This window comes from Apodemus sylvaticus, chromosome 5 (genome assembly GCF_947179515.1).
Source record: "Apodemus sylvaticus chromosome 5, mApoSyl1.1, whole genome shotgun sequence".
In the NCBI taxonomy this organism is placed as follows: domain Eukaryota; kingdom Metazoa; phylum Chordata; class Mammalia; order Rodentia; family Muridae; genus Apodemus; species Apodemus sylvaticus.
In genome coordinates, this window is record NC_067476.1 from 67,981,929 (window position 1) to 68,053,868 (window position 71,940).

At 39.7% G+C, this 71,940-nt stretch overlaps 4 protein-coding genes and 2 pseudogenes across 4 annotated transcripts; 2 read left to right on the plus strand and 4 right to left on the minus strand.

Annotated features, from left to right (window-relative positions):
- Positions 1 to 812: 812 nt before the first annotated feature.
- LOC127684311 (olfactory receptor 10AG1-like) lies at positions 813 to 1,757 on the minus strand. Its single transcript, XM_052181261.1, has one exon. The coding sequence runs from the start codon at positions 1,755 to 1,757 to the stop codon at positions 813 to 815; it is 945 nt and encodes a 314-aa protein (XP_052037221.1).
- Positions 1,758 to 7,826: 6,069 nt separating this feature from the next.
- LOC127684313 (olfactory receptor 10AG1-like) lies at positions 7,827 to 8,482 on the minus strand (annotated as a pseudogene).
- A 2,234-nt stretch (positions 8,483 to 10,716) lies between these two features.
- Positions 10,717 to 11,646, minus strand: LOC127684314 (olfactory receptor 5W2-like). The gene has a single exon (XM_052181262.1). The coding sequence runs from the start codon at positions 11,644 to 11,646 to the stop codon at positions 10,717 to 10,719; it is 930 nt and encodes a 309-aa protein (XP_052037222.1).
- Positions 11,647 to 26,625: 14,979 nt separating this feature from the next.
- Positions 26,626 to 27,553, plus strand: LOC127684315 (olfactory receptor 5W2-like; annotated as a pseudogene).
- A 9,076-nt stretch (positions 27,554 to 36,629) lies between these two features.
- LOC127684316 (oogenesin-3-like) lies at positions 36,630 to 38,945 on the minus strand. Its single transcript, XM_052181264.1, has 3 exons — positions 38,659 to 38,945; positions 37,626 to 38,216; positions 36,630 to 37,209 (listed from the first exon to the last, which is right to left on the minus strand). Exons 1-3 carry the CDS (start codon positions 38,943 to 38,945, stop codon positions 36,630 to 36,632), a joined length of 1,458 nt encoding a protein of 485 aa, XP_052037224.1.
- An 18,738-nt stretch (positions 38,946 to 57,683) lies between these two features.
- Positions 57,684 to 60,481, plus strand: LOC127684808 (preferentially expressed antigen in melanoma-like protein 7). Its single transcript, XM_052181636.1, has 3 exons — positions 57,684 to 57,970; positions 58,560 to 59,135; positions 59,911 to 60,481. Exons 1-3 carry the CDS (start codon positions 57,684 to 57,686, stop codon positions 60,479 to 60,481), a joined length of 1,434 nt encoding a protein of 477 aa, XP_052037596.1.
- Positions 60,482 to 71,940: the final 11,459 nt, after the last annotated feature.

The following is a 71,940-nucleotide window of genomic DNA, read 5'->3' on the forward strand; positions in this document are numbered from 1 at the left end:
CCTCATCAAAAGCAGTCTCTCTTTAAAGCAAATAGGAACTACAGAAAACAACTGAACATAACAAAGAAATGAAACCCTCCCCAAAACTCAAAAAACAAAAAGTAGAGATTTCAGACCCAAGGGATACATCCACGCTACAAACATTGTGTCTGAGAACATAATAAAGTACGGAGTAAAGAGATTTTAAAAGGCAGGATACCCAAAACGTTGCTATAATAAAGCAGCGTCTTGTAGAAATGGCTACAGAAACAAAATCAACATAATGGTAACACCAGTGGACATGTCAACATAGAACAGCAACAATCTCCTGGAGTTCTAGCCTCAGACAGAGGACAACAATAAATGGTGACTAGTGCCCTAAATTGTATGCATGTAAACACACACACAAACCATAGATTTAGAAGGTGGCATTAATATCTAATCTATCTATCGTTATCTATCTCTATCTCTCTCTATCTCTCTCTCTCTCTATCTATCTATCTATCTATCTAAATTGATCTGTATCTACAGCTTTATCTGTCTTTCCTTTATAAATCAACATCCCAATAACAATCAAAGAAAAATGGCCAGAGTTTTTGAGAGGAAGGTAATATAAGTAACATGGGAGAGGTGGAAGAGACATTATAGAATTTAAAGGAGAAATACAAAAGGGAAAAGGAATTCTATTTTTAATTAAAATATATTAAATTTAATACATAAATACACATGATAGTATAGACACAGTTATAATGTAAAATGGAATCTCCACAGTTAATATAGTTCTCATGAGTGTGGAAGAAGTTGGTTATTCAGTTGCACCTATGTCGATGGGTCTAAAATCTAACTAAAAGCCTTCTTAGTGCTGCAATCACATCCTTGTTCCTGAGGCTGTATATAAGGGGGTTGAACATGGGAGTCACAATTGTGTAAAACAGAGAGAGTAATTCATCAGTTCCTACAGAATGAATAGACTTTGGCCTCAAGTAGTTAATGGTAGCTGATCCAAAAAATAAAACCACTACCACCAGATGTGAAGAACAAGTCGAGAAAGCTTTTGCCCGTCCTGTGGCTGTTGGCAACTTTAGAATGGTGGCAATGATTTTGCTATAGGAGGCAAGTATCAACATAAAAGGGGAGGCAACAAAAAACATAGCCACTAAATAAACAGAGAGCTCATGCATTGAAGTGTCCCCACAGGCCATCTTGAGAATTGGGGGAACATCACAGAAGAAGTGCTCTATTATATTAGAATTGCAGAAATGTAGAGAGAATATTCGGCAAGTTTGTCCTATCTGGACTGGGATGCCTCCAAGCCAGGAGCCTGCTGCCAGCTGAGTGCATTTTGTTGGGTTCATGACCAGAGGATAGTGCAGAGGGTTGCAGATGGCCACATAGCGGTCATAGGACATCACAGCCAGCAGGAAACATTCAGTGGCTGCCAGAATTAGGAAGAAAAACATTTGAATAGCACAGGCCAGGAGACCAATTCTTCTATCTTGTGTCCAAAGATTGTAGAGAATTCTGGGAAGGGTGACTGATACATAACAAATTTCAAGAAATGAAAAATTGGCCAGGAAATAATACATGGGTTTTTGTAGTGCAGGATCAACTCTGGCTATGACGAGTATAAAGCTGTTTCCTATTAAAATAACCACATACATTATGGAAAACATCCCAAACAGAAATGATTGCAGGTTAGGAACATCAGAGAACCCCAGTAAGAGAAACTGATTCACTGAAGTTTCGTTATTCACAGCACTGTTGTCTAAATGTTCCATCTGTGGGCATGATTCAACCAGAAGTTCAATTATTTTGCTGTTATTGTCTATAGTCTCATATACAAACTGAAAATAGTTTCATACCTAATGCCTCAGTATCATCGAAGAAATTAAAAACGTGATAAACTGTATTATCAAGTACTAAATCTGTCCATAATAAACATTGTTTCCATTTTTCATTTTTTACTGGATGTTAATTCACATTCTAGTTAATAAAAATAAGGTATGTTGTTTCAATGACCACTTTCAATGATCATCTACTCAGAGACAGAACTCCAAATTAATATTCACTGATACAATGATTCTGTTCTTTCATTAACATGTTTTATTATTACCTAATGTGTCTTTGTGTAATTATTATCATGCTTAATGTTCTTTTCTTACTAATAAAGATTTATTTTATTACTTTTAATTAAACTTTCATACAATGTTTTAGCCCTTTTTTGTTCACCTTATTCTTGATCCTCCGCCCTGTTCTACAGTTAAGCTTTATATTGTTTCTCTGTCCCACAGAAGATTTTATGGTGACTCTGTATTCAGAGCTTGAAAATCATACTAATCAAAAACAGAATAAGAATAAGAAGATAAAACTATTACCCAAAGCAAAACAAAATAAGCAGTCTATTTTGCATCATCCCTCTCAGTGTGAGCATCGCATATGGTTTATAAATCCACTGACACTATAATTGAGAATATTGACTTTCTATTTCCAAGGAGGCATTAATTGTAGATGCATATGTGGAATTACTTTAATTTCATCTACTCTTACATACATAGCACAATTTTCACTTGTTTTAAATATTTGTTGCATAATTTCTACATTAAGCACTACTATTTTTAAAAGGAAAGGTGAAATTCACAGCAAACAGAAGGCAGACCACCAGTCCTATTAAAGAGTTATATTTGCATGGTGTTTCAAGGTTTTAGCTATAAAAAATAGGTACAAGTTGACATCTTGTTAAACATGAAAAATAAAAAAGAATTTTATGATGATAGAAATTTGATGTAATAATTTCTTTCCTTTTCACAATTTTCACGTGAAACATTAATAGACTAAAAATAATTAGTAAAATGTGAAACTGAATTGACTGACAATTTGATGAACTGAAACTAGAACGTAAGAGTTCTCATTCTGAAGGTATGACTTTACACTCAGAAGTATACAACGAAAAGTTGTTTTTTAATTTCTACCCTATATAGATAAATTCATGTAGTGTTTATTTCCCAATTTAATTCAATATAAAATTACTTACGGTGAGAATACTAAAGTTTCCCTCATTTCACGGAGGTCTAGAAAATATTAGGGTACTCTGAGTTTGCTCAGACAAATGCTGCCCACAAAACTCTCTCCTTTAAGATCCCACACAGAGAAAATGCCATCTTTTTTTTCTTTCATTATATGTGCTCCTTCTTACACTTTCCTCTATTGGTCCTCACTGTTTAAGTAAAAGAATCTATCTCTACATTAAACTAAGCTAGATTTATAACATTTAAAAAACATCGAGGAACAGATTCACTTCTACTTTTCTAATTTAAAAAAATATTTATTAAACTTCTATGATTTTCTGCTTGGTTTCATGGAGGAAGTCTCAATTTCAATTCTTAAAAGAACCAATAATTTCACTTACATTTATACATTTTTCTTCATTTAAAAGTGCATGGAAAGGAGGCACTGCAATTATATGATTAAAGAAGTTCTTACATTCTCCTTTTTTATTTGTTTGTGGTTCTGATCTAATGTAATGTTTTATGTGTGCTAAGCAACTCTTTACCAGTACAATTTTTCTTAAAATTACAATTTAAGAATTGTACAATTTCTTAGTACAATTTCTTCAAAATGGTCTTTAAATGTTTTGATAGGTCTTCTTCAGGTTTCTAATGATTGGAAACCACTTTTGCAGTTCTTTAGAAGTGTTTAATAACAATAAGTAAAGAAAAAACAGTAGGCTTTATGTAGGCATATTGGATTGATGTACATTATCTTTATTTTACAGACATCCTTTTTTCAAATACTGATTTCAATTAATGCAACATTCACTTTGATATTAAATAGAACATTTAACATAAGGGTACACCTAGCTTTGTTCTTTCTATGTCCAAGTGTGAGTAAATTGAAGATGATGAATAAAATGTTTTATGTCTTTAATGCCAAAAGGATACATGTTAATGTTTCCAGATTGATTATATATGAACATTAACTCTTAACAATCAGAAACACTTTGGGAAATAGTAGGATTCAAACTGATTTTAATTATATTCACCAAGATTTTGATCAGCTGCTATAGTTGGATCTCCAGTTTTAACACAGATATATTTAAATAGGTGCCTAGTCAAAAAAATAATATGAACTGGTTCATATTAGCACATAAGATATTGATATTGTTGACAATAATTTAAATCATTTTTCCTGGATTCTAAAAGTTTAAATTTTTAAATCTGATCTAATAATATCAAATATTAGAAAAATAGTCACTCTAAAATAGTATTTGTAGTTGTAAAAAACAGAAATCCATAACAGTTTTTCAGTATCTTATATGATTCTATTTGAATGCTAACATTTTAAAGAGAACAAAAGTACAAGTATAGGTAGGTTTGATATTTGCCAAAAGTAGCTCAAGTGTTTCAGTTTGGACTTTAAAAAAATGTAGCATTCTTACCTTTATTGACTGATAAATTTCTGAAAATGAAAAAAAAATAGTTTAACTGTACCTTAAATTTTTCCTTTGTCAAAGACTGACCATCTTCAAATATATATTCTATTGTCGGAATACACACTGTAATTTCAGTGGTAGATATGCATTACTCTGGGGATAAAGTCCATTCTCAAGTTACATCTTAATAGAATGAAACATTTTTTTGCCAAGTTTAACATAATAATAAAAATGGACACATGAAGAAAACATACCTTGAACTATCATTGTTATATATCCCTAGCTTTTCTTTTGTGTATGATTATTGAGAAATATAAGTTCTGAAATCAGAAAACATAATAAAGTAGAAAGCAAATTAACTTGAGATTATCCTCTTTGTGAAGTACTATGGGTAGTCCCCATGGACATGTAAGTGCGAAGAAAGAACACTTCCAATATTCTAACTCCCCAATTCTTTAACACCTTAAAACCATATATTCACTCAGGTACACACACACACACACACACACACACACACACACACACACGCATGCACACACACACACACACACATTAATTAAACAGATATTTTAAATTAATTACCCTAAATTATTATGGTAAATTATGGTAAAAAATTACCATGAATTAATTAAATGATAATTTTAAATTAAAATACCATATCCTCTTTATGTGCTTGGCTATATTTCATATAACCTCAGGAACTGTATTTTTTAACATAAAAATCTAATATTTATTATGATGTTTATATGTACAGCAATGACCAAACAGTGCTCAATAAGATACAAAAATATTTTTAAAATACTATAAAATTGGAAAAAAGAGAAGGAATGATACCATGAATTTATTATTGATACTTGAAAATAGTCATCTTTTAAACACATTTGAATTGATGATTTCTTTTTCTTTAAATTTTTTATTTACATTTCAAATGATTTCCCCTTTCCTAGCCCCCCCCACTCCCAAAAAGTCCCGTAAGCCCACTTCTCTCCCTCTGTCCTCCCACCCACCCCTTCCCACTTCCCCGTTCTGGTTTTGCTGAATACTGCTTCACTGAGTCTTTCCAGAACAAGGGGCCATTCTTCCTTTCTTCTTGTACCTCATTTGATATGTAGATTATGTTTTGGGTAATCTAGGTTTCTAGGTTAATATCCACTTATTAGTGAGTGCATACCATGATTCACCTTTTGAGTCAGGGTTACCTCACTTAGTATGATGTTCTCTAGCTCCATCCATTTGCCTAAGAATTTCATGAATTCATTGTTTCTAATGGCTGAATAGTACTCCATTGTGTAGATATACCACATTTTTTGCATCCACTCTTCTGTTGAGGGATACCTGGGTTCCTTCCAGCACCTGGCAATTATAAATAGGGCTGCTATGAACATAGTAGAGCATGTACCCTTATTACATGGTGGGGAATCCTCTGGGTATAAGCCCAAGAGTGGTATAGCAGGATCTTCAGGAAGTGGGGTGCCCAGTTTTCGGAGAAACCGCCAGACTGATTTCCAGAGTGGTTGTACCAATTTGCAACACCACCAGCAGTGGAGGAGTGTTCCTCTTTCTCCGCACACTCTCCAATACCTGCTATCTCCGGAATTTTTAATCTTAGCCATTCTGACTGGTGTAAGGTGAAATCTCAGGGTTGTTTTGATTTGCATTTCCCTAATGACTAATGAAGTTGAGCATTTTTAAAGATGTTTCTCCACCATCCGATGTTCTTCAGGTGAGAATTCTTTGTATAACTCTGTACCCCATTTTTAATAGGGTTGTTTGGTTTTCTGGGGTCTAACTTCTTGAGTTCTTTATATATATTGGATATTAGCCCTCTATCTGATGTAGGATTGGTGAAGATCTTCTCCCAATTTGTTGGTTGCAAATTTGTCCTCTTGATGGTGTCCTTTGCCTTACAGAAACTTTGTAATTTTATGAGGTCCCATTTGTCAATTCTTGCTCTTAGAGCATATGCTATTGGTGTTCTGTTCAGAAACTTTCTCCCTGTACCGATGTCCCCAAGGGTCTTCCCCATTTTCTTTTCTATTAGCTTCAGAGTGTCTGGCTTTATGTGGAGGTCCTTGATCCATTTGGAGTTGAGCTTAGTACAAGGAGACAAGGATGGATCAATTCCCATTCTTCTGCATGCTGACCTCCAGTTGAACCAGCACCATTTGTTGAAAAGGCTATCTTTTTTCCATTGGATGTTTTTAGCCTCTTTGTCGAGGATCAAGTGGCCATAGGTGTGTGGGTTCATTTCTGGATCTTCAATCCTATTCCATTGATCCTCCTGCCTGTCACTGTACCAATACCATGCAGTTTTTAACACTATTGCTCTGTAGTATTGCTTGAAGTCAGGGATACTGATTCCCCCAGATTTTCTTTTGTTGCTGAGAATAGTTTTAGCTATCCTGGGTTTTTTGTTGTTCCAGATGAATTTGATAATTGCTCTTTCTAACTCTGTGAAGAATTGAGTTGGGATTTTGACGGGTATTGCATTGAATCTGTATATTGCTTTTGGCAAAATGGCCATTTTAACTATATTGATTCTACTGATCCATGAGCATGGGAGGTTTTCCCATTTTTTGAGGTCTTCTTCCATTTCCTTCTTCAGAGTCTTGAAGTTCTTGTCATACAGATCATTCACATGTTTGGTAAGAGTCACCCCAAGATTCCATCTTACACCAGTCAGAATGGCTAAGATTAAAAATTCAGGAGACAGCAGGTGTTGGAGAGGGTGTGGAGAAAGAGGAACACTCCTCCACTGCTGGTGGGGTTGCAAATTGGTACAACCACTCTGGAAAGCAGTCTGGCAGTTCCCCCGAAAAATGGGCACCTCACTTCCAGAAGATCCTGCTGTACCACTCCTGGGCATATACCCAGAGGATTCCCCACCATGTAATAAGGATACATGCTCTACTATGTTCATAGCAGCCCTATTTATAATTGCCAGATGCTGAAAAGAACCCAGGTATCGCTCAACAGAAGAGTGGATGCAAAAAATGTGGTATATCTACACAATGGAGTACTATTCAGCCATTAAAAACAATGAATTCATGAAATTCTTAGGCAAATGGATGGAGCTAGAGAACATCATACTAAGTGAGGTAACCCAGACTCAAAAGGTGAATCATGGTATGCACTCACTAATAAGTGGATATTAACCTAGAAAACTGGAATACCCAAAACATAATCCACACATCAAATGAGGTCCAAGAAGAAAGGAGGAGTGGCCCCTGGTTCTGGAAAGACTCAGTGAAACAGTATTCAGCAAAACCAGAACGGGGAAGTGGGAAGGGGTGGATGGGAGGACAGGGGAAGAGAAGGGGGCTTATGGGACTTTCGGGGAGTGGGGGGGCTAGAAAAGGGGAAATCATTTGAAATGTAAATAAATTATATCGAATAAAAAAATAAAAAAATAAATAATTAAAAAAAAAGGGACTACAGCAAACAGAATGGCCACTAAATAGACCGTTAGCTCATGCATTGAAGTATCTCCACAGGCCAGCTTGAGAATGGGCAGTAAGTCACAGAAGAAGTGCTCTATTTGGTTAGAATTGCAAAAATGTAGAGAGAATATCTGACAGGTTTGTACTATCTGGACCGGGATGCCTCCAGCCAGGAGCCTGCTGCCAGCTGAGTCCACTTTGTTGGGTTCATGACCAGAGGATAGTGCAGAGGGTTGCAGATGGCCACATAGCGGTCATAGGACATCACCGCCAGCAGGAAACACTCAGTGACTCCCAGCATAAGATAGAAGTATGTTGGCATGCCACAGCTGAGGACAGAAATGTGTCTGCCTTGAGTAGCGATGTTGAAAAGAATCCTAGGAAGAGTGACTGATACATAACTGACTTCCAGAGTAGAAAAATTTGCTAGGAAAAAATACATGGGCTTCTGTAGTGCAGGATCAATTCTAGTTATCACAGTAATGAAGCTATTTCCAATTAGGATAATCAAGTAAATTATGAGGAACATTCCAAACAGGAATCCCTGGAGATTGGGAATTTCATAAAATCTCAGAAGGATAAATTGGGTAACTGTGGAGGCATTGAGCTTTGCCCTGATCTGTGTGTGTTCCATGCTTTGAGTTGACTCAGTCAGAATTGCTAGTCACGTTACTGCATTTGGTTTTCTTATCTTACAATGTGCCTGCCTCTGCTTCCCAAGTTCTGGGATTAAAGGCCTGTGCCATGACTGCCTGGTGGGGAAAGTCATTATTAGTTTCTTCTATAGGTCTCACATAGTTTGATTTCAAAAGAATCTTTAAGCAGTTCAGGAGTTATGAATGAAGAAGCACTTTTAATTTTACTGCTGCAGGTATTATAAGTGTGAATAATTTGTTTGTATATTTAGATAGACATACTCATTACTTTAGCATATAATTGATATTTTCTCTCTTTCCACATTTCAGTTGTTTATAATGTGAACTGCACAATCAGTCCTTAAGCAAAGGACATTTACATAATCACATTGAAAAAATATCTGACACAAATTTGTGTTACAAAGCATTTGCAAGATGATTGTTTATGACTTAAAAAGTGGATATTGTAACTCAGACAAAGTAAACAGGGAAGGAAAGAGAAGCTACTGAGAGACTTGACATCCATTACAGTCCATGTCACCATGCCCTTTATGAGGACTCTTTTCTTGGTTCTTAAGCTACATCGAACATCTGCAAATCTAAAAGTGAAATAGGTAAGTAGCCCATAAGACTTTGACAGTTTCCAGATACTCTGCCTTAAATTGTTCATTTCTTCTAATGTTAGTGTCTGCACTAACTTGTCTGGTCTATTTCATTTGATATGAGGGACAGAAATGAAAACAGGACAGTTGGAGGCTTCACAGTATAATATAAACTGTGGCAAAGTTATTGAGAGCAATTAGACATTTTTTATACCTTTATCAGAAATAATATAATGGAAATTTGCAGGATCACTACAGTTATAATTGCCAGGATTCAGTGATATTTGCAAGCTATACATAGTACTCAAGATTAACATCTAAAACTGATTGTCCTGTCCAACTTCTATGCTTCTTTGACTTCCAAGGTAATGTACAGAGAAACATAAAACACCCTGAATGTTCCACTGTCTGAGGAAGTATGTCAATCTCTCAGGAAGTGGAAGGTACATGGTTCCTCAGAAGTCAAGGACTCTAACTTGAAAAGTTGATTCCTTCCAAGGTAGCTAGGCCAAACCAGTTCCATGGTTCTGTACAGGTGAGGATATATTTAGATATGCGACAGGGTATCCTTGTCAACATTGCTGGTTTTTTGAAAGCCAGACTTATATATTAACTCAAGAAACATATTTACATACAGATTTTGTTCTCTGACAGTTTAGAAGCTGATTAAGAGCTATTTGCTTGCTCATATAGTTTTTATCCATGATTTACATTAGATGATTGCCCTTATGACTAAGATGAAAGATGATTCACAGCTGGGACGTGGTGGCACATGCCTGTAATCCCAGCACTTGGGAGGCAGAGGCAGGCAGATTTCTGAGTTCAAGGCCAGCCTGGTCTACAGAATGAGTTCCAGGACTGCCAGGACTACACAGAGAAACCTTGTCTTGAAAAAAATAAAACAGCCGGTGTCATACACCTTTAATCTCAGCACTTGGGAGGCAGAGGCAGGTAGATTTCTGAGTTCGAGGCTAGCCTGATCTACAGAGTAAGCTCCAGGACAGCCAGGGCTACACAGAGAAACCCTGTCTCAAAAACAACAACAACAAAAGAACCAAACAAAACAAAAAACAAGAAAGAAAGAAAGAAAGAAAGAAAGAAAGAAAGAAAGAAAGAAAGGAAGGAAGGAAGGAAGGAAGGAAGGAAGGAAGGAAGGAAGGAAGGAAGAAAGAAAGAAAGAAAGAAAGAAAGAAAGAAAGAAAGAAAGAAAGAAAGAAAGAAAGAAAGAAAGAAAGAAAAGAAACATGGTTCACTATGAAAAAAAAATACAAAATACAGTAAGGTACCTATAAAATATTCATAATTTTAATCCAGAACATAATTTTGTAGCCTACCTTCACTTTGCTAAACTCCAATTTGCTCTATTATGCTATGCTTACTGATATGGGTTCATTAGTTAGGATGATGAAAATAATGTCTTACTGAGACATTTGAAAAAGCTGTTGAAATGAGAAGAGAAAACAAATCAGTAATTGTATAAATCTATTATATTTAATTTATTCAATTAAAGATAAATAAGTACAGAAGACTGAGGCAAGACATCAGCATTTGAAATCCAGCCTGGAAAACATAGTGAACAGTTAAAACTTTTATGTGAATAAAGAAATGTGGTATGCATTCTGAATGAATACTTAAAACCATCTTTTTCTTCTAATTTTCTCCAAGGCCTCTATCACATCCTTGTTCCTTAAGCTGTAAATCAGAGGGTTCAGCATAGGGATCACAAGGGTATAAAATAGAGATGTCATTTTGTCTTGGTCAAGGGAATAAGAAGAACTTGGTCGAAAATATGTGAAGAGAAGAGTTCCTTGAAAAATAGCCACCGCGGTCAAGTGAGAGGTGCAGGTAGAGAAAGCTTTGAACCTCCCTTCAGTTGAACGGATTTTTAAGACTGATGAGATGATGTAACAGTAAGAAACAAGGACTCCGGAGATGGTGCTCAGTTCAAGGAAACCATAAATAGTAAATAATGCTAACTCATTTACTTGAGTATCAGAGCAGGAGAGAAGGTAAAGTGGAGGTAGATCACAGAAGAAGTGGTTGATCTCATTAGACCCACAGAAACACAAGCGGAATGCCAAAGTTGTATGTATCAAAGCATCTGATGTTCCCACCAGGTAAACTCCAGCCATGAGCATAGAACATTTCCTGCTGGACATGTTTGCTGTGTAGAGCAAGGGGTTGCTAATGGCCTGGTATCTATCAAAGGCCATGACTGCCAGCAGCACACACTCAGAATCTGCAAAGGTACAGGAAATGAAGAACTGCAGAGCACAGCCCCAGAAGGGAATTGACTTGTTCTTGCCAAACATATCTACCAGCATCTTGGGACCAATTGCTGTGGAATAGCAGAGATCACAGAATGATAGGTGGCTCAGGAAAAAGTACATGGGTGTGTGCAGCTGGGTATCCACTATGATCAAAATGATCATACCAAGATTCCCCAGAAAATTGATGACATAGATGAGGAGAAAGACGGTAAACAGTGTCCTTTTCATCTCTGGGTTATTGGTAACTCCCACAAAAATGAATTCATTCAAGGAACAGTTTCCTATATCCATGCTTTCTTCCACTCTATACATAAAAATATTAATAAAAATTATAAGTAAAAATTTCATTTTAATGCTAGATATCAACAGTGTAGTTATGAGGAAGAATTTAATTAATTCATTTCTCATCTAATGTATACTATAAAAATTTCTGAGTCCTGTTTCTTTCCTGCAAGATTTTCTTAACCTATTTTTCACTATCAAACTGACCAATATCTGGGATAGACAGTCAAGAAACTGAAACTATCCACCATTAGGGTCTAGGACTTTATACATAGTCTCTAATGTACCTACAGTTTAAGTTAGTTACTACATTTAGATAGATTTAGATATACTCATTCTCACTTGACCTTTGCACAATATGAAATAAATAGAAATAAATAGACTCAGGTTGTTCTTTTAGAGAGTATTATTCTTTAAGATATTAATTATTCAAATCAGTTTACTTATTTCTTTCTTGAAAGACCACATGATCTTAAAATAATTTTATTAGTTTATAAATAGTGAGTGAGAACTATATTAACTAAATTTGCCAGGTGGTGTTGGCACATGCCTTTAATCCTAGCACTTGAGTGGCAGAGGCAGGTGGATTTCTGACTTTGAGACCAGCCTTATCTACAGAGTGTGTTCCAGGACAGCCAGGGGCTACACAGAGAAATCCTGTCTTGAAAAAACCAAAAAAAAAAAAAAAAAAAAAAAAAAAAAAAAAAAAAAAACCAAAAAAAAAAACTAAATTTGATTATAAAAATGTAGAACACAAGCATTTATTGCTAGCAAATAAGGTGGTTAATCATTTTCATTTTGTCTTATTATATTTTAAAATATCTTTAATTGAAATAAACTTATACCACTTCTCTCCCTCTCTTTCCTTACTCTAGCTAGACCTGTTACCTTACATCAACCTACTTTTACACCCTCACTAAGAAATTGAGAGCAAAATTTCATTATATAGCATGTATATATTATGCATCAGTATATGCACAAATAAATATAGAATCGTTTGACTGTTTTTGTTGTATGTATCTATATAGTTTCAAAAGTAGCCAATTTTCTTAGTACATTTCTTGGCTCTACCATTAGCTGAGACATAAAATAAAACTTATTTGATCTTTGATTCTAGAATCTATTATATTTTACAATAGGACTCCTTACCCAACAGTAGCAGTGGTTTGGTACCAATGGATAATGTGATTGATGAGTTAGATGTCTAAAAACAAGCAGTATCTAAAGAATTTATCACATACAGTTTGATTTCAGTAGTCAAGTTTTCATCACAATGAAAACCAGCAATTTCAAGGAAGTATAATAAATGTTTGAAAATGCATCTGCTTTGACCTTGCAAGTATGTTTATTTTATACATATGTGAAACATATCCATATACTTATTTATACATGTGTTTAGATGGACAGTAAAAAGGAAATGTTAGATCTTTTGCCTTTTTAGACTATGTAAATACTATGGAATGTATTTCATAATTCACTGACATGGCATGCATTATCTGTGACGCTTTAATCCAACCATTTATATTTCATATTTAATTCTCTTAAATATATATGTATGTGTATAAAATAAGAAGTAGGGATTTCCTATCTAAGAAGACTAAATTAAAATAGTTTAAATGTTGTTTCTGTTACTCTAAAGATATTTGAGACTCATGAATCTGCTTAAAAATTATTTTCATTCATTACTCCTAATAATTTTTATGCCTAGTAATATTTTAAGTTGAGCAGGCAGAACATCATCATGAAAACACCTGTTTATAAAAAGATAAATTGAAATTGTTTTGCTTTACTCTGTTTCTAAAGATACAGAAATATAGGAACTCACCTTATGAGAGTAGTTCTTAGCTGCCTGAACACCGTGAAGGTGATGTTTTATTGTTCCAATTGTCATTTGGGACTAAAGGTTTTGAAACCATTTCCCCCAGGATTTGTCACGAGTGGTTACTTTCTTCTTTATTGGTCTCTGTAAATCCACCATTATCTTTAGCAAAGATGTAGTATGAAGTGTTTATTATTTTCGTTAATTATTCAATTTTAATATGTGTATGACAACATACACACAGATACTTACACTCACATTATGATATATTAGATGACTAAACTTTGCTCTCCAAAGTCAAACTCTAGAAACTCAAACTTTAAACAGCCATACTTAATCAATCCCAACTCTCTTTTCTTGTACATTTCTTCATTAGCATTGAATTATTTGCTTTATTATCTGACTTTGAAGAAACACTTTACTTTAAAAAAAAAATAGATTTCTTTATTTTCATTTCCTGCATGTGAGTGTTTTTTTCGCCCTGAATAAGTTTACATATCCTACAGAAGTATTTAATGCCAACAGAGGGCAGAAGAGAGCATTGGATCTCTTACATTCAAAGTTACAAGTGGTTGTCAACTGTCCTGTGAGCTGCAGGACCCATAGCCAGTCAGTTACCTTTTGCAAGATATACAAACATTATCTACCCTGCCCTATAGTATCTATCCTTTAACAATGACACTTCAATATTTATGTGTTTTTCAGAATATCCATAAGCTCATCTATATCTCCTCCCACTATCTAATTGCAGAACATTTTTCATCACACTTTTTAATAATCAGACATACTTTCACTTCATCATTTATAATTAATACAGTAACTAAAATTTTAAGAGTTTGCTTTTAAATAGTTTCAAGGGGAGAGAACATTGCTGTGCTGACCCTGAACTGTCATGGAAACCACACAGCTTTTTGCTGGGTTCTGATTATAGCCAGTGTTCCCATTGAAAGTATGATCTTTGTTGTGCTGATGATCATTCCTTCAATAATTAATCTTTCAAAAATATTTATCTAAATGACCATCAAATTTTATTAGTTTTATTTGCATCTATTAAGATGATATTAATTTAACCCAATATGCTGATAATGGGTCTTTAAAGGGTGACTTTGGAGACATAGAAACATGGCAATTGAGATTCAGAAGCAGCAGGGTGGTGGTAGGACACGCCTTTAATCACCTCACTTGGGAGGCAGAGGCAGGCAGATTTCAGAGTTCGAGGCCAGCCTGTTCTACAGAATGAGTTCCAGGATAGCCAGGGATACACAGAGAAACCCTGTCTCGAAAAACCAAAAAAAGAAAAAACAAACAAACAAACAAACAAAAATCAAAAAAACAAAAAAAGGAAGAAATTCAGAAGAAAAAAAAAAGCTGGTGAGATGGCTGTGTTTAAGAGCACTGACTGTTCTTCCAAAGGTTCTGAGTTCAAATCCTAGCAACCACAGGGTAGCTCACAACCATCTGTAATGAGATCTGATGCCATCTTCTGGAGTGTCTGAAGACAGCTACAGTGTACTTATATATAATAAATAGATAGATAGATAGATAGATAGATAGATAGATAGATAGATAGATAGATAGAGGTCCTATATATTTAAAAGAATAAAAAAGAAAGGAAAAGAAATGCATAAGCAGATAGAAGTTTAAGACTACTTGGTAGAATGTTTTGTGTTATGTTTTAGGGAGAAGGATGAAGGTCAGTATGTGGCACAAGTTGAATTCTAGAAAATATACACTTTTCTTTCACAGTAAACTAAAACTCATTTTGAAGTAACAAAATGGCTTCTGATCTTAAGATGGAATCAGTCTGGTTCATCGGTAGATTTACTTCTTTGTATTTATTGAGATGATATTTATGTTGAAGACTGCTTCTATGACCTGCTTCCCTGGCATTACTTATGTGGCATAAAATTATACATTCTGCTTGAGGCCTGACAATCATCCCATATTGCCAACATAAAAGGCAGCTTGACTCTAGAATCAGAAAAATAGTTTGACTCAGAGCGAGGTGAGTCTGCTTATATATCCTGCTATGTTCTGAGACTCATTATTATTGTTGTTATTATTATTATTGGTGGTGGTGTTGTAATTCATCCAACTGTGGTCTTTACTCAGCCAGGGTAAATAGAGGTTAATTTAAACTATTAAGTCTAAAGTACTAAAACCAAACTTGGTGAAAGGCCGACCACATTCTCAGCCCAAGCTGTATCTGCTTAGGCAGTCCACTCTGTATCTGTTTATGACCTCATTATCTTATTTTCCCTATATAAACTGGCCCTGAACACTGTTCAGGGTCATAGTTTTCAACTCCACAATCTGTGAGCTCTGACTGATCAGTCTTGAGGTGTTTCTTGAATAAACTATCACAGTCTGACTGAGGTCAGTGTTGGTATGGAATTTGGAGTTACTCCTAGACACAAACACTTTATTTCTAACTTCTGTAATTGGTTTTTGTTGTTATAGTTTCGTTTGGTTGTTTGGTTTTGGTTTTTTGAGTCAGGGTTTCTCTGTGTAGCCATGGCGGCCCTGGTACTCATTCTGTAGACCAGGCTGGCTTCGAACTCAGAAATCCACCTGTCTCTACCCCCAAAATGCTGGGATAAAAGGCCTGTGCCACCTCTTCCCGGCACTTCTGTAATTGTTAATGTAACTCATTTTTGGCATCCATTTGTTTAACTACTTTTGTCTTACATAAATAAGTTCACCTAGATCAAGATGAAGATAGCTTTAATGAACAATTTACTAAAATTTCCTAATATTTAATTAAAAATTGTTAGAACATATGTTAATGGGAGACAGTAATCTTTAATTCTGTTGCCAGGCAGAGAAACTGTCTTGAAAAACCAAAAAAAAAGAAAAAAAAATCTATAATTTTATTTTTGTTTCACTGTTTCCCATGGTATATTATGTCCAAGAGGTTATATCCTATATGGTTGTTTTCCGATTCAAGTTGTGAACAATAACCCTAAACCCTTGCCAACCTATCAATATTAAGCTAGCTTTACATCATTTGTTTCTATAGTCTTGTAACAATCTCACAATATAAAATTCATTCATGCAAACATCAAAAAGCTCAATATTTACTAATTGTTCAGCACTTTATGGGATTTCTTTAAATATTTATTTATTTATTGTATGCATATGAGTACACTGTAGATTGCACACATGGTTGTGAGCCATCATGTGGTTGTTGGGGAATTAACTCAGGACATCTGCTCACTCTATCAGTAAGTACACTGTAATTGTCTTTAGACAGACCAGAAGAAGATGTCAGATCTCATTATGGATGTTTGTGAGCCACCATGTGGTTGTTGGAATTTGAATTCAGGACCCTCAGAAACAGAGTCAGTACTTTTGACCACTAAGCCATCTCTCCAGCCCACTTTATGAGTTTAAAATTCTTAACTGTGAATTCTTATGTAGAAAATAATCATCCATAGCAAAATCAAGTTGCATATTTTCAACACATTGCCAAAGATGAAATATTTCTAGCCCAAAATAGAACAATTGGAGCGATATCAAAGAATGATTCAAAAAAGGAAGAAAGAAAGAAACAAAGAAACAAAGAAACAAAGAAAGAAAGAAAGGAAGGAGAGGGTGAAAGAAGAAAGGAAGGAGAGGAAGAAAGAAAGAAGGAAAGAAAGATGACTAGAAGGAAGGAAGGATAAGAAGAAAAAAGAAAAGAAGAGAAGAGAAGAGAAGAGAAGGGAAGGGAAAAGAAAAGAGGAAAGAAAACAAAGAAAATGGCTGGAGAAATGGCTCAGCTGTTAAGAGCACTGACTGCTCTTCAGAAGGTCCAGAGTTCAAATCCCAGCAACCACATGGTGGCTCACAACCATCTCTAATGAGACCTGACTCCCTCTTCTGGAGTGTCTGAAGACAGCTACAGTGTACTTACTTATAATAAAAAATTAAATTTAAAAAAAAAAAGAAAGAAAAAATGAACAAACATAGCAAGGCCAAAATCCAATAGGCCAAACACCAATGCTTGCAGCTACATGTCGAGTGTATGGGACTTATCACACATTTCTCTTGATGACAAAAGCCTTATGTAGCTCTTTCAACTTCCTACTGAATCCTTAACATATCTTTTTAGAGCTACTTCTATTGAGTTAAGTATAAGGAAGTTCCCAACTTATGTCTGAGTTTTTTCTATGTTGTTGTGTTTAAGCACTCTATCTGAAGGAAGCAATGGATAGGAGTGAAGGGATTTTGTCACCTTGTACTTCAAGGTCATGGTCCATAATCAATGGAATTCAGAAATGGAACCCAAATAAAAACTGTATCAGCAACCACAGAAGCATGCTACTTACTGACTCACTCAGTCTCATGATCAGCTAGCTTATCAATCCATCCCAGACCCATTCCAGGGATGGTACCTATCAATCTCATATTACTCAGTTCAGTTTCTCATAGACATGGACATTGAAGATAGCAGTCTCAACTGGAAAATTTCTTAGTTGATGAACTGTCTGCTACAGTGATTTGATTTTATGTTGTGGTATATTCATTACACACACACACACACACACAAACACACACACACAAACACAAACCAGGTTTGTGTTTTGTATTCTCACAAAGCCAAAGTCTTCCTAGCCTTACAAACACTACATGAAGAGCTAAAGGGATGGCTCAGAGGTTAAGAACACTGACTGACACTCCACAGGTCCTGAGTTCAATTCCCAGGAATCACATGGTGGCTCACAATCATCTGTAATAGGATTTATCTGATGCCCTCTTCTGGTGTGTCTAATGTCAGCTACAGGGTATTGATATACATAAAAATAAAAAAAATAAATAAACCTTAAAAAATAAACACTACAGGACTACCTCAGTGTGTTTCAGGCTAGCGCTTGCTTTCAACAACATGTTTTACATATTTTCCAAAATAAATTTAATTTCACATTTTTATTTTGACATACCAAGTTAATGATAATAGTAAGAAAGTATAGTTCCATCTTTAAGGAGGAATGTCATGTAGTCACAGGAGAGCAAAAAGCCATGAAAAAAAAGTAATAAATTAATAACATGTTTTTATAACAACAAATCCTAAGGGGAAGGGCTGCAGGGATATAAATCCCAAGTGGGACATGATGTAGTAAAATGCTGCCTTCCCCTTTCTGCTAAGGAAAATCAATCTTCTCAGGTAAACTCCTAAGATTCCTAATCCAACATATAAGATTAAAACTTACATTTTCTGAAAAGATTTATATAGTTTTAAGATTAATGAATGTTTGTATCCTACTTGGATCAGTATGTCTAAAATCTAATTAAAATACTATTTTATCTTCAATAATGAAGATTGACTATCTTATTAGTATCTATTATTAGTATCTATTAAACCATATTTTAATAATTTTAATGGATTATTAAAAGATATTTCTTTTTTTTTTTTTTTGGTTTATTTCAAGGCAGGGTTTCTGTATGTAGCCCAGGTTGTCCTGGAACTCATTCTGTAGACCAGGCTGGCCTTGAACTCAGAAATCTGCCTGCCTCTGCCTCCCAAGTGCTGAGGTCATTTCAATTTGTATGTACATATATGTGTGATTTCAAGGACTTTGTATTCTATATCAGCATTTTTTTTCTTTTTTTATTCGATATAATTTATTTACATTTCAAATGATTTCCCCTTTTCTAGCCCCCCCACTCCCCGAAAGTCCCGCAAACCCCCTTCTCTTCCTCTGTCCTCCCACCCACCCCTTCCCACTTCCCCGTTCTGGTTTTGCTGAATACTGTTTCACTGAGTCTTTCCAGAACCAGGGTCCACTCCTCCTTTCTTCTTGGACTTCATTTGATGTGTGGATTATGTTTTGGGTATTCCAGTTTTCTAGGTTAATATCCACTTATTAGTGAGTGCATACCATGATTCACCTTTTGAGTCTGGGTTATCTCACTTAGTATGATATTCTCTAGCTCCATCCATTTGCCTAAGAATTTCATAAATTCATTGTTTCTAATGGCTGAATAGTACTCCATTGTGTAGATATACCACATTTTTTGCATCCACTTTTCTGTTGAGGGATACCTGGGTTCTTTCCAGCATCTGGCAATTACAAATAGGGCTGCTATGAACATAGTAGAACATGTATCCTTATTACACGGTGGGGAGTCTTCTGGGTATATGCCCAGGAGTGGTATAGCAGGATCTTCTGGAAGTAAGGTACCCAGTTTTCGGAGGAACCGCCAGACTGATTTCCAGAGTGGTTGTACCAATTTGCAACCCCACCAGCAGTGGAGGAGTGTTCCTCTTTCTCCACACCCTCTCCAACACCTGCTGTCTCCTGAATTTTTAATCTTAGCCATTCTGACTGGTGTAAGATGAAATCTTAGGGTTGTTTTGATTTGCATTTCCCTAATGACTAATGAAGTTGAGCATTTTTTAAGATGTTTCTCCGCCATCCGAAGTTCTTCAGGTGAGAATTCTTTGTTTAACTCTGTACCCCATTTTTTAATAGGGTTGTTTGGTTTCCTGGAGTCTAACTTCTTGAGTTCTTTATATATATTGGATATTAGCCCTCTATCTGATGTAGGATTGGTGAAGATCTTTTCCCAATTTGTTGGTTGCCGATTTGTCCTCTTGATGGTGTCCTTTGCCTTACAGAAACTTTGTAATTTTATGAGGTCCCATTTGTCAATTCTTGCTCTTAGAGCATACGCTATTGGTGTTCTGTTCAGAAACTTTCTCCCTGTACCAATGTCCTCAAGGGTCTTCCCCAATTTCTTTTCTATTAGCTTCAGAGTGTCTGGCTTTATGTGGAGGTCCTTGATCCATTTGGATTTGAGCTTAGTACAAGGAGACAAGGATGGATCAATTCGCATTCTTCTGCATGCTGACCTCCAGTTGAACCAGCACCATTTGTTGAAAAGGCTATCTTTTTTCCATTGGATGTTTTCAGCCTCTTTGTCGAGGATCAAGTGGCCATAGGTGTGTGGGTTCATTTCTGGATCTTCAATCCTGTTCCATTGATCCTCCTGCCTGTCACTGTACCAATACCATGCAGTTTTTAACACTATTGCTCTGTAGTATTGCTTGAGGTCAGGGATACTGATTCCCCCAGATTTTCTTTTGTTGCTGAGAATAGTTTTAGCTATCTTGGGTTTTTTGTTGTTCCAGATGAATTTGATAATTGCTCTTTCTAACTCTGAGAAGAATTGAGTTGGGATTTTGATGGGTATTGCATTGAATCTGTATAGTGCTTTAGGCAAAATGGCCATTTTAACTATATTGATTCTACCGATCCAGGAGCATGGGAGGTTTTCCCATTTTTTGAGGTCTTCTTCCATTTCCTTCTTCAGAGTCTTGAAGTTCTTGTCATACAGATCTTTCACATGTTTGGTAAGAGTCACCCCAAGATACTTTATACTGTTTGTGGCTATTGTGAAGGGGGTCATTTCCCTAATTTCTTTCTCAGCCTGCTTATCCTTTGAGTATAGGAAGGCCACTGATTTGCTTGAGTTGATTTTATAACCTGCCACATTGCTGAAGTTGTTTATCAGCTGTAGGAGCTCTCTAGTGGAGTTCTTTGGGTCACTTAGGTAGACGATCATGTCGTCTGCAAATAATGATAGTTTGACTTCTTCCTTTCCAATTTGTATCCCTTTGATCTCCTTATGTTGTCGAATTGCCCGAGCTAGTACCTCAAGTACAATATTGAAAAGATAAGGAGAAAGGGGGCAGCCTTGTCTGGTCCCTGATTTCAGTGGGATTGCTTCAAGTTTCTCTCCATTTAGTTTGATGCTGGCTACCGGTTTGCTGTATATTGCTTTTACTATGTTTAGGTATGGGCCTTGAATTCCTGTTCTCTCCAAGACTTTAAGCATGAAGGGATGCTGAATTTTGTCAAATGCTTTTTCAGCATCCAATGAAATGACCATGTGGTTTTGTTCTTTGAGTTTGTTTATGTAGTGGATTGTATTGATGGATTTCCGTATATTGAACCAACCCTGCATTCCCGGGATAAAGCCTACTTGATCATGGTGGATGATCGTTTTGATGTGTTCTTGGATTCGGTTGGCAAGAATTTTATTGAGTATTTTTGCATCGATGTTCATAAGGGAAATTGGTCTGAAGTTCTCTTTCTTTGTTGGATCTTTGTGTGGCTTTGGTATCAGCGTAATTGTGGCTTCGTAGAAGGAATTGGGTAGTGTTCCTTCTGTTTCTATTTTGTGGAATAGTTTGAAGAGTATTGATGTTAACTCTTCTTTGAAGGTCTGGTAGAATTCTGCACTGAAGCCATCTGGTCCTGTGCTTTTTTTGGTTGGAAGACTTTCTATGACTCCTTCTATTTCTTTAGGCATTATGTGACTGTTTAGATGGTCTAGTTGGTCCTGATTTAATTTTGGTATTTGGTATCTGTCAAGGAAATTGTCCATTTCCTCCAGATTCTCCAGTTGTGTTGAGTATAGGCTCTTGTAGTAGGATCTGATGATTTTTTGGATTTCCTCAGTTTCCGTTGTTATATCTCCCTTTTCATTTCTAAGTTTGTTAATTTGGATACTTTCTCTGTGCCCTTTGGTCATTCTGGCTAAGTGTTTATCTATCTTGTTGATTTTCTCAAAGAACCAGCTCCTGGTATTGTTGATTTTTTGTATGGTTCTCTTTGTTTCTACTTGATTGATTTCGGCCTGGAGTTTGATGATTTCCTGCCTTCTACTCCTCCTGGGCGAAATAGCTTCTTTTTGTTCTAAGGCTTTCAGGTGTGTCATTAAGCTGGTAATGTATGCTCTCTCCATTTTCTTTTTGGAGGCACTCAGGGCTATGAGTTTTCCTCTTAGCACTGCTTTCATTGTGTCCCATAGGTTTGGGTATGTTGTGTTTTCATTTTCATTGTGTTCTAAAAAGTCTTTAATTTCTTTCTTTATTTCTTCCTTGACCAAGGTATCATTGAGTAGAGTATTGTTCAGTTTCCACGTGTATGTGGGCTTTCTGTTGTTTCTGTTGCTATTGAAGACCACTTTTACTCCATAGTGATCAGATAGGAGGCATGGGATTAGTTCGATCTTCTTATATTTGTTGAGGTCTGTCTTGTGACCAATTATATGGTCGATTTTGGAGAAGGTACCATGAGGTGCTGAGAAAAAGGTATATTCTTTTGTTTTAGGATAGAATGTTCTATATATATCTGTTAAATCTAATTGGTCCAAAGCTTCAATTAGTTTCATTGTGTCCCTGTTTAGTTTCTGTTTTCCTGATCGGTCCATTGAGGAAAGTGCAGTGTTGAAGTCACCCACAATTATTGTGTTAGGTGCAATGTGTGCTTTTAGTTTTAATAAAGTTTCTTTTACGAAAGAGGGTGCCCTTGCATTTGGTGCATAGATGTTCAGGATTGACAGTTCTTCTTTTTGTATTTTTCCTTTGACCAGCAAGAAGTGTCCCTCAGGGTCTCTTTTGATGACTTTGGGTTGAAAGTCAATTTTATCTGATATTAAAATGGCTACTCCAGCTTGTTTCCTGAGACCATTTGCTTGTAAAATTGTCTTCCAGCCTTTTACTCTAAGGTAGTGTTTGTCTTTGACCCTGAGGTGTGTTTCCTGTAAGCAGCAAAATGTAGGGTCCTGTTTACGTATCCATTCAGTTAGTCTGTGTCTTTTTATTGGGGCATTAAGTCCATTGATGTTAAGAGATATTAAGGAATAGTGATTGTTACTTCCTATCATTTTTGACGTTATTTTTTAAATTTGAATGCTTAACTTCTTTTGGGTTTGATGAAAGGTTACTATCTTGCTTTTTCCAGGGTGAAGTTTCCCTCCTTGTATTGGTGTTGTCCTCCTATTATCCTTTTTAGGGCCGGGTTTGTGGATAGATATTGGGTAAACTTGGTTTTGTCATGAAATATCTTAGTTTCTCCATCTATGGTGATTGAGAGTTTTGCTGGATATAGTAGTTTTGGTTGGCATTTGTGTTCTCTTAGAGTCTGCATGAGATCTGCCCAGGACCTTCTAGCCTTCATAGTCTCAGGTGAAAAGTCTGCTGTGATTCTGATAGGTCTTCCTTTATATGTTACTTGGCCTTTTTCTCTTACTGCCTTTAGTATTCTTTCTTTGTTTAGAACATTTGGTGTTTTGATTATTATGTGACGGGAAGTATTTCTGCTCTGGTCCAGTCTGTTTGGAGTTCTGTAGGCTTCTTGTATATTCATGGGCATCTCTCTCTTTAGGTTAGGGAAGTTTTCTTCCATAATTTTATTGAAGATGTTTGCTGGCCCTTTAAATTGTAAATCTTCACTCTCATCTATGCCTATAATCCTTAGGTTTGGTCTTCTCATTGTGTCCTGGATTTCCTGGATATTTTGGGTTACAAGCTTTTTGCATTTTGCATTTTCTTTAACTGTTGAGTCCATGGTTTCTATGGAATCTTCAGCATCTGAGATTCTTTCTTCTATCTCTTGTATTCTGTTGTTGATATTTGCATCTCTGTCCCCTGATTTCTTCCCAAGGCTTTCTATCTCCAAAGTTGTCTCCCTTTGAGTTTTCTTAGTTGTTTCTACTTCTGATTTTAGATCCTGGATGGTTTTGCTTAGCTCCTTCACTTGCATGTTTGTGTTTTCCTGTAATTCTTTAAGAGATTTTTGTGTTTCCTCTTTCATGAGCTCAGCCTGTTGACCAAACTTCTCCTGTATTTCTTTAAGAGATTTTTGTGTTTCGTCTTTCATGACCTCAGCCTGTTGAGCAAAGTTCTCCTGTATTTCTTTAAGTGTTTTTTGCATTTCCTCCTTGTTGGCTTTTGTATTCTCCTGGATTTCTTTCAATGATTTTTGTGTTTCCCTTGCAAGGGCTTCTAACTTTTGATCCATTTTCTCCTGAATTTCTTTATGTATGACCTTCATGTGTTCCTGTACCAGATCATGACCAGTGATTTTAAATCCAAATCTTGTTTTACTGGTGTGCTGGGGTATCCAGGACATGTTGGTAGAGGAGAATTGGGTTCAGATGTTGCCATATTGCCTTGATTTCTGTTAGTGACGTTCCTGCGTTTGCCTTTTGCCATCTAGTTCTCACTGGTGTTAGTTTATCTTCTCAGTGCTGGACTCACCAGTGCAAGCTGCCCCTTCCCAGTTGGCCTCTGGTGCACAGCTTACGTCCTGCACTGCTGGTAGACAGTGTGCAGCTGCCCAGGCTGTTCTGATCCCAAAGCAGGCACCCGAAGGCTCCCGCTGGGGCCCGCTGGATTCACTGGAGCACACTGACTTCTCCCAGCTGGCCGCCCGGAAGCCCAGCTAGCCACTTGCAGGACTTGGAGATGTAATGCTGCTGCCCAGACTGATCTGGATCCGGAAGCGGAGAGAGTAGAGCTAAGGGCTTCTGCCTGAGGCCTTGCCCCAGATTGTGTCTGTGGAGCAGATGGAGCCCGTGTGCACTCCCAGGGAGTGCAGACGGTGTATGCTACTGTGACCTCCCCTGTGTTCTGCTCACTCAGCTGGGCAGCCGATCCGCCAACGGGGCTGTCACACACAAGGTTAGCCTGGCCGCCCAGTCCCTGAGTCCAGGCAAAAGCCTGGGAGGCCAAGGTCCGAGCAAAGTTCCCCTAGGGCTTTGACTGTTAATTGGGTCTGCCAGGTGACTAGGATGGCGGGCGTGCGCGCCCGCGCTCCCTGAAAGCGCCGGGAGAGTCTGCTTTGCTAACAATCACCTGGGCGGGTTGACTCACAGATGGCCCACCAAGCCGCCCAGTTCTTGGGGTCAGTCCTGTGCCTTTTGGGGCCTGGACCACCGCTTTGTTAGCCTTAGGCTATGCCTGTTACAGGTCTGCCCGCCTGAGCTCTCTGTTGTCCTGCAGGCAAAATGGCGGCGGCGTGCTTGCAGGCCTGTGCAAAAAAACCTCCTGCCTGGGTTGGCACCCCGATGGCCCCCCGACCCGCCCAGGGCCTGGGTGCAGGCCAACGCCCGTCGGGCTCAGACCACTGCGGTGTTGGCCTCGGATTATGTTTGTGTACCTCAGTCCGATTCGTGGAGTACGGAACCAAGATGGATGCGCCTCTCCTGACTGGTGGGAGGCCGAGTTCTGAAGTGGCCTCCGTGCAGGAAAGGCGCTGCACAACTGCAGCTGCTTGCTGCCTGGCTGGTCAGCGAAGGTCAGTGGTCATGGGCGCAGGGCCTAACTGGTCCCTGTGACGCCTTGGTTCCACTGCTGATGGCCCTTCAGCTGGAGCAGCCACTGCTGCCGCTGCCGCCGCCGCCGCCCCAACGCATATTTCTATATCAGCATTTTTGATTATCTTTTTCTAAAACTTTCTTAAGATAAAGATTATGGAAATATTCTATTAAAATAATAAATTTTAAATTTCATCTCTTTCTATATAGGCAAATTCTCCCATAAAGACACATGCCTATGTTCTAATTTTCATGTTTTCTGAATTGCAAACACTTGGAAAATCATAAAACTTCACATAATTGCACATAACCATAAGGACATATATCTCATTACACTTCATTTAGCCTCATATTTTTTCAGTGTTTCTAATATGAAATACACAATATATTCAGCTATGTATATATGTGTGTGACTTCATATTAATTACATAATTTTTTAGCCTTTTCCATTGAATGACTATAAGATTTTTCTTTTGGTTTCAAATGACCCCCTCCAAATATTATACAAGTATTATGGCCAACAAACATATCTTGAAACAAAAGTATTTAGGAATTATTTGTGGCTTATCATAAACTAATTAATAGAAATTTTTCTGAGAAACAGTGGAAAAATATTAGCTGTTCTTTTGGTTAGGAATAGAGGTCTCACTTTTAAACTCTGAGTTTTCATAGAATCTTGATGCTTGGGGAATAATTTTATATATATCTGAATATTAATTATAGTGTATTTGAAACTTAAATAAGTTGTAATTTATTCTCACTAACTTAGGATGTAAATATGTATTATTTTTAAGATTATAAGATGATATAATGGTGAATATATTATTCCTGTTAAGGAAAGGAAATTCAGGAAGACTAATTAATGGATGATATTTAGAAAAAATGTTTTTAGATACCAGAGTTTATTAATTGTTATATGAGAGAGATTATTAAAATTAAATGATTCAATCTTATTTGAAGATTGAAATATAATTATATATGTATTTGAGGATAAAATAAATTAAAACTAAAATAATTTTCCGTACAATAAACGTATTTTGAATATATGACTGTTAATTTTTAAAGTTTATCTAAGAAACATGTACAGGGGAAATTGCTCCTCTCTGGATGAATTCATTTTGTTGGGAATTACTGATAACCCTGAAATGAAAGTGGCCCTCTTTACCACATTCCTACTTGTTTATCTCATTACTCTTCTTGCCAGTCTTGGGATGATCATCTTAATCAGAGTGGACACTCAGCTGCACACACCCATGTACTTCTTCCTCAGCCACCTCTCTTTCTGTGACCTCTGCTATTCCACAGCAATTGGACCCAAGATGCTGGTGGATCTTTTAGCAGAGGATAAATCAATTTCCACAGTTGAATGTGCACTGCAGTTCTTCACCCTCTGTGCCTTTGTAGATTCTGAGTGTCTACTGCTGGCAGTGATGGCCTATGATATATACCTGGCCATCAGTAACCCATTGCTCTACACAGTGAACATGTCCAGCCAGCTGTGCTTCCTCCTGATGGCGGGGGTTTACCTGGTGGGAACAGCAGATGCTTTGATACATACCACCTTGGCCTTCAGTTTGTGTTTCTGTGGGTCCAATGAGATCAACCACTTTTTTTTGTGATGTTTCTCCTCTTCTATTAATATCTTGCTCAGATACGGAGGCAAATGAATTAGTTACATTCACAATTGTTGGGTTTATTGAACTAAGCACAATTTCTGGACTTCTTGTCTCTTACTGTTATATCATCTCATCAGTCTTGAAGATCTGCTCTGCTGATGGAAGGTCCAAAGCTTTCTCCACATGTGCCTTCCACCTGACTGCAGTTGCAATTTTTCAGGGAACTCAGCTCTTTTTGTATTTCCGTCCAAGTTCTTCCTACTCTCTGGATCAAGATAAAATGACATCCTTATTCTACACCCTGGTGAATCCAAGGTTGAATCCTCTGATTTACAGCCTGAAGAACAAGGGTGTGAGTGAGGCTCTTGAGAAGTTGAAGAAGAAAAGGTGACATTATATCAATTTCAGATATAACTGTACATGTTTTCTTTTAATTCATTCTCCATCACAAAACATTGTATAATGTACTAATTAATAACTATATATCAAAAAGCCTATCATCTAATATTACTAACATATTGCTTCTATCTATGTCTAGCTTTTAACAAATGTCATATTATATTCTCTCTTTATAGAAATTTAACTAACAATTTCCATTGTGGCCAGATTGTGTGTATTGACATTCATTCAATGTCAAATTTAATATGATGTAGTGTATTATTCATTGATTTTGGGAGATTTGGATTTTTCAAAGAAACCTATGTAGTTAACTGACATTGATACATACATGTGTGTGTGTTTGTATGTATGTGTATATACATACATGTATAATTAATGAATATTCTCATAATTAATAGATTTTAGAGACTATGTGCATAAATCTATTGACTCAGCACCAGAGCCAACTCTCTAATCCAGTTTTAAGATTACCACTTTTTAAGAGGTAGATACTCTGTCTCTACAGAAGGAAAAAAAGATGCTTTCAGGGACGAGGAAATAGTCTGTGTCATGACTCTGATAGTAGTTTTCTTCTGTGGGTACACATGTTTGTAAAATCCATTATGCTTGATTAACACAAGTACCTGTCTTGGCAATGACTAAATGGAAAAAGCATGGAATATTTTATGTTCATGAATATATACTTTAGGGCTTGAAGAAAGTACAAAAAATGTTGTGGATACAAATCTAACATAATTGTTAATAATTATGTTACTAAGTGATGAGTATCTTGAAGTTGAATATGTCTTTGGTATAACTTTTACACAAATTGTTGGATAAGACTTCTTGTTGCTAAAGCTCTAAAGATTCTTTCTGCAAAACTCTGGTTATAGACATAAGGTTATAGTATATTGAAGATTTTCTCATTTTTTTTTTCAGTCACAGTTTCAGTTCTAAACTTTCCTAAGCTCATTCAGTTTTACTGGTTCTAGTAGCAAATGATTTTTCATGAAAATATATCAGAATTGAAGATCTAGTGCTGCTCTGTTTCATATGTGTTTCATATGACTTATCAGCAGATGCAAGTCAGATGATGCTATTCAGTTCCAGGTGTTTGACCTGATGGACATTTCGATGCTGAGACAGATAACTCATGTCTGACTCTGACAGTGTTCAACAAAGTGATTACCAGGAATTCTAAGGGATTCTCTAAGCATCGGGTTGTGATGGGCAAAGTTCATCTCAGGAAAGTTCTAGATGACAGAAGATTTTTACCTACAGGTTTTAGATGCTTGTTAGGCCTAACATCATTCTGAACACATCATGTCAAAACCAGAAGGCTGCTTACTGAGGAGTTAGCAACTCAAGTCTTGTCACATTATGCAGAAAGAACACACCATCAACATGATTGTTTCTGCCCTCAGCTCTACAGTTCTCTCTGATCTGGCAAACAACACAAAACCTTATCATTGGATAGATGATGTGAACAAGAGAGCACAGAACGACCAACTAGGAAATACTTAGAACTAGCCCTTGCTTTGTAAACCTTGAGCTCTATGGGCCCCATCATCCTAACACAGCTTCTCTTCAGTTCATAGGGCTTCCCTGTGTTGCAGGTAAGCATAGATATATCTGGGAATGATGGTTATGATACGGCCAGAAGACATCCTGAGTCTCTGTCTGGGGTTGGTATGTGCTCAGGGATGATGAGAGATACACAACAATCTGGGTCTTTTCTTGCATGTGTGTACCACTTTCTGATTGTTTCTCATTTTTGCCTCATAGAAAAGGATGGACTTGTGTTCTGGGTGTCATGGAGAGGTCTTTTGCATGAGTACCACTTTTTGGTTGTTTCATGTTTCTTCCAGATAGAAAGGAAAGGTTATATTTGTGTTTTTGTATTTTGTATTTGTGTTTCTTGTTACAAGATGACTTTGATGAGGTTACTTTGACACAGTGATTTTGACAGACATGTTAACATGAGACAGGTTATGTCTACCACATTCTACAGGTTCCCTTCACCACAAGAAGCCAGAAAGCTGGTTCCTGGCCCCATGGTGAACCCACCAGTCGATAGTCTCTTCATCAGTTTTTAAATGACTTTCAGGTGGCAACAGAAATAAAAGAAAAACCCAGGACCTCTTAAATCTCTACTAAGAAGGCCTTACTCTGCCAACTACAGGTGACCTCCCTAGAACCAGGGAATGCATACTCAGATTCTGAGCCCTGGCATCAGGCAATGGCCCGTCTGTCACCAATCACAAGAAGCTGATTCCTGTCCTGTTTATATCAGTGCAGCAAGGACCTCCTGGTTACAGGAGATGGCAGCATTCATTACCTGCCTCTCCTCTTGAATGCCTTCAGGATAACTTTTCAGCTGCTCTGTTGCATGACCTAACCTTCATTGATAGTCCTCTGCAGGACTGCTGGGACATTTTGGCCCACATCTATGGGACCTAAATAACTGCTTGATAGATGCAAAGGTAATGTGGTTCAATGGCAACAATCTCATTCAGGATGAACAAAGGTATGCTGGGTCAGTGCTCATCACAAACACCAAGATCATAAGGTCAGAGCCTTTTCTGACAACAATGTGAGCCCAAAAAGCTAAACTGACAGCTCTGACCAAGGAGTTACTGAGCTGAAAATCAGACAAGAGACACTGATGGCTGTGTGCCTTTACTACCACATACAACTGTGGGGCTATTTATAGGTAGAGGGGCCTTCTGAAGGCAGAAGGAAGCCCTAAACTCCATCCCAGAGGGCAACAAGATAGGCTGGGTGGCCTTGGAAACTGAACCCCTAATGTCCTTCATTGTCGTAGACTCAGGAGACCCCATCCATTCTGACAAGACAGAAGTTGTGATCTGGGACAAAATCCTGACCATGTCTCAGTGTCATAAGAGATAATGGAGCACAGCTGACTACAAATCAATTGTACCAGAGTAAATGGGTCTACACATACTAAAAAAGATCCATCGTTCTTCACACCTGGGAGTACAGAAAATGCAGGACATAGTCCACCAGTCCCACATCAGAATTAGAGATGCCAATTTGAGAACAGCTGAAATAGTTAAAAACTGTAAGGCCTGCCAAATAACTAATGTGGGTATCAATGAGAAGAACCCCGGTACTCAATACAGAAACAACAAACCAGGAGTCTATCAGGAAATGAACTTCATGGAGCTCAAACCAAAGAAAATTCAGATACACATATTTGCTAATATTTATAGATAAATTTTGAGGATGGATTGAGACTTTCCCAAATAAGCATGAGACTTCAGATGGCAACACAGAAATTATTGCAAGAAATTCTTCCAAGGTATGCTTTTTCTAATTTTCTAGAGTCAGACAATGGACCTATATTTGTGTCCCAGATAAGTTAGAGATTAGCTAATATTCAGAGGATTGATTGGAAACTTCATTGTGCTTATAGACCCCACAGTTCAGGATATGTAGAAAAGATAAAACAGAACCCTAAAGACCTTAGAGACTGACAATGACTCTTCCACAGTGACTAGATAATTCTTTTTCTCTACATCCTTTATAGAATACAGAATTCTCCATTCCAGACAGGACTAACCCTTTTTTTTATTCTTAATTTTTTTTATTTTATTTTATTTTTAGACAGGGTTTCTCTGTGTAGCCCTGGCTGTCCTGGAACTCTCTCTGTAGACCAGGGTGGACTCGAACTCAGATATCCACCTGCCTCTGCCTCCCAAGAGCTGGGATTAAAGAGCTGCCCTACCACTGCCCGACCTTTTAAAGTTAGGTTTGGTTCACCTAATGACAGAAGTTGTATACACAATCTCAAATGTGTCCTAGGGTACACAAACAGGTTTGTCTTAAACTTCCGTGCTTTCTATACAACAGATCCACCTCTGGAGCTCCAGTTTTAGCTTGGAAATTGGGTCCTAGTCAAGAGATACTGCCATGGGTCACTAGAGACTCACTGAAAGGGTCCCTGTGCTACAGAGTTACAGCATGAATCCACCACACATCTGTTTACAGTTGAAGAAGACCCTGGCCAGCAGGAGGAGAATTCGGACCCAAGACTCCCTTCTGTCTCCAGCTAATGGGCCCCTACCTAACCCCACAACCCCTGTTTTCATGAAGCTTCACGATGTCCCATGATTGGTCTTTCTAGTAACAAGAGAAGGAGAAGGACTCCATTTTAGAGAATGTGACCCAAGTTCCAACTCAGGTAAACTAACAGGCTGGTACCTAGCATTAGTTTCCATGCTGTGCCAAGAAAACATGAGCCTAGGTCCAGTTTCTAGGCTAATCTCCAACAAGACCAGTGTCCCCAGGTTGCACCCTCAACAAGACCAACGTCTCCAGGTTATTCCCACATCGAACCTGCACACCCAGGTTACAAGCCCAACCCCTGTCCAATAACCAATGCAAACAGGAGCAGATTAAGTTTATGATATTACTCCCAACACCAGCCAATTATGTTAAAAGCCACAGTAGCTTCCCAAATAGATGCTTGCAAACTTATCCTCCCCCCCACCCCCCATTGCTATAAAGCCTTGCCCCATAGATATTCCGGGCTCTCCCACCACCAAAACCATTCTGTTTGGCAGCTTTTAACTGGGGATCCAGTGATAGCTCGAATAAAGACACTGCTGTGAATCAGATTATTAGATTATTAGATCAGCTCTTATCTGGTTTGTGGTTTTTTTTTTGGGAGGGGGTTTACACCAACATTGCCCTGGCACTACATTTCCACCCACATAGAGCTGGGTGGATTACTATTTATTGGGTTTGCTCAAAAGACAGTCTCACAGTACACTGGAGATGTCCCTGTTGTGAAAAGACAGTGTCCTCCATTCAGCCACCATTCCTCCATCCACCTTCTCTAGCAGCTCCTGAGAGCAGAGTAGGAACAGCTGGGGCAGAATTAAGCACCTCTGGGAGGGGTCACAGGCAGCAGCTCAGATGAGGCTCTAATGCTGCATTTGGAATTTACTCTTTTGATAAAAATCCACAGCTAATGCCCAAGGCAACACAATGAGGGTTGGTCACAAAAAAAAAAAAAAGATGAATAAAAAAATAGAAAGGGATCCCAGTGCTATAAAGTCAGCCTGCACAATCTAGATTCTGCAGCTTCAGCCAACCAGAAGATAGTCCATTCTCATGCATACTTTTTGGATTGGGCTCTAAATACAAGATAATTTAAAAGGGTGTTTGCACTTATCTGGAATGTGAATAGGTAAACAGCTTCAGTAGAGCTTCCCCTAGAGTAGAGAATTTAAAATTAGAAGCACACTGAAAACATTATGTCCAGAGCATTGGAATGAAAAGCCATTTAAAGCTTACTTTCAAATCCTGTTTCCCCTTTACCTGCTCAGTAGGATCTTAGGGTGGAGCTCACAGAGATTGGCCAGCCACCCAAGTTCTGGGAATAAAGAAAAGAACTGCCACACCCCATGAGAATCACTTCTTCTCTGACAAAGTTTGCATCACCTAAACTTTTATCTGTCTCATGAGACTTCCAGGAGCCTTCAAGGTCACAAAAGATTTAATGTAGAATTTGATCTTGAAAAAGTTTGTCAAAAGGGCAAGGGTGTGGCTTGGAGAGATGGCTCAGTGGTTAAGACTACACACAATGCTCTCACTGGACCTGTGTTCCATACTCAAATCCCACAAGGCAGTGCACAAACCTCCAGGTCTGATGTCTTCTACCTTCCACAGATACCAGGCATATATGTGGGGCATTCATGCAAGCAAAATTCACGTTTTGATCCTTTAGTCCCAGCCCTCCAGAGGTAGAGAAGGATCTCTGTGAGATCAGCCCACTAGAGTACAGAGCTCCAGGCCAACCATGACTACACAGAAAAACTCTTGTCTTGAAAAACCAAGATACATCACATAGACAGACAGACAGACAGCAGACTGATAGACAGTTAACTTAGAACATGGTGAAATAAAAAACCTTCCTTTACCAGAGAGATAATTAAAAGAATTTAAAAGCACTCTGGGCAGTGTTCACACATAATGCCAGTACTCAGGCTGGCTGATCTCTAAAGCAAGCTAGGACTACAGAGTGCGTCATGATAGTCTGGACTACACAGTGGAACCTGGGAGAAAAAAAAAAAAAAAAAGAAAAGAAAAGAAAAGCATATGATCATGTTGGCGGTTTTTGGCCATATTATCCAGAAATACCTTGTAAGAAATTTTCAATTTAGTCTCAGTTTTCTTTGTAACTCCACCTTAAGCCTGTTCAAGTAGTTTTTAGAGTTTTTCATTATACCATACAAAAATATAAAAAATGTTTTAAAAAATGTAGTTCTAGCCAGGCTGTGGTGGTGCATGCCTTTAATCCCAGCACTTGGGAGGCAGAGGCAGGTGGATATTTGAGTTCAAGGCCAGCCTGGTCTACAGAGTGAGTTCCAGGACAGCCAGGGCTACACAGAGAAACTGTCTCAAACACCAAAAAAACAAAAAAACAAAAAAAAGAAAAAGAAAAAAAAAGAAAAAACAAAAAAGAAAAATGGAGTTCTAGTAATAAAATACATGATAAAATTCTGATTTTGCTAATGCCATTGTCCAGTTGATGAAGTCACAGTAAAATTGGGGCAGGAAGTATAATCCAAGCAGCAAGAGAAGCCTTTTAAACATTTTAAATGCCATATTTAGCAGATCTCATAAGTAATTTTTAACAAACTTTACTTGTTTTTAGTTACTTGCTTTAGGGTTAACCTTGAACATACTTAAGAAAGCAAAAGCTCAGCCTTGTAAATGAATTAAATTTGTACTTAGCACAAAACAAAAGAATGATTATTTTTAAGGTGACTGACCATTAACTTGCATACTTAAATTAATCATTCTTGAAGAGTTTCTAACAAGTTAGTAACTTTTGTAAGTTTAGTATTTTTAAGTTTTAGAGACACATCACTAAGTTTGGTTAAGCTGACTGTGTAACCTTAGGAACATATTATACACAAATTCATCCCAATTCAAAATATCTTGGAGATTTGCTATGGTTGCCTCTTCAGTCTCAAAAGAAAATATAATTAACAGAAGGTTCATTGGGGCTAAGAAATTTTATAGTTGCTGTCTTTTAGCAAAAAAGCCACATCTCTTTCTGGCTTTCCTCCCTTACAGGTTTTTCTGACTAGTGTTTTCAAGAGACAGGTGCAAGCAGTTCTGTATTACTGTTGTGTTACAATGAAATTGGATTTATTATTTCTTATAGCAAATAAATGGAGCTGCAGGAGTACATTAAACCTTTTTTCCAACTGTTGGCTCCTTTCCATCAATATCTCCAAAGCACTCCTGCCCCATCCATTCCAACTTTACTTTAACAAGACTCTATTCTCAAGTACCTCATTGCCAAGGTTTCCTTCAACTATACCCTTCCTATACTCATGATCTATCTGCAACATTCTTTTTTCTCTCCATAGGTTGCTTTCCATGCTTAGTTCATCTCTGTCATGTACTAATTTATATATGAGGTCAGTTAATATTGAGCATCAACCTTCCTTAGGAGGATCCATTTTGGATGAAGTTGTGAAAAATGGGGTTTTGCCAATTATAGGTGGAATAATTTGCCCACATTGTATTTATTGGAAAAGTGTAAGTTCTTTATCAGTAATAGATTATTCCCAAGAGCTACCTCTTTAGCAGTAAGCCAATAACCTACTGTTACAGATAATACATTTTTATCGAATTTAAGTTTCCTAAAAGCAACTTAAAACAAGAGCAGACCCTATTCGTCAGTAGTGATAAACAGGTAAGAGTGTAACCAATGGTCTATTTTACTAATCATACAAAATGCTTGGTCTCAGAGGACTGAGAAAAGCCCATATTTAGTTCTACTCTCACTTTAAGGTTATAACTCCTTTTCAGTGAAAGAACCCCCCCCCAAACCAAAAGAAAACTTTTCTTACCTTCTCCTAGGTCCATGTCTCCTACATTTATGTGTCTGTTGGGGGTGGGGGTGGGGGTAGGAATGTCTCTGTAAGTGGATAATAATAAAAATAAATATGCTGTTTTACTTCAACCTGGATCGGCCTTCTGGAAATCTAAAGCCAGACAGTTCATTGTCAGAATATTTAAAATATAGTAAAACTTGGGAAAAGGTTTCCAGGCAACAATCAGTACAATTCCAGGAGTATAATAAAGCTTAAGGTGTGGCTATATAAAAACTACTTTTCAAAGTACATGTGACCACACTTGTAACTTCTAGAGCTAAAAGGTGTGATCTGAAAGCTAAGAAGTCCGCAGGCCATAAAGTAGGCGAGACACTTCCCATAAGGATAGATAATGGTCTAAGTGGGGGGAAGAGTCTGGAATAACCCTTCTGGGGATTTTGGGTGAGGCCTGCCTTTATTGCAAAAGATCAAAGAATTCTATCTCAACAGATAACAAGGTGGGTGAGGTTAGTCTCCATAGATAGCAAAAAGGTCACCAGTTCCTTAAAAAACTAAACAAAACAAACAAAAAAAAAAGCCCTCAGCTTTCTGGATGAAATGTGGGCAATTTTTTTTTTTTCTACTTTGAGGAAACAACCCTGCATGATTAGCACTCCAGGTTCTCTTAGAGCTTCTCAGAATACCATGACCTCTGGGCCCTACTCCAGGTTCTCAGTACTCCTCCAGGTTCCAGGGTCCAACTGTACCTTTACAGCTACAATTCTAGGAAAACCCTCACTAACTAAAACTTCAGGGAACAATATTTACAAGCTTATAATTGTCCGATACTAAATAATCATTGAAAAATGTATAATTGTCTTTCTGACTCCCCCAGTCTCCTTCAACCTCATTGCATTATTTTCCATGTCAATCTCAGTCCCTGGGATCTGAACCCACTGCAAGCCAATTTCTTTCCAAAGTAAAGCCATGTCCTCTGGGTCTCCTTGATGACATACCTGCCTATAGGATGCCATGACCTGCACAATTTTAAGAGTGACATGATTAGGGCGATGGAGAAAGAAAGAGATTAAAAACGTGGAATCAAATGGGCTGTGGGCTGATGGAGATGCACTAGCATCCCAAAAGCTCAGCATCTTTATTATTTGCAAGCAATGACATACACATACATGGTGCTCCATTATTGGTACCAGAAGGACCTTATTCTACTTACTAACAAAGACACTGACAAAGGCATTCTGTGTACTCTATGTTATAATGATAATGACAGGAATGTAAACACTCCAAGCAGGTACGAGTAGCAAAGGAGACTTTCTTGGGCTGCCTTTGGGCCCTAATTATGTCCATCAGCTCTGGACAAAGTTGCTTAAATCTGTCTTTAAGTATCTTGAAACCATCATAGCATTCCAGAGGGGCAGGGTACAGCTCCTGGGTCAACTGGCTCAGCTTGGCTGTGTGACAAAGAAGGCTCTTCAGGACAAACAGAGAGATGTAATTATGAGAGAAGCTGACTTTGAAGAGCTTGGAGCATTTGCTCAGGGCAGGCAAGAGGGCTTTGAAATGAGAGTCATTCATTCCACACCGCTCCAGCTCCAGAATTTGCAGGGTACTTGTAATGTTCTCAAGGATGAGCCCGGGAAGCTCATAGCCTACATCAGATAGAAAGAGAGCATTCAGGTTCAGATGCTTGAGCTTACAAATATTCAGACAATTGGGCAGGTACTCAAAGTCTGACTGTAAGAGCCGAGGGCAGTCCACAATTGACAAGGTCTCCAAAGGGTTCGTCAGGCAGCTAGGGAGAAAGCAAGAGATTATTTTTGCAAAATGGTATTCAAGAGCATTGGTGGGCTTGAAAGGACCTCAGGTAACACTTGTTCCAAATCTAGTCTATCTATAATGGTTTCAGTTTCATTCATTCTAGGGAATGGATGTACCTAAGAGAACTTAGATCTGTTCCCTACCACAACTGTGTCCATTTTCATCTTCAAATCCAGTGTCACATATTTTCCATCATCTACTCAACCCCTTACTGACTCAAACTAACCTTTCACATGTAAGCAATTAGAAGCATGCAGGTACATGGTCACACATATCTGAGTACAGAACTCATCTGTTCAGATATGCTATGTATATCTCTAACACTCCTAGGTTTACAGTGGTCAGACCATCAAGGTCTTACTAACTTCTAAGGAAAAGAGTTGTGTTTACCTGAGCCACTTGTCAAGGGAGTCTTCTAGAAGGTAGATATCATTCAAATAGAGATTCTCGAGACAGTTGAAGTTGGAGAGCAGAGAAAGCAACATGCTTTGCCACTCATCGTCCTCCTCGTCTTCACACGCAACAAAACTGAAGGACTTCTTAATTCCCTCTAACATGAGGGTGCGAAGATTACTCATCTGCTCCAGGTAAGGAACAAGGTCTTCCAGGAATTCAAGACACCACTGACTTAGCCTCAGCTCCAGGATACAGTTTAAATCTACCCATTTAAAGACATTTATGACAGTAGAGACTGGTGAGGCACAAATGTGCAGCTTCCTACAGCATAGATGAATGGAAGCTTTTCTCTGCTGGACCCACTGCAACAAGTATATGGTCCATTCATCAAAACTGGCCTTCATGACTTCAAAATCAGTTACCACCTTAAAATGTATCTTCCTTCTGTGGTTAGGACAGGTCTCTACTGGCTGTTTCTGTGCCAAGATCTGTGGTGAGTAGTGATCTTCACGGGATCCAGTCCATATGTTCCAGAAGTCGTGGTGCACATTCCTTCTCAAATCAAGCACTCTGAGTTTGCACCTACTGTAGATGGGTAGAATTCTCAGAAGATTAGACATACCTTATGGTCCATTCCTGGTCCACATCTCACACTTCAACTATTTCTTCCAAATGCCTTTTTCCCTATGCATTTGATATATGTTATAGTATCCTTGTGCCACATGTTCAGTTAAAAAGGAATCAGCTGCAGCCCTATCTGTCTCCCTTCATTCCATTCCATTTTATCCCAGTCTCATTCCACTTATACTTGTGTGACAAACAGGGACAGGTTATTCCTCAGGAGCTGTGTCCTCCATAAATCCCATCATTTGCTCTGATGGCTGAGGCCAAGCCCAATATTCTACAACCCTCTAGGCTGATGCTATCAGAAGCCTCTGGTCCACCTTTGGCCAAATACTCCCTGTTCCCAGATGTTCCTTCTCTACACACACAGAGCCTTCCTCCACCCTAGCTGGGTTTTGCTTACCTGGAATAAACCTTCTGTGTTACCAGGACATCCAACCCATCAAGCAGTGCTTTCAAAGTCTCCAGGTGAGGGTCATCTATCAGAGCTCCTACAGGAAGACATGGGAAGGGCCAGGCAGACACCATTGCCTTCAGGACCTTTGTATGCCTGCCGGTGAAGGCCCCCTTGAACATCTCTGGAAGTAGGTGACTGGGAAGTTCCTCCAGAGTAGAAATGGCTAAAGCTTCCTCCTTTATTAGAGTATGCCTTGCCCACTGAAAGAGTGTGGACACAGAGTCAACACTCATTGTGACTGGTTTTCAGAAAAGATGATCCTGGGAAGCAAAAACGCAAAGACACCATTCAGAAAACTTTGAAAGCCTGTCTTCCACACAAAGACTTCTCTTCCCAATATCACTGCTGTGATGGTAGAGGTTGCAGGTTATGCATTTTGATCACTGGATATTAGTTTTAAAGCCATATTTCTCTCTGGTGTGAGAAACCTCTTCAAAGTGGGCTCTTTCCCAAATACACCCATCCAATTCCAACCATAGCTCAGAGAAATACACCCTACAGAGAAGGGGTCAACAAGAAAACCCGCACACATCTTGATAGACTGTTCAACACCCCAGGCCCTGGAGAGACAATTGGAGATGCATATACCCAGTTCCCCAACCTTCCCACAGTCTGTATCCTCCCAGCTGACCCAGTCTGGAATGAGGAAATCTGTGTAATAGGCATCATTAATTATTGACTTCAATGATTGGTTATCACATGCACTGGCATTTCAACAGAGGAGGTTAAGTGGGCTGCAAGTTTGTCCTCTTCAAGCTACATAGCAGAACAGGATGGTAAAACACTAAACTGAGTCTGCAAACCTTTAATAGCCATTGCCAAGGTCTGTAGCTGTATGTAAAACATTTGCAAAGACAGGACTGAGATGGAGTTTATTATTTCCATGTTAAAGTCAGGAAACTTAGTAGCTCTATGTCATGGCAGGTTACTTCTAGACTTCAAGACTGCCCTGCCTAACCTCTCCAAAAATGAATGGAAGACCAAAAAGAAAAGAATTTGAAATTATGTGTAAGAGCCGGGCATGGTGGTTACATGCCTGTAATCTCAGCACTTGGGAGGCAGAGGCAGGCAGATTTCTGAGTTTGAGGCCAACCCGGTCTACAGAGTGAGTTCCAGGACAGCAGGGCTACACAGAGAAACCCTGTCTCAAAGAAACCAAAAATCAAAAACAAAAACAAAAAGAAGCATTCACCTAGTACCGGAGAAAAGATCAGCACAGTCAAGGCATTTGAATACTCATATCTGGAATGCCCCACAGAATTTCCTGGAGTTCAGTGTTACCCTGATATTCAGAGTGAGACTGTCTCAAAAATACACACAGAAACTACAGACTCAAAAAATGCCTTGTGGGCTGGAGAGATAGTTCAGCAGTTCAATTACTAGCAAACAGGAGGTAGCTCACAATTATCCGTGATAGGATCTGGCACTCTCCTTTGTTGTGTCTGAGAACAATGTACTCACATACATAAAATAAATAAATCTTAAAAAATAAAAAAAAAAGACTTGTTATATGCAACACACACTGGTCTGATGGTTAGCTGGCCCTCGGGTTGCTGAAGCAGCAGAAGCTCTGTTAATTATGTCCTTATCTCAAAAAGAAAATAATCAGTTAACTAAAAATATATACAAATGACACATTCAGGTGAATTTAAAGCTAGATTCTGCTGAGTGAGATTGAGTGCCCCAGTGGAGCTAAGGAAATTTTACCTGATCTGAACACGTTTAAAAATCTCTAGATTCCAGCAGGGGTAAGCGGTGACTCCAAGTGGCTCTAGGCTCCAAAACCCTGTGTGTGTCTCCAGCCACTCTATTTATACCTTTCCACCGAACCGCCCACTTTGTAAATACACCCTCCCCACCAAAATCTGCAGTCTGATTTAATAGTTGAATGACAAGACACTTTCTTTTCTCATTTGGGAATTTAGATGATGTCAGGGTACATTAGATAAAATCTCAGCCCAGGAAAAGAACTTAAACTAGTGCAACAAGTAGTTATGAACTCCATCCACTGACAGAATTAGTGAACACTGATGTGACTTGTTAGTGATGGATTTATAGACTTGGATTTGTTTTGTTTTTTAATTTTTTTTAAGATTTAGTTACTATTATAACTAAGTATACTGTTGCTGCCTTCAGACACACCAGCACCAGAAGAGGGTGTCAGATCTCTTTCCAGGTGGTTGTGAGCCACCATGTAGTTGCTAGGATTTGAACTCAGGACGTTCAGAAGAGCAGTCAGTGCTCTTAACAGCCCTCCTGCCTCAGACTTCCCTATGATACGGTGTGAGCTGCCACATCTGAGTGAGTTTTATTTCTCTGTTTTGTTTTGTTTTTGTTTTTGCTGTTTTTACGAGGCAGGGTATCTCCCTGTAGTCCTGACTGCCCTGGAACTCATTCTGTAGACCAGGATAGCCTCGCCTGCCTCTACCTCACAAGTGCTGGGTTTAAAGGCATACTCTACCACTGCCTCTTGTGAGTTTTATTCTTATGTGAACAGCATAGTTCTGACAGTGAGTCAGCTTAGGGTTTACAGGACTGTTCCTCATGATTGACCTGAAGTATTGGGAGACCCCCCCAACTCAATGTTTTTAGACCTCTAAACAACTAGCCCAGCACAGAGTAACATGTTTTTCTGGTTTCAGCTTGAGAAAGATAGCCCACCCTTTTTTTTAGTTCCAAATGATTAACTATACAATGCTACAAGTTCCTTTGCTCCAGATAATCTCTAACCTTCCTTACTTTCTCATTCTGTACTTCCCCATTCCGTGCATGTTTTTTCCTCCAACCCTTATCTTGTGATTTTTTCCCCTTTAAATACCCCTGACTTCAGTTGCACGGGGTCCTCAGTCCTCTACCCCTGCATGATGTACTGCTGTGGAACCCAGAATTCTGGAATAAAGAAATCCTCATGTTATTGCATAGAGACTGTTTCTCACCAGTGATTTGGGTGCCGCCTTCTGAGGCATGGGGTGGTGGGGCACCCTCATTTTTCTGGGTCTTATAGTATAAAACAGAGAATGTTAGGGTTAAAGGACCTTTGGCATGGTCTCCATTATGAATCTCTTCTGGAGGTTTAGACCTGTGCTGGATGCTGGGGCATGCCAAGGAAGAGGATGGTGTAAAATTATTCATCTTTTGATGTTGATACTGAGGATACAGCTCAGTTGTCATGATATCTACAACATGCACACACATTATTACAGGAGGCAGGAGGATGGTCAAGTGAGTCTAGCCGGAACTACATAATGAAATCAGGTCCTAACCAACAACACTGAGACCTGTGGTCCTTTGTCAGATAACAGCTTGGCAGTGAGACTTGAAGGATCGGGCAGTTTACACCATGACTTGTCATCTTCTGTTCTCAAAGCCTCTATTCCACCCACTGCAGCAAGGAGAGCCTTTTCAATCATCCACCTGGTTAGGCTCACCATGTCCCACCCAATTCCAATCACTGCTCCAAAACAAATGTTAAAGTTTTTAAATAAAATAACATAAAACAGACACTTGGGGAATGGCACCATGGATAATAGAAGAGGGCCACAGACCTTAATAGGATTCCAGAAATTAGCACAACTGACTCCATGGCAGATGGATATACCATTCAGACCATAAAACTCAGCAGGTCGGAAAGTACCACAAGCCAACACCAAAACAAAACCTAGACTATTATAGCTCATACATCTAGGAAAGTCTCTAAATGTACTAACCTTGCTTTTGATTTCTGTTATTCAGCTTCTGGCTAACTTTTCTTGTTAACAGATTTTTAAGATTTATTTATTGTTATATATAAGTACACTGTAGCTGTCTTCAGACACACCCGAAGAGGTTATTGAATCCTCGGATCTCATGGATGTTGTGAGCCACTATGTGGTTGTTGAGATTTGAACTCAGGACCTTTTAAAGAGCAGTCAGTGCTCTTAACTGTTGAGCCATCTCTCCAGACCATCTTTGTTCTTAAAATATCTTGAACACCAAGTATAGGCTGGGAAGTAAAGACCCAGTTTAATATTCCCTTAAACTCATATCTGGATAGTTTTCTCTGGAGAATACACACCAATAGATAAATCTCTGTGGCCTGTTGTACCCTCTAGTTGTCTCAAATATAAACCCTCATCAGGCTCAGCATGTAAAATCTGTCACAAGAACCAACATTAACACAATTTACCTTTGTCCCACCAGATACTAAATCCTGCTCCTTTGAATTTTACTCCCTTTTGGAAAGGTTATTTAGGAGAAGGCATGATGGAGCAAGGTGATCACTCCATTGATGGTGAGAGTATAAACGTATACAACTGCTTTAGAAATCATTTTGGTAGTTTCTCAGGAACCTGGAAGAAGTTCTATCTGAATATCCAGCTATAACACTGCTGAGCACATACCTAGAAGATGCTCCATCATCCATCAAAGACACTTGCTCCACTCTGTTCATAGCAGCTTTATTCATAATAGGCAGTAAGTGGAAACAATCTAGATGTCCTTCAATTGAAGAATAAATAAAGAAAATGAGGTACCTCTAAACAATGGAATACTATTCAGCTATTAAAAACAAAGACATCATAACATTTTCAGGCAAATGGTTGTAACTTGAGTCCATCATCTTGAGTGACATGCTAACCCAGTCCCAAATGGACAAATAAGGTATGTACTCATTTATAAGTGGATATTAGCCATAAAATACAGGTACCATATTAAACTCCACAACAAATCTAAACAAGAAGGAAGGCCCTAGCTAGGAAGGTTGAATCTCACTAAGAAGGGAGAATAAAATAGTCATAAGAGACAGATGGAGGGAAAGAGGATGGTGAGGGGAATGCGGGCTCAGGATCAGGTATGGGGAAAGTCAGGAAAGATGGCTAGATGAAATGAATGAAATTGTTCAAGTGCCTTAGGTGAGGAGCTGGGGAGTTTCTCCAGGATGACACAGACACCTGCAATAAAGAAGGTGCACAAGAATCAATGAGGGTGACCTTACCTGTGACTCAGGTATTGGGGATATGGAAACAGAAAAGGACAGCTCCTATAGTTGGAGAAAAACCACAGTGGAGCAATGGAGACACCAACCCACCCACAAAATATATCCTGTCTATTAGAAATTCAGGGACAGGGGATAGAACAGAGGCTGAGCAAATGGCCAACCAATAAACTGGTCCAATTTGAGACCCAACTCAAGGACAAGCACCAATCTCTAACACTATTAATGATACTCTATTATGAATGCAGACAGGAGCAAGTTGTCCTCTGAGAGGTTCCAGAGCAGCTGGCTGAGAGGGATACAGACACCCATAGCCAAACTGTGGATGGAGCTTGGGCACTCTTATGGAAGAATAGGAGGAACGATTGTGTGCACTGGGAGGATAGGAACTCTATAGGAAAACAAACAAAGAGAAGGAACCTAGACCATAGGGGCTCTCAGAGTCTGAACAACCAACCAAAGAGTATACACAGGCTGGACCTTGAGCCTCCCAAACATATATAGAAGATATTCAGTTTGGTCTTCATGTAAGTCCCAAACACCAGGAACGGGAACTATTCCAAAAGCTATTGCCAGTAGGGCAGTGGTGGTTCATGCCTTTTATCCCAACACTAGGAGGCAGAGGCAGGCAAGTTCTGAGTTCAAGACCACTACAGAGTGTTTTCCAGGACAGCCAGGGCTCTACAGAGAAAACCTGTCTTAAGGGAAAAAAAAAACAAGCTATTGTCTGCACTTGCACTTGGGATATGTTCCTCTAGATGGACAGACTTGTCTGACTTCAATGGGAAAGGTAATACCTAGCCACGCAGAGACATGAAGTGCCAGGGTGGAGGGAATACCCAGGAGCCCCACCCACTCAGATGTGGGAAGCCATCCCGAGCTATTCGAACTTATGTTTACTCATGGCCCTAAGGTGGTGGCCACTAAAATATGAGAACAATTAACTAGAGCCTTCCCCTGGAGCTATCAGTGCGAGAAGATTCCCGAGAATACCACAAGATGTTCCTGCCCTAACCACAGAATATTCCTGCTGTTGTTAACTCCAGGTGTCCCCACCTAGGTGACCTCCTTGCTTGCTTCCTGCTTCAACCCCTAGGGGTGTCTCTGCCCTTCCCTCCTTTGTCTGGTGTGAAGGTTATTTTCTTCTCTTTAAGCCTTAAAACCCACGTACCTCCCCAACATTAAATGAAGCCTTGACACAACCCAGACTGACTCTGATTTTGTTAGCATGCTTGGCTTCCCTTTTCTCTCCCCCCCATTTTTGACCCTCAGGTAGTGCCCCTTCGGGACCCAGGAATAACTGGACCTGCTGGAGAGGTCACTCAGAGAAGAAGAGGGGTATGGGGGATGGATTGTGGGAGTGGGTGAATGGGAGAGGGATAGTGAGCAGGATATAAAGTGAATCATTTAAAAAATAAATTTAAATTTAAAAACAATGTGAAACAAAAAACGAATGAATGTGTAATGGTTATTGCTGGTTGTAAACTTGACTATGTCTGGAAAGAAGTACAATCCCGAATTGGAAGGTTTACTCCTGATCCAGACCTTGAGACTGGAAGATACAAGTTTCTGACCTGGATCTTGACATGGAGATCTTGAGACATAGTAGCAAGGAAACCCAGGAGATTAAGGCAAGGAGATTTCTGAGTTCAAAGTCATCTGCAACAAAGCAATTCGAGACCCAGGCTCAGTGGTACTCTCCTTTAATATCTTTAATCAGCCCACGTCTTCTAAAAGTGCCACTCTCTGAGTCAAGCACAGATAAACCATCACATTCCACTCCCTGGCCCCACAGTCTTGTTAAAACAAGAGTCTATGGGGGGCCATACTTAAACATAGCATAATGTAAAATACATTTAGTACTATTTCAAAACTTGAATACTCTACAGCATTCTCAATGTTAAAAATTCAAAGTGTCTTCTGAGATTTCATCCAAACAGTTTACAGTAATCCCCAAAGCAACACAGGAAACCAGGTGGGCAAACTCCACATTCTGCATCTCCAGATCTGACATCAAAGCAGTTTTCAGATCTCCAACTCCTCTTTCATCTTTGTGGATTGCAAACTTCTTTCTACTGGGCTGGTTCCACTCCCTGTAAGTAGCTTTCCTCAGCAGATACCCTATGGTTCTAGCATCTTGAATATTTTGAGGTCTTCAAGGCAACTTCAGTGTTAGAGCTTCTTGTTTCAATGTCTAGTACCAGGGACTGGGGTATTGTTGTGATAGGCCTGACCATGTATTTTGGATACATGAATGTGGATTTTGGGAATTTGGACTTGGAAAGCAGTGGAATGCTTTATATAGGGCTTAAAGAGCTAGCTGAGAACCTGTGACTCATTCAAATGGTCTTTTACTTTTTTTTTTTTTTTTTTTTTTTTTTTTGGTTTTCTAGATTTTGTTTTTTTTGAGACAGAGTTTCTCTGTATATCCCTGTATCCCTGTCTATCCTGGAACTCACTCTTTAGACCAGGCTGGCCTCGAACTCAGAAATCCAACTGCCTCTGTCTCTGCTGTCCAGAGTGCTGGGATTACTGGTGTGTGCTACCACCACCTGGCGATTTTTTTTTCTTTTTTTACAGATTTATTTATTGTTATATATAAGTACACTGTAGCTATCTTCAGACACACCAGAAGAGGGCATCAAATCTCATTATGGACCACCATAATGAGCCACCATGTGATTGCCAGGCGGTGGTGGCACATGCCTGTAATCTCAGCTCTCTGGGAGGCCGAGTGAGGCAGATTTCTGAGTTCAAGGCCAGTCTGGTCTACAGAAGGAGTTCCAGGACAGCCAGGGCTATACAGTGAAACCCTGTCTCCAAAAAAACAAACAAACAAAAATAAATAAATAAATAAATAAATAGAGCCACCATGTGGTTGCTGGGATTTGAACCCAGGGTCTTCAGAAGAGCAGTCAGTCCTCTTAATTGCTGAGCCATCCCTCCAGCCCTCACATGGTCTTTAAGGGACTTAATCTCAGACTAGGGGTTGCATCCATCAGCCAACTACAGTGATCGAGGCTGTAGTCATTTGCTGGTTGGACTGTCCTGCCATCTGGTTCAAATGTGGTAAAGTGGTAATTTATTTTTTTAAATTTTAGGTTTTTGTTTTTTTTTTTTTTTTGAGACAGGGTTTCTCTGTGTAGCCCTGGCTGTCCTGGAGCTCACTCTATAGACCAGGCTGGCCTCGAACTCAGAAATCTGCCCTCCTCTGCATCCCAAGTGCTGGGATTACAGGCGTGACACCACCAACCAGTTAACTTGGTAATTTATGAAACCCCAAATGAATGTAGTCCATCTTCTGCCAATATCCAAGGATGACAGTAGCCCAAGGTTGCCCACAGATTTGTCTCCAGATTTAAACTATTAACAATTAGAGTGCAGTACAGAAATAAAATAAAAACAAATGTTGACATGTAGAGGTGAGATGCACGTGGGAGAGGATGGTTTAGGCTTGTAAGGTGAAGGCAATGGGACCTGGTGTTCAATGTCAGATGGGGCAGAATAAGGTGGTCCAGGCAAGTATGAATCACATGAAATCCAGTCTTGATGAAAATGGGGTCAAAGAACAGGACTGCAACTTCTGGAGGAAGACTACTAAAGAATTTTCATTTTTAAGAACTCATCTGAGAGAGGTCTTCTAGGTGTGTGGGACGGCTTGGGGAGCATACAGCAAAGACTGGAGGAAGCTTTCTGCCTCTTCCCACAGGCACAGAAAGGGAGTCCAATCTGTATTAAAGAATAAAGAATGCTGAGCAGTAAAAGACAACTTTGTGGCTAGCTCACTGGGGAAGTACCCATTTGTAATTTTGTTTGCTTGTTTTTGTTTGTTTGTTGTTTGGTTGGCTTTTTGAAAGATAAGACTTTACCTATGGCCCTGGCTATCCTGGAATTCCTTTTCTAGTCAAGGACAGCCTAGAATACTTGGATCCCTACAGTACCTGCTACAGGCAGAGATTAAAGGGGTGTGCTCTCCTGCCTTGAAGAGAAGTTAGAAGCAAGCTAGAAGCCCTGGATAATGTCCTCAGCCCTGTAAAACAGTGATCTAAGGAAAGGGTGGAAAGAAAGATCCCATGAAAGAAGTGAAGCTGATGTCTGGAGTATTGAATAAGAATAGTATGCATGCTACTGGCTCCTCTATATTCTGAGAGAACTTCAGGTATGGAAAATGTAGAAGCTGATAGGGAAATGTACTGGAGAATGTCAAGGTTCAGCTGGGTTCCAGAAATTCTCCTGCTTCAAAGGTTGAGCAAGTACTACATGCTTCTGGCAAACATCTGGCTAAACTATTAACTCTGCAGAATCTCAGATCTACATAATGTGATTTCAAAAGACTGTAGAAAACAAAAAGCTAAATTCTTATTGGGTGCTGGAGAGCGTCCAGTGGTTAAGAATTCTGACTATTATTCCAAAGGATCCCCATTCACTATATTTATGTAGTTGCTCACAACCACAGAAGTTTACCAACTCCAGCCCCAGGAACTGCAGATGAAAACACTCAACCTCATAAAACAAAATAAAATTAAGATGTTCTTAAAGGTAAAGCAGCATCATTAGTAAAAGTTTCTCCTTTCCTATTTTGTTTAGATCTGTTTTACTTTTACCTTAGGTACTAGTGTTTACCTGAATGTAAGGGTGTGCCAATGAGTGCAGTTGGCCCCAGAGGCCAGCCAAAAGAGGATATCAGATCCCCTTTAGAGAGTTATAGGTTGTTGTGAATTATCTACTTAGGTGCTGGGAACTGAACTTGAAGCCTCTGTAAGAGTGACTACTGTCCTTAACTCCTCTCCAGCCCCAGGGTTTTCTTATTAAAAGTGTGATAGCAACAAAGAGAAAATGCTTGAATGGTGTAATAATAACAGGTTCATCTGGTTTTCACAGGTAAGAAAAATTAGGGCTGGATGTGATAACTCACACCTGAAATACCAGCATTTTGGAAGCTAAAGGCAACATAATTTAGAGTCCTAGGCCAATTTCAGATGCATAAGAATTCTGAAGACTGCTGGGCAACTACAGTGTACTCACATATAACAGATAAATCTTTTTTTTTTTTTTTTTTTTAAGATTTTACTACACTGTAGCTGTCTTCAGACACTCCAGTAGGAGGCATCAGATTTCATTATAGATGGTCATGAGCTACCATGTGGTTTCTGGGATTTGAACTCAGGACCTCCAGAAAAGCAGTCAGTGCTCCTAACCACTGAGCCATCTCTCTAGCCCCATAACAAGTAAATCTTAAAAAAAAAAAAAAAAAAAAATTAAACCAGCTGGGCAGTGATGTTGTATGCCTTTAATCCCAGCTCTTGGGACATAGGTGGATTTCTGAGTTCAAGACCAACCTGAGTGAGTTCCAGGATAGCCAGGGCTACAGAGAGAAACCCTTTTTTGAGGGTGGGGTGGGGTGGGGTAAGGATTCTGAAGACAGCTTGAATACCTGAGATATTTTCACAAGAAACAAGCAAAACAGAAATTTAGGATTGTTTGTACCACTCTTGTGTTTGACTTCTTAGCTAGCAGTCTAGAAGCCAGGATCTGATTTACTGTAAGAAGCAATGCATAAACTGTGTGTGGTCTCCCCTCCCCCCCAAATTCCAGGATTCAGGACCTGAAGGCATGAAGATCAGAAGTTATCTTTGGCCTTGGCAGGACTCTGAGTTCTTGGTCATTTTAGGAACCACCAGACACAGGCTCAATCTGGGGAACTAGGGAGCTCTAGAGAGAGCTGGGTGATTAATAGTACTGGTAGCTATTGTAGAAGACCCAGATTCAGTACCAGGGCTCAGATGGAAGTTCATAACCATCAGTAACTCCATTCAATTCCGGGGTTATCTGGCCCTGTACTCTGCACTCTTCTGGTTCTGCAGACATGTGGTACACTAACATACATGAAAGCATACACCCTGCTGGGCGTTGGTGGCACACGCCTTTAATCCCAGCACTTGGGAGGCAGAGGCAGGTGGATTTCTGAGTTTGAGCCAGCCTGGTCTGCAGAGTGAGTTCCAGGACAGCCAGGGCTACCCAGAGAAACCGTGTCTCAAAAAAAAAAAAAAAAAAAAAAAAAAAAAAAAAAAGAAGGCATACACCCACACGCATACTGTTATAATAAATATTTAAAAGACTACATTTATGTATTTCATAACACTTTGTTTTTTAATCATAACAGTATAATTGTATAACAGTAATAATAGATATAATAAATATAATAATTTGACAAAACTATAATGCTACATAATAAAAGTTGTGCTAGACTTTTGCCAAAGTGATGTCCATCCAAAACTCCCATGTCCCACTCATTGCTCTATTTCACATTCATGGACTTTTTTTTATTACTTGCATATATATGTGTGTGTGTGTGTGTGTGTGTGTGTATGTTCTAATATGCTCTGTTAGTGACCACTTTGTATTGATACAAACAAACTGTATGTTCCCAACCAGGAAAGACTATTCGTCTACTTTCTGTATTCTTCGTTCTTTGTCTAGTTTTTCTTCTGGCCATTTTGTCATGGATTTTGTTCCTGTTCACCTCATGCTGAGGTAGCCATGTTTGTGAACTTTAATGGTGTAACTACTTGTACTCCCAGGAGACGTTCTTACAGTTAAGTTCCTGATCCTCTGGCTCTCACACTCTCTTCACTCCATCTTCTATAATGTTTCCTGAGCTTTAGGTAATACAGTGTTGTTTAGATGTATCCACTGAGACTCAACTAAATTTACATTTTACATAATTGGCCATATTTCTAAAGGCTATCTAGTGCTCACAGCATGCCTTTATGCCTCCTATTATGGTCTGTCAGTGCTGATGTGACATAATTATATCATGTGTCAAATACTGTATTAAGTGTCCATTGTAGTGGCATTGCACCTGAAATGTCCGTATCCTAGGAGTCACCACATTTTTTAGTTAAACTTCTATTGAGCATGTAGGTTTTGATGTCTGCCACACTGTCATGTTTTATGGAAGTCAGAACATAACCACAATGGTATTTAGCACAGGACTTTGGGACTGTCTGTCCTTCTATCTTTCTTTTTTAACCTCTTTAATTCTACTTATGAGAGAAAAACAGAGAGACAGAGAATGAGAAAGAGAGGAAAATAAGAGAGAAAGAGAGCTGGGAGGTGGTGTCGCACGCCTGTAATCCCAGCCCTTGGGAGGCAGAGGCAGGCAGATTTCTGAGTTCGAGGCCAGCCTGGTCTACAGAGTGAGTTCCAGGACAGCCAGGGCTACACAGAGAATCCCTGTCTCGAGAAACCAAAGAGAAAGAGAGAGAGAGAGAGAGAGAGAGAGAGAGAGAGAGAGAGAGAGAGAGAGAGAGAGAGAGAGAGAGAAAATGAGAGAGAGTGAGAGAGAGAGTGATCCTAATTTGGAGGCTCAGAGATATAAGTTTCTGACCAGGTTCTTGGCATGAAGACCTTGAAGCATAGAGGCTAAGACAAGGAAATCTCCTAGTTCAAAATAATTTGAGATTAAAGGCATGGATCCACACGCCTTTAACCTGGGCCACACCCTGTGCTGAAGACCCTCAGCCTTTAATCTGAGCTACACCCTCCGCTGGAGATATATAAGGACATTGGAAGAAGGAAGATTCTCTCTCACTCTTTCTTGCCTGCTTGCTTCGTCGGACTGAGAAACTGCTAGATCCTTGGACATCCACAGCAGCTGCTGATCATTGTTGGGGAGTTGGACTATAGTCTGTAAGTCATTGACAAATTCCCTAACTATATAAAGACTATCCATATGTTCTGTGACTATAGAGAACCCAAACTAATACAGAGAGACAGAGAAACAGAGACAGAGAGTGAGAAAGAGGAAAATAAGAGAGAAAGAGAATGAGAGAGAGAAAGACAGAGAGAGAGTGAGAAGGAGAGGAAACAGAGAGAGAGGAAAATGAGAGAGAGAGAAAGACAGAGTGAGAAAGAGAGGAAACTCAGAGAGAGAGGAAAATGAGAGAGAGAAAGACAGACAGATAGAGAGACAGAGAGTGAGAAATAGAGGAAAATAAGAGAAAGACAGAGAGAGACAGAGTGAGAAAGAGGAAAATAAGCGAGAAAGAGAATGGGAGAGAGAGAGAGATTGAGATTTGAGTGCTGAGGATCTCTACCTGACTGGATGTGAGCTTCCTGTCTGCTTGACTCCCAGCTTGCATGGTTGTTGCATTGATGAGTACAAGTTTCACTGAGGTGGTTTAGGTTGGTTTCAGTCTTATAGCATTCCTTCTTCAGTGTCTCAATTCTGAGACATAAGCTTATGACACAATGCTGCTTAGTTTCCATATATATTTTTAAATCTTTTTCTTAACTATTTATTATTTATTTCTTTGGGGGGACAGTCACGGGAGATATTGAGGTGGGAGAGCATCCAGGGAAGACTTTCTCAACTTCAAGCATGTGGGTTCCTGTAAATGAACATAGGTAGTTAGGCTCAATGTAAACACCAGAGCCAACTGTGGGCTTTCACTAGCTGCACAGCTTCCTTGTTAAAACAAACAAACAAACAAATAAAAATTGCTTGTTTGTTGTTTTTAAAATCTGAGACTGAGTATCATTGTGATCCTTGGCTAAGCTTGAATTCTCTATGTAGATTCAGAGATTCTTTTTTTTCCTGCCTCCCAAATGCTGTGCATGTACACACAGCATACCACACAATCACAATTTCCTCTTTTTTGGCCGGTATGCAAAACGATCCTTTCTCCAACACCTTTATCCTCTAGGGCACCAAGGACAGCTTCTCCCTCAAATCAGACTTTCTTTGTTTGGATTTGCATGAGATTGGAAGAAATGATACCCACAAACTCAGGCTGTCCTCATTCTGGGTATTTGAAGCTGATTTGTAATGGACCGCCTACCTCAGCCATCTCAAGCTGCCACAGCTGATGAGTGACAGCACCAGATTGAGCCTTGAACTTCAGAATACATTCCTAGAACTCAGTCTGTAGACCAGCCTGGCCTTGAACTCAGAAATCTTCCTGCCTCTGCTTCCCAGAGTGCTGGGATTACAGGCGTGTGCCACCATGCCCCACTTTTTTTCTTTTGAGACAGGAATTCTCTGTATAACATTGGCTGTCCCGGAACTCACTTTCTAGAGTGGCCTCAAACTCAGAAATCCACCTGCCTCTGACTCCCAAGTGCTGGGATTAAAGGCGAGACCACCAGCACCCTAAAGATTTTTTTCTTTTCTAAGTTTATCATCAGGCACAGATTAAACCCTGACCTAACTCCTACACAGAACAGTGTTGGTCGCATAGGAATATAATTCAGCCAGCTGTGCTGGTTCAAAACAGTAATCCTCTCAGGAAGGATGAGGCAGAAGAATTGCTGAGAGTCCAAATCAATACTACCTACAGAGTAAGATACTGTCATAGAAGTAATACAAACCAAGTATATAAATAAGCAAAACATTGAATGAATTAAAAATGAGTTCAGAGCCGGGTGTTGGTGGCACATGCCTGTAATCCCACCACTTGGGAGGCAGAGGGGCTGGTGGATTTCTGAGTTCGAGGCCAGCCTAGTCTAAAGAGTGAGTTGCATACAGCCAGGGATACACAGAGAAACCCTGTCTCAGAAAAAGAAAATAAAAAGAGGTCAGTGTTGATGTGTATTCTACCATCCCAGAGATAGGATTTTGCTTCTTCCTTTCTCTTTTCTTCCGGGAAGCTTTGGTTTAGTGATTATTCCACATAAGATTTGATGGGTGGGGCAAAATCATCCAATCAGATAGCAGCACTTATCAGTGGTAGAATGCATAATAGGCAAGAAGAAAAAGGTCTGTAAGGTGTCATCAGAACCAGAGAAGACACTCAAGTCCCAGAACTCTGTCACCCGTGTCCTAATTAGGTATTTTCTTCACCTAGGCCAGTAGACCCTGACTGGGTTTAGAGACATGTTAGATATAAGTCTGCATAGGACATCCTGGAATCTGTCTCTTCACAAGGACATTGGGCTTGGTTCAAAATCCATGTCTGCTTTCACCTCCAATGGCCTCTGTGCTTCTCTGAATGAATTTCAAGTGTTGAGACAGAGCCTCACAGTGTTGTAACAGGCTCTCTTATACCTGGCCAGGTAGCTGCACTGGACTGGGGAAAAAGGTCCCCTTGTCTGACCCCCTAAGCGCTGGGATGACCAGCAAATTCTTCCATGCTGTGATTCCTATCCAATTATTGGCTTCTGTTTGGTTGCTTTTTGAGACACAACCTCACTCTGTAGATCATGAACCTTTGAATTTCAGGCAGATCTTCTGCTACAGCCTCCCAACACCTGGGATTCCAGTTGGGAGATAGCCAAGTGTCTAAATTATGATTTGCTTGATGCACATTAACATCTTGTTTCTTTAAAAAAAAAGATTTAATTGTTAATGTGTATGGGTACACTGTAGCTGTACTGATGGTTGTGAGCCATCAGATGGTTGCTGGGAATGGAAGTTGCTGGATTCACTTGGCCCCACTCAATTTAGCCTAAAGATTTATTATTATATCCAAGTACACTGTAGCTTTCTTCAGATGTACCAGAGGAGGACATCAGATTTCATTAGGGATGGTTGCATGCCACAATGTGGTTGCTGGGATTTGAACTCAGGGCTTTCCAGAAGAGCAGTCAGTGCTCTTAACCACTGATCCATCTCCAGGCAAAAGTCTTGTTTCTTTGCCTTTTGAAATGGGGGAACAGGGGAAGGGAAGAGAGCTTATGGGACTTTCGGGGAGTAGGGAGCCAGGAAAGGGGAATCATTTGAAATGTAAATAAAGAATATATCAAATAAAAAAGAAATATGGTCTGGTTCTACAGTATACATTAGCCTGAAGTATACAGGAATTTACTGGCTTCATCCTCATTAGTGTAAAGATTAAATTCCTAAATGTATTTTATACCTCCTCTTCCTGTTTGGAGACAGTACAATACATAGAATGCAGTGTCTAGAAAGCATATGTGACACATACTGACTTTGAACTATCTCCCTGCCTCTTCCTGATTTTTATGATCATGGAGTAAAATATATTCATTTTAAGTTTTTGTTTATTTTTTTGTTTTGTTTTGTTTTGGTTTGCTTTTTCGATTTGGTTTTTTGAGACAGGGTTTCTTCTCTGTATATCGCTGGCTGTCTGGGAGCTCACTCTGTAGACCAGGATTGCCTCAAACTCAGAAATCCGCCTGCCTATGCCTCCCAGAGTGCTGGGATTACAGGTGTGTGCCACCGCCCAGCCATTTTAAAGTTTTTACAATTTTTATTTAGATTGGAATCTCATTTGGTTATAAACTTTTGGTTTTTCAAGGCAGGGTTTCTCTGTGTAGCCCTGGCTGTCCTGGAACTCGCTCTGTAGACCAGGCTGGCCTTCAACTCAAAAATCTGCCTGCCTCTGCCTCCCAAGTGCTGGGATTAAAGGCCTGTGCCGCCATGCCTGGCGGTCATAAACTTTCTAACTTAGGCTGACTTTTGACTATTAATCTTCCTCTTTGTACCTCAGAAATGGATGGTAAGACATGGGACTTTTTCTTCACTTCTATTTTTTAAAGATTTATTTATTATATCTTAAGTACACTGTAGTTGTCTTCAGGCATACCAGAAGAAGGCATCAGATCTCATTACAGATGGTTGTGAGCTACCATGTGGTTGCTGGGAATTGAACTCAACCTCCAGAAGAGGAGTCAGTGCTCTTAACCACTGAGCCATCTCTCCAGTCCCCATGTCACTGTGTGACTCAGGTTGTCTTGAATATGATATTCTAAATTACTACTCCTCAGTGTTTGATTCTAGGCATTTTCCAGGTTAATATAGTGATGGAGATGAAAGCCTGGGTCACTTGTATTCCAGGCAAGTACTCTAAGTAACTCAGGTAGATGTCAAGGCCCAGGCTTTAATACTCTCTCCAAGGACTGGAGAGATGGCTGAGCAGATGAGACACGACACTGGCTGCTCTCCCACAAGTCCTGTTTTAGAAGTTCTGGTTTTCTTTGCCAGTTCCATGTCAGGGATCACAAACAACTGTAATGCATCTATCGCCCTCTGCTGACTTCCTTCACGCCCTCTGCATGAAAATAGTGCTCATACATGCTTGCAGTCCTGACACCCATACACACAATGCATAGCGTTTTTCAATTTTGAAATAAATTTTTTTAGTTAGGTTTTAATGAGAAATGGCTGGTATACTATTTGAGCGGTTTTTGAGAGACGATTTCACAGAACCCAGGCTGTTCTTGTACTTCTGTCTTCCTTCTAGCTTTGTCCCCACTTCTTTGATATGTTGGGATTTCAGTTATGGTCTAATTTTAATACAGCTTGTTTGTAATCCCATGAATTATACTAAATGGGTTGAAGTTTTGTGGTTAAATTGAAATGGTTTCGGGTTTTTTTTTTTTTTTTGAGACAGTTTCTGTACAGCCCCGATTGTCCTGGAACTCACTCTGTAGACTGGGCTAATTTCAAACTTAGATTCACCTACCACTCCTTCTCAGAGGCTGTGATTAAATGTGTGTGCCATCACCACCAGCTACCTGAAATTATTTTTAATGGTATCTTAAAAACAGGCCTGGAGATTGTTTTGTTAGGTCTGTAAGAAACAGTGATTCTGGGGACTCTTGACTATAAGAATGTAATTGCTTCAGCCTGGTCAGTCGACAAGTTCCGTACTCAAATAAACATAAGCTCTTAAACTTGACCTGAAGCTCAAAGTAAAGATAGACTACATGCAATCCTGCCTCTGGCTCTAATGTTGAAACTGTAAGCTCTCTTTTGTTTTTTAAGGTTTATTTATTATATATGAGTACACTGTACCTGTCTTCAGACATTCTAGAAGAGGGAGTCAGATCTTGTGACAGGTGTTTGTGAGCCACCATGCTGTGGCTGGGATTTGAACTTAGGACCTTTGGAAGAGAAGTCAGTGCACTGAGCCATTTCTCTAACCTGAAACTGTAAGCTCTTGCTGACAAGCTCAACATCCATTCAGTAACTGAAAGGCAAATGTTTGAATAAAGACAACAGGCTAAGCAAAAGGCATCATATTGTGTTCAATTATAGGATCTTAGAGTGAGTTCGAGTCCAGCCTGGACTACATAGCCAGCTTTGGGCTACATAGCAAAACCTTGCATCAATAGAATGAACAAACAATCAAGAAGAAAAAGCCAGGCAGTGGTGGCACACTCCTTTAATCCCAGCACTTGGGAAGCAGAGACAGGCAGATTTCTGAGTTCAAGGCCATCCTGGTCTATACAGTGAGTTCCAGGACAGCTAGGGCTACACAGAGAAACCCTGTCTCGAAACACAGCAAACAATTGTTTTTCTAGTAAGGTACTAGAGAGGTGACAGAAAGAAACAAAAAAGCTGCTAAAAGACAGATAGGACCCCTTACATGTATCCAGTACATCTGTGCTCCAATGTAGTATGAATTAGATAGATTCTCTATACCTGGCTCTAAAACTTTGAAAATAAAAACTAAGCTGGATATGGCTTAAGTGAACTCCTTTTAGTCCCAGCATAAAAGGAGGCAGAGCCAGGTGGATCTGTAAGACACCCCCCAAAACCGAGGGTGCCCCAGCACCCCATGCCTCAGAAGGCGACAAACATATCATGTGCAAGATATGGTATTGATGCAATAACATGAGGATTTCTTTTATTCCAGAGCTCTGGGGTCCATAGCTGTATACTGCACAGGGGTAGAGGACTGTGGGACCCCGAGTGCTGAATTGCAACAGCATTTGAATATGATTAATAACTGTTTTTGTTCCCCCTCGATCCACCTTCCAAAGGAATGTGGGATTCAGAATAGTAAAGGTTGGAACTGGATGGGACAATGGTGAAAATGATTGATTGATAGAGGCTGCACATGTTGTCTGTATGGGGAGCTTGATTTTGACAACAATAAACAGTGATTGAAATAGGAAAAATTCAAGTCTACAACAAGGATACAATGTGACAGATGCTTACTATGAGGGGTTAAAAGCCTCATAAGAGAGACTCTGAAAATATATTCTCCTAAATTTTCCCGCAGGATCATTTCCCAAAAGAGCCATCAGAATGGTCTTCTCTACCCCACCCAAACTTGAAAAGCTGGCTTCACAGAGCCTGGTGAGGAATGAAGCATTGACCACATCTGCTGCAGAGTACCTACCAAAGGAATTCTTCATACCTCTGTTAAAGGAGGCCGGCACTCAAAGAAAAGCAAAGATGATTAAGATCCTGGTGGAATACTGGCCCTACCCTTTCTTGCATGTTGGGTTGCTGAGTTATAAACCCAACTTTCAGATCTTCCAGGCTATACTAGCTGGAGTAGATACATGGCTGAAACGGAAGTATCGCCCGAGGTAAGCTGAATACCAGGAAAAGAAATAGCTGTGCCTAGGAGAATAAGGTGAAAGTTGGATCAGAGGCTTTGGCTGGTGTCTTAGAGGGCTATAGGTGCCTGGAAAGCTTGTGAGTCCTTGTAGTAAGTTAAATATGAAATACAGGTTTGTGCAGATTTATCCACAGAAGAATGACCCTATCTCTGTGTTTCCACCAGTTAACAGAAAGAGGATCTGATATGCAGGGCAGTCACCTATAATCCCAGTACTTGGGAGGCAGAGGCAGGTGAGTGAATCTATGAGTTTGAGGCCAGCCTAGTCTATAGAGTTACAGAGCCAGGGATACACAGCAAAATTACGTCCTGAAAAACTACAAACAAAAAGAAATAAGAGCTGACAGAATTCTAAGAAAACTGAATGGAAGGGAATAGGACAGGTCTTCAGATGCAGCTCAGGCAACAAAGTGCTTGGTAACAGAGACTGTACTAGAGACCCATTCCTTGAAGCCATAGAAGACAGCAGAACAAGGAAGAAATAGCACCAGAGATGATGAAAATAGTGTTGGGTCTCAATAATTTCCCTTCTGATACATAACTTGTTTTATCCACAGGATGTGCAGGCTTCAACTGGTTGACTTGAGACACCATGATGGCACAGATATGCAGGATGGAAGAGAGGGTAGAGCCCACAGAGTAGAAACTGTGCATATGGAGCAGGTATTAGAGGGCCAATCAAGGTACCCAAGGAAGCAGCGTTTGAAGGTGTTCAGTGACCTTTCCTTTATGTCTTCTCTGCATGAAGATAAACACCAAACAGAGTTGTTGCAGTGGACAAAGGAGAGAAAAGATTTCCTGCATCTGTGCTGTGAGAAGTTAGAGATCGGAGATGTAAAAGTGTCCAAGGTCAGGGATGTATTAAAATTGTTACAGCTAGAGTTCATCAAGGAGTTGGAACTGAATACAGTGGGGAAACTGTCCAAACTGACAAAATATGTATCTTGCATTAGCAAGATGAGAAATCTTGAGAAACTCACGCTAGCACGCAGCTTTGGAACAAGGACTTTCATACGAGAGGAGAGGCAGAACGTCACCAAGATCTTTTCTCTGTTCCCCAAACTCAAGTGCCTCAAGCATCTCACTATTGATGATGTCTATTTTGTTGGAGACAGCATGAGAGAGTTTTTCAGGTAAGAAAGGATGAAGAGCTGTTGCTTTTACCAGAGCAAACCTCTCTTTCATATTAGAGAGTAGTGGGCACACTACTCTCTGCAGGCAAATGCTCATTTAACAGTGAACATATAAGCATGATCATGTTTCATGTTAAATGACACAAGGGTTCACATGACCACTCACAAAGCTGAGCAATGAAGTAGAATAGATTGTATGGAGAGAGCTGCCATGGTAGAAAGACCAGTATTGTGAGTCAGATTTAATGAGTTTTCCTGCCTAGCAATCCTATCTGATCTAATTGGAAGGAATGGAAAAGCCACTACACAGGAAGGGCTCAGATCTGTACAGTTTCCCAGGTGAATTCTGTTTCAGTTAGATTTGAGAGAACAGGCTCTCCCCTTCCCCTAATTCCTAAACAGTATAAGGCTCTTTGGAGACCAGGACTGGGGTAAGTTGTTCAGGGAATGCAAAGACTGGGGTTGAGTGAGGGTGAGATGTAAAGACTGAAGAGGTGAAGAAAGTTATGTCAGGGAGTCAATGATTTCTCAGAAGACATCCTGATATACACTGTCATGGGTGCCAACTTCCCTCTTCCATGGTCCCTATTAGCCTAAAGAGTAACTCTGGGTCTCTGCTTGTCAGAGAAGACTGGGAGAATCAGTCATGGAATGAGCCAGAATCCCATGACAGTGATACTCTAATGTCAAAATGGTGTAACTTGAGTAAGCCAACAGGTCAAACTGCATGCCATGCCATGGTCACTCTGACCCCAGCCATGTGATCTCTACCTAGGTATCTGGAGGCCCAGTTGGTGTCCCTCAACATCACCCTGTGTGGCCTCTCTCAGACAGATTTGGATTCATTTCCCCAGCATTTGAACTACAGCCAACTTAAACATCTGTGCTTGAGAGGTGCCACTTTAACTGACTTGAATGTAGTGCCTCTAAGAGATTTCTTAGAGAATGTTGCATATAATCTGGAGACTCTGGAATTAGAAGACTGTGGAATGAAAGACTCTCACCTCAGTATTCTTCAGCCTGCCCTGATCCAATGCTCTGAGCTCACTAGCATCAATTTGTATGACAATGACATCTCCATGGGTGTCCTGGTGGGCTTTCTGCTCAGCACTATAGATCTGAGTGAGCTGACCACAGAAAAGTACCCTGCTCCAGTAGAGATCTATAATGAGATGAATTATGTTGATGTAGAGATGTTTTCTGAGCTTGGTATTGAACTCATGAATGAACTCTTGACTGTAAGGCAACCTGATTCAGTCAGCTTTGGTTCCAATGCCTGTTATGACTGTGGTGAACGTTATGTCTATGAAGATGGGGAGGTCATATATTGTTTGTGTCAGGAGTAACAAGTTGAATATATTTTTGGGTACTAAGAAATTGCCAGGGACTGGTCTCTCATCCAGAGGATGACATTTCTCAAAGTGATAAAAAAAAAAAAATGATCCAAACTCCTGTCAGGACTGACTCTTAACTGGCTTTCTCCTATCTCTGAAATTATGGTCAGATCTTGAAAACCTGATATTCTCTATGATGGACTTTTCAGTCAGTTGAACCTCAAGATCTAAGTCAGAACAGTTCTTTGACTATACACAGTAATTGAGAGGTACTGTGTTTAACCTCTTGTTTCACATGACCTCTCAATATGCGATGAAGCTATTCTGACATTCCCCCATAACAGCATCAGCCTCATGGCTGGGTCATGTATAGTTTTCAAAGTAGCATTGTATGCAAAGCCAAATCTTGAAGAAGGGAGTTTTGGTGAAGGAGTACCAGATTTCAATACAGGTTAGTAGGAGTGAGTAGTCTGGGTAGCAAAGATAGCTGAAGCAGAAGAAAACAATGAAGAAGAAAGGAGTGGGCCCTCAGCCATCTTTTTAAATCCCTTTTTCCCCCTAGTGATGCATTGTAGCTTAGGTTGACCTTGAACTGTATTGAATACTCCTCCACTTACAGATCCAATGAGGTTGCTGAAAGCTAACCTCCAAGGCCAACTTGTAGACCACCTGACTGTGAGACCATGTTTTTAAGAGCTCCTACCCTCTGATCAGCTTCTTGCACATTAAGGACACCAGTAGTCTCTGTCCTCTATAAAAGAATTGCCAGCCAGGCAAGGGCAATGGTCATACATGCCTTTAACTCCAGCACTTGCAAGGCTGAGGCAGGTTGATTTCTGAGTTCGAGGCCAGCCTGGTCTACTGAGCGAGTTCCAGGACAGCCAGGGCTACACAGAGAAACCCTCTTTTGGACAAACCTCCCCCCAACCCCGACCCCCAAAAGAGTACTGGTAGCTCTTGTAGAAGACCCAGATTCAGTACCAGCGCTCAGATGGAAGCTCATATCAGTCATTCCAATACCGGGGTTGCCCTGTGTTCTGCATGCTTCTGCTTCTGCAGTCATGTGGTACACTAACATACATGAAGGAAAACACCCACAAACATTGTGTTCCTTGGCATCTATATAATCAGGTATCAAGCATGCATCAAACCTTTTGGTCTTTGTTGATTTAAAAAAATGTGGTGGGGCAAGATTTCTCAGTGGGCAAAGGATACTAAGGGGTAAGGTTGACAATGTTGAATAATAATGGAATGGGGATGGCTGACTGTCAATGTTGAACTCTGACTTCCATAAGCATGTAGTAGCAAGAATGTTGTGGTTTGTGTGCAGACCCAAAACATAGTGTAATGTTCCCATGATTAAATATTGTGAATGGATTCTGATTATTAAACATACATATGGAAAAACTTTAGTAATGTTACTATTTTAGGTTACAATACACATTTATCCCATTTCTTAAAAACTATTCATATGCCACACATTGTTGGACTTTTTAAAATGTGGATAATTTATACATGGATAATATAAATATTCCTCTATCCAACTTCATCTGTACTGTCAACTGAATATATGGTTTCAGGGCCACCAATTAGGTTCTGGACAAATATTAAAATCTGATCAGAGCAGGGGTGGATGGACACCTGTTAGGTTCAAAAATACTTGTTCTGGTGGGAAACCAGTAACTTTGCAGGGGCTTGCAACCCTCTGTAACTCCAGTTCCAAGGTACCAGATAACCTCATCACTTCCATAAGCACTGCATGCATTGTTTTACACATACAACACACACACATACGGTTTGGACCTGGGATTCCGTTCCACAACCCAAGTCAGGTACTTCAAAAATATTTGTATCTCCAATTCTATCTTACGTAAAGCTCCTGACCTTGTGCACCTATACTTATGTGCTCTACCTACCCAACCTGAAGACCTACATGCACACCTGTATTTGAAAAGGCTGGTCTGACTCCCAGCACATCCAGGAGACTAGGTCAAAGAGCTGAGCAAACCCAGGCAAGCCTAGGCAGGTCAGTTACTAGAAAAATACTCAGGCTTCAACCCCCACGCTCTAATAATGCTTCTGGAGTGGCTGGAGATAAAGTAAGACAAAGCTCATGTATCCCAGGATTCCCAGGACATGCCTGTCTCAAGGATTCAAGAACTCAGTAACCACCTTTGACGAGGCACTAAATCAGGACTTGGGTGAGCACCAGCAGGCCTACCAACAAATGAAAAAAATGCATGTTTATGTATTGTGGTCCCCCAACAATGTCAGGAAGCCACAGGAGAGCTATAGGAGCTGAGTCAACTTGGCTACAGAGTTGCCAAGCTAAGAAGACCCAGCATTATCAACTTGAGATACCTATCTGGGTTACATATGAATTGTGTGTGTATTGGGGGGGGGGGGCAACCAACTAATGCTGTTGGACACCCAGGAAGCAAGGCATCCTTAACATCCCAGTCCTATTAACCCAAAGGCAAATACAGGAATTTCTGGGATTTGCCAGGTCTTGTTGATTTTTGTTTGCCAGGGTTTACTGAGATAGCCAAACCATTATATGAGACCACACAGAGCCCAAGAAGACAAAATAGAATGGACCTCTGAGATAGACATTACTTTTAAGTCTCTAAGTGGGACTTATGGGTTGGATGGAAGAAGAGAAGAAGGCGGACAGAGTTAGGGGATTTACGTACAGGGATAGAAGCACAAGGGCAAGATATAGCTGCGAGAGCTTCCCGGATATCATGGCAAATCTGCCGGGATTCGCTGCTGGAGGACTAAGGTTTAAAAAGGTTTAATAGATTAGGTTTTAGTTGTTGTGCCCAGAGAATTAAAAAAAAAGAATATTCCGTGAGAAAAATTTTACTGGGTCAGGAGAAATGGCTCACTGGTTAAGAGCATGGGCTGCTCTTCCAGAGGTCCTGAGTTCAAATCCCAGCAATCACATGATGGCTCACAACCATCCATAATGAGATCTAGTACCCTCTTCTGGAATGTCTGAAGACAACTACAGTGTGTTTACATATGATAAATAAATCTAAAAAAAAAAAAGAAAAGAAAAAAAATGCCTTCCTGGAGGCGCCAGCCTTGGTCCTCCTGGACATTCACAAACTTTTCCACCTGTACAACAAGCTGAGAAAGAAGATAGGAAAGGGTCTGCTCACCCAAATTTTGAGACAACAGAAAAGACCTATGGCTCCACCCCACCTTTGTTTTTTTTTTTTTTTTTAATTTGTTTTTTTCTAGACAGGGTTTCTCTGTATAGCTCTGGCTGTCCTGGAACTCACTCTGTAGACCAGGCTGGCTACTAACTAAGAAATCCAACTGCCTGTGCCTTCCAGAGTGCTGGGATTACAAGCCTGTGCTACCACCTGGCTGACCTATGGCTTATTAATCTAAGATGTTGGACAAAGTGGCCCCAAGGATGGCTAGCATGTCTCTGGATTATTGCTGTCAGCCCTGCTAGTCAAGGATGTTGACAAAATAATCATGGGACAGGAAGTAGTTATCACCATCCCCTATGGTATTGAGGAGACCCTCAAGAGTCCACCCAGCCTAAGAATGTCCGATGCCAGACTGGTGCACTTTCAAGCTCTATTTTTAAATCCCCCTCACATTATATATATTTCATCATCTAACCTAAACCTAGACAACCTACTACCTGACCCATCCTCAGATGTGCAGCATGTTTGCTCTATAGTTCTGGGGCACATGCAGAGTACCATGGTGGACTTGACTGACATACCATGGCTAGATGTTGAACACTTCCCAGATGGAAGTAGATTCATCCAAAATGGAGGCAGGGATGACAGTAACAAACTTGGACTCTCTTATTTTGACAATTGTTTTGCCAACAGGAACTTCAGCCCAGGAAGCTCAACAAAAGGCTATAACCCAGGCTTTTAAGACAGGCAGAGGTGCCATAGCTAACATTTACACTGACAACAGATGGGATTATTGACTATTGAAGGAAAAACCATAAAAATAAGGAAGGAATACTTGCTTTTCTTAGAGACATTATGCCTTCCTCTGAAAGTGACCATAATTCATTGCCCTGGGCATCAGAAAGGGACATCAGAAATAGCCAGAGGGAACAGGCTTGTTATTAAAGCTGAACCTAGGGACCCCCCCACACACCTCTCCCACCAACTCTGAATATAATGGTGAGGACAAATGGTATCAGGTGAAATGCCAAGGAGTTTACAGAAGAGACACATGATTGCTGACCTCTGAAGGCTGCACTATTCTACCTAAGGAGTTTGCAAAACAACTCATCCATCAGATTCATCAAACTTTGCATCTGGTCATCGAAAACTGAAGAAATTGTTGTGAGGGGCAAGGTACAAAATATTTGACTTAGGAGACTTGGGTCATCAGATAATCTCAGACTTTGCCACCTGCCTTGCCATGAATTCCTTAGGCCCCAATTAAGGGACCACTCTAGGAACCAGTATCAGTGGTCAATAGCCAGGGGCTAATTGAGAAACAGATTATACAGCAATAAACCCAGGAACATATAGATATAATGTTTGCTAATTTTCATTGATAAGTTTTCAGGATAGATAGAAGCCTACCCTACAAAGAAAGATACTGCCAATGTAGTAACAAAGAAGCATCTGGAAGACATACCCAGGTATGGTTTGCCTACACTGCTTGAGTCTGACAATTGAGCAGCACTTATCTCTCAGGTAACTCAATCTCTAACAAAGGTTCTGGAGACCACTTAGAAATTACATTGTACATATAGACACTAGAAGAGTTCAGAGAAAGTAGAGAGAATGAATTGGACCCTGAAGGAGACCTTGAACAAATTAACCCCTGAAACTGGCTGTGACTGGATAGCTCTCCTTCCTTATGCCTTATATAGAGCTAGGAACACCCCCTACATTTTAAGTTCCCCACGCCACTCCATTGTTTTGAGATCCTATATGGAGGCTACCTCCCTTGCTTCCTATCCTCCAGTATGATATCTTAGCTAAATATAACCACAACCAGGTATGTGTATGCTCTTCCCCCTAAACCCCATTGCTTTAAACCAAGTTAGAAAGTCTAGATTAAGAGATATAACCACAAAACTCTAGAACCGTGCTGGAAAGAACCTCATACCGTGAGCCTGACCATACCTTTAGCAGTTAAGGTGGGCCAGATGTGGATACCCCATTCCCACATTAAGCCTGCCACTGAGAGAAATAATCCAAAAGTTGAGTTCCCAGTGGAGGAGAATTTCATGTGAACCACCACAAGAATGACCAAATGTTGCCTCACATCCTGTCAATCCATTGAAACAGGGACTCCAGAGCTCCAGATCCTGCTTGGTTGCCTTGATATACCAGCCAGTAGCACTCTTACTATCTGGGCACAACAACCTTGTCATCAAGTTCACAGTGGCTGGCATAAAAGTAGATTGGACTGCCACTTCTTAACTACTTTCTCCCTTGACTTAACATAGAATTGCTGGTTACTCGTTGGGGATTCTACATTGAAAATAAGGTACCCATAAACTATTCCTACCTCTACAACTGCACTGTAAGTCCTACTGTTGCAGGATACATGCTGGTTCCAGAGACTGCTTGTTGTGTTTGTGTCTCAAGGCTCACTCCATACATTTATGAAAGTAGGACTAAGGATATTTATGGTCTAGTACTGCTTGACCTCAGTGACTTATTATTCTGGGAAGAATGTCTTCAACCAGCTAGCACCTCCAAACAATCAGGTTAAAATGGTGGCCATTTCCACTGTGTTACTAGGTTCTCTCCTAGTTGGAGAGAAGCCATAGGGCTGGCTCGAGCTTCTAGTATACGGTACTCAGTTAAATAATGTCATACAGATAACGATAGATACAGATATATAGGAGATGAAAAAGTCCATCACGGCCCTGTGGAATTCCCTATCCTATCTGACAGAAGTAGTCTCACAGAAGAGGCCTAGTCTTGCTATTCTTCCAGCAGGGAGGATGCTTTACAGTCTTAGATAATAATATTCTTTCCATTTGATCATCGATCTCAAATGCAAAGGGGTGGTTAAAAAAATCCATGGCCTTAGTCAGAAAGAGGATGTAAGACAGATACTACTGATGTTATCTTTGACTTGTGGACTACCACTACACAACCATCCTCCCCATCTGGGAAACCCCTTATCACTTGAAGTTTCTCCAGGCCACGACCTTATGTTCTGCCTTCCTTCCACCTCCTCCTCAGCTATCCTCTCTCCCTGCCCCCTCCTTCTCTCTCAAAATTCATTTTCAACTTTCTGCCTCTTATTCTGTTTTATGATTTTCTGTGCCGTCCTTTCTAGTGTTTCCTCTAAGCCATGTTTCCAAGCCTTAAATTTCTCTTTCTGTTGTTCATGCTGCTCTACAATTTCTTGTATCTTCTTTTCTAAGCCCTGCTTCCATAAATATAACTTCTCTTTATGTTGTAATTCTTTTTTTTATAATTTTTTTATTCGATATAATTTATTTACATTTCAAATGATTTCCCCTTTTCTAGCCCCCCCCCACTCCCGAAAGTCCCGTAAGCCCCCTTCTCTTCCCCTGTCCTCCCCCCCACCCCTTCCCAGTTCCCCGTTCTGGTTTTGCCGAATAATGTTTCACTGAGTCTTTCCAGAACCAGGGACCACTCCTCCTTTCTTCTTGTATCTCATTTGATGTGTGGATTATGTTTGGGGTATTCCAGTTTTCTAGGTTAATAACCACTTATTAGTGAGTGCATACCATGATTCACCTTTTGAGTCTGGGTTGCCTCACTTAGTATGATGTTCTCTAGCTCCATCCATTTGCCTAAGAATTTCATGAATTCATTGTTTCTAATGGCTGAATACTACTCCATTGTGTAGATATACCACATTTTTTGCATCCACTCTTCTGTTGAGGGATACCTGGGTTCTTTCCAGCATCTGGCAATTATAAATAGGGTTGCTATGAACATAGTAGAGCATGTATCTTTATTACATGGTGGGGAATCCTCTGGGTATATGCCCAGGAGTGGTATAGCAGGATCTTCTGGAAGTGAGGTGCCCAGTTTTCAGAGGAACCGCCAGACTGATTTCCGGAGTGGTTGTACCAATTTGCAACCCCACCAGCAGTGGAGGAGTGTTCCTCTTTCTCCACACCCTCTCCAACACCTGCTGTCTCCTGAATTTTTAATCTTAGCCATTCTGACTGGTGTAAGATGAAATCTTAGGGTTGTTTTTATTTGCATTTCCCTAATGACTAATGAAGTTGAGCATTTTTTAAGATGCTTCTCCGCCATCCAAAGTTCTTCAGGTGAGAATTCTTTGTTTAACTCTGTACCCCATTTTTTAATAGGGTTGTTCGGTTTTCTGGAGTCTAACTTCTTGAGTTCTTTGTATATATTGGATATTAGCCCTCTATCTGATGTAGGATTGGTGAAGATCTTTTCCCAATTAGTTGGTTGCCGATCTGTCCTCTTGATGGTGTCCTTTGCCTTACAGAAACTCTGTAACCTTATGAGGTCCCATTTGTCAATTCTTGCTCTTAGAGCATACGCTATTGGGGTTCTGTTCAGAAACTTTCTCCCTGTACCGATGTCCTCAAGGGTCTTCCCCAGTTTCTTTTCTATTAGCTTCAGAGTGTCTGGCTTTATGTGGAGGTCCTTGATCCATTTGGATTTGAGCTTAGTACAAGGAGACAAGGATAGATCAATTCGCATTCTTCTGCATGCTGACCTCCAGTTGAACCAGCACCATTTGTTGAAAAGGCTATCTTTTTTCCATTGGATGTTTTCAGCCTCTTTGTCGAGGATCAGGTGGCCATAGGTGTGTGGGTTCATTTCTGGATCTTCAATCCTGTTCCATTGATCCTCCTGCCTGTCACTGTACCAATACCATGCAGTTTTTAACACTATTGCTCTGTAGTATTGCTTGAGGTCAGGGATACTGATTCCCCCAGATTTTCTTTTGTTGCTGAGAATAGTTTTAGCTATCCTGGGTTTTTTGTTGTTCCAGATGAATTTGATAATTGCTCTTTCTAACTCTGTGAAGAATTGAGTTGGGATTTTGATGGGTATTGCATTGAATCTGTATATTGCTTTTGGCAAAATGACCATTTTAACTATATTGATTCTACTGATCCATGAGCATGGGAGGTTTTATATTGCAACATCTACCTTATTTTGATTTGCTAGCTTTCATAAATTATCTTCTAGATTTTGCGTTCAAATTTTTTCACTATCTCCTTACTATTCAGTCTGATCTGTGAATTGTTGAATTCGTTTTTCTAGTGTCTCTTCAACCAACAAATTGGGAAAGATCTTCACCAACCCTACATCAGATAGAGGGCTAATATCCAATATATATAAAGAACTCAAGAAGTCAGACTCCAGAAAACCAAATAACCCTATTAAAAATGGAGTACAGTGTTAAACAAAGAATTTTCATCTGAAGAACTTCGGATGGCGGAGAAGCATCTTAAAAATGAACAACTTCATTAGTCATTAGGGAAATGCAAATCAAAACAACCCTGAGATTTCACCTTACACCAGTCAGAATGGCTAAGATTAAAAATTCAGGAGACAGCAGATGTTGGCAAGGAAGTGGAGAAAGAGGAACACTCCTCCATTGCTGGTGGGGTTGCAAATTGGTACAACCACTCTGGAAATCAGTCTGGCAGTTCCTCTGAAAACTGGGCACCTCACTTCCAGAAGATCCTGCTATACCACTCCTGGGCATATACCCAGAAGATTCCCCAGCATGTAATAAGGATACCTGTTCCACTATGTTCATAGCAGCCCTATTTATAATTGCTAGAAGCTGGAAAGAACCCAAATATCCCTCAACAGAAGAGTGGATGCAAAAAATGTGGTATATATACTCAATGGAGGACTATTCAGCCATTAGAAACAATGAATTCATGAAATTCTTAGGCAAATGAATGGAGATGGAGAACATCATAATAAGTGAGGTAACCCAGACTCAAAAGATGAATCATGGTATGCACTCACTAATAAGTGGATATTAACCTAGAAAACTCGAATACCAAAAACAGAATCCACCCATCAAATGAGGTGCAAGAAGAAAGGATGAGTGGCCCCTTGTTCTGGAAAGACTCAGTGAAGCAGTATAGAGCAAACCAGAACAGGGAAGTGGGAAGGGTTGGGTGGGAAAACAGGGGGAGGGAGGTACGCTGATGGGACTTTTGGGAGTGGGGGTCTAGAAAAGGGGAATCATTTGAAATGTAAATAAAAAATGTATTGAAAAAAAAATTCCCAAAAGATATTTATTGTGTTTCTCAGCTTTAAGTATCAAAAGATTAAATATCTCTCATTATTATATCAATGAATTACCTGGTCCGGGCCTTTTGTGCCATTGTCTCCTGATTCTTTATTCACAGGAATGGGATGAGTTTAGAAAGACCCTTGTCTTCTGTGTCCCTCTGCTGATCTCAGGTAAGCCACAGCAAGGAGTCTAGAGACCAGTCTATCTGTGCTATACCCTTGGGGTTGGGGAAGCACAGTGGGGGTGAAGGATGCAGGGAAGTAAACATCTGAAGGCTCTTTTCGAGATAGATGCCCTATTAGTTCACTGTGTCTGCCCCAAAACTATCTCACAGGCAGTTGTGCTCCAGGGTCTCCTGTCCCTCCCTGCAGTTCTTATACAGTGTAGCTCCAGGCTGAGGTGCTTCCCCTGGCCTTAGCTCTCTGTCTGAGGGTTTAGGGGAGGGAGCCTCTCTGCCATTCTTGGTAACCCCTTCAGATCCAGTGAGCTTCCAATCCACCCTGCTTCAGCCTATGTATAGCTGCCCAAGTCCTATTCAGGGATTGAGAGGTAGTGAACATTTATTTATCCCAGGTTAGTTGAGTTCAAATCAATATACTTGGCACTCCTTTGTTGTGGTGAATCTCTAACCCAAATTAGTCCTGGCAAAGAAACACAACTCAATATGAATACAGTCTGCACTCTTAGATTGAGCAGATCTACCATTACAGAATAGTAATTCTTTGGGGGCAGGGGAGAGGAGAAATGGGATGAAGAACTGTGAGAGGAGGTACCATAAGAAGAGGCAATGCCTGGATTTTAAATAAATAAATAAATAAATAAATAAATAAATTGCTTTAAAAAAGATAATTAAAGTTTTTCTAGCATTTAATAAAAATAAGTACATAGTGTATGTACATGTATGTGACACAATAAGGACCATACTAAGAGGTAAGTCCATAGCACTGAGTGCCTACATAAGAAAAACTGGAGAGATCTGATGCCAGCAACTTAATATCTCACCTAAAACTCTTATATTAAAAGAAGATATCACGCCCAAAAGGAGTAGATAGCAAGAAACAATCAAACTCAGGGAAGAAAACAAAGTAGGCACAAGAAATAATATAATACAAAAAATCAATAAAGAAGGAGTTAGTTCTTTCAGAAATTTGATTGGCAAAACGTATTCAAATTAACAATGAGAGAAAATCTCCACATTAATAGGATTAGAAATATATATATGGCTGGGCAGTGGTGGCACACGCCTGCAATCCCAGCACTCTGGGAGGCAGAGGCAGGCAGATTTCTGAGTTTGAGGCCAGCCTGGTCTACAGAGTGAGGTCTAGAACAGCCAGGGTTAGACAGAGAAACCCTGTCTCGAAAAAACCAAAATCCAAAAAAAAAAAAAAAAAAGAAAGAAAGAAAAGAAAAAGAAAAAGAAAAGAAAAGAAATAAAAATGTGCACAAGAACAAAAAAAGAAGAAATCCAGAGAATCGTAAGGTCATACTTTTAAAACTTGTTTTACTCTACATTATTAAATGTCGAAGAAATGCCTAATTATCTCAGTACACACTACTTACAAAAGTTAAATCTAGATCACATATGCCATCAGACATGAATTTAAATAGATCTACAACCTCAAGTAAAATATCACCAGTAAGCAATATCTTACAAGAACAACAACAAACCACAACAATAAAACAAGTATGGAAAACAAAACCAAACCAAACAGGTGGTGATTATTTTAGTGGATAACCCACCAAACTTTTAAATAAAAATTAATACAAACATTCCTAGAAAACTGGAATACCCAAAACATAATCCACACATCAAATGAGGTTCAAGAAGAAAGGAGGAGTGGCCCCTGGTTCTGGAAAGACTCAGTGAAGCAGTATTCTGCAAAACCAGAACGTGGAAGTGGGAAGGGGTGGGTGGGAGGACAGGGGAAGAAAAGGGGGCTCACGGGACTTTCTGTCAGTGGGGGGCTAGAAAAGGGGAAATCATTTGAAATGTAAATAAATTATATCGAATAAAAAAATTAAAAAAAATTAAAAAACTAAATCTGAAGAGGCTTCTCCTGATTTATATATTATGTGAAGAATTTAGATCTCATATTTTTTTGCACAAGTTCCCTGGAGACAAAGCTGCTCTGTGTATATCTCTTGGAAATAAGACACAGTATTTCTCCTTTGCGAAATCAAGAATAACAGATGTGAAATAAGATATTTGACTCTAATACAATTACACAGAAGAGCAT

What these genes read in the sequence shown, in the direction of transcription:
- LOC127684314 (XM_052181262.1), bottom strand. Translation starts at nt 11,646, where the DNA reads ATGGATATAGGAAACTGTTCCTTGAATGAATTCATTTTTGTGGGAGTT.
- LOC127684808 (XM_052181636.1), top strand. Translation starts at nt 57,684, where the DNA reads ATGGTCTTCTCTACCCCACCCAAACTTGAAAAGCTGGCTTCACAGAGC. An exon ending in AAACGGAAGTATCGCCCGAG is followed by an intron (nt 57,971 to 58,559) that starts GTAAGCTGAATA and finishes TTTTATCCACAG; the next exon opens with GATGTGCAGGCTTCAACTGG. An exon ending in AGCATGAGAGAGTTTTTCAG is followed by an intron (nt 59,136 to 59,910) that starts GTAAGAAAGGAT and finishes ATCTCTACCTAG; the next exon opens with GTATCTGGAGGCCCAGTTGG.
- LOC127684316 (XM_052181264.1), bottom strand. Translation starts at nt 38,945, where the DNA reads ATGAGTGTTGACTCTGTGTCCACACTCTTTCAGTGGGCAAGGCATACT. An exon ending in ACACAGAAGGTTTATTCCAG is followed by an intron (nt 38,217 to 38,658) that starts GTAAGCAAAACC and finishes ACCCATCTACAG; the next exon opens with TAGGTGCAAACTCAGAGTGC. An exon ending in TCCCTTGACAAGTGGCTCAG is followed by an intron (nt 37,210 to 37,625) that starts GTAAACACAACT and finishes CTTTCTCCCTAG; the next exon opens with CTGCCTGACGAACCCTTTGG.
- LOC127684311 (XM_052181261.1), bottom strand. Translation starts at nt 1,757, where the DNA reads ATGGAACATTTAGACAACAGTGCTGTGAATAACGAAACTTCAGTGAAT.